Raw genomic sequence first — 72,089 nt, 5'->3', positions numbered from 1 at the left:
CCACATTTTTTTTCTCCTGTAGCTTCGTAAGGTCACAACATGGTAATAATGTGTTTCTTTGTTCTGTGCTGAATATTCCTCAGCAGTATCATAGAGGCATTCTATGAATGTAATCATGTTTCAAGCTAACAGCATACATACACTAGTTTTATGATTTTACCTTTATTGTGGTGCTTCAACCTATAACTTGGAGATGTCATAAGTGCATGCATTCTTTACCTTTATAGCTTTGTAAGCATTCTCAATAAAAATTATGGAGAGATGGTTTATTAATACTTATAGATTTTGTTGTCAGCTATAACCAACTAGCCTGTGTGACCAACAGAAAAACCCTCTTGAGAGCTAGACACCTGGATAAAATATTAAAAATAAACAAACTAAACAACAACAACCAAAAAATCCATGAGAGAATACTTACCAAAGCAGTGTAGATTTGAGAGAACAAGGATATAGAAAAAGCAAAACAATAAATTATTTTAATCTTTTCTGGTTTGCAAGCATTAATAATACAAACTTATAGAAAGAGTTATAATTTAGCACCCAAGTATTAAATGATGAGTGATGGGAATTTGTAGCAACTGTGACTTTCACCTGGATTTTTCATTTTTACTTAGAAAATTGTAATCCTGGAGTTACTTTCATCTGTGACATCTGCTGGCTATTTTAGATTTTAGACGTAAGCAGCGATTAGAATTCTTCACAGCAAATCATAGAACATTTTGTCTGATTAAACCTTAAATGGTATATATGTATTTACATGGTATGAATGAGACAGAAACACCCCTTTTAAATTGTGCACTCAGCCACAGCGGAGCTGTCAGCCTGCACCTTTCAGCTGGCCGACTTGTACAAGTCTTCACTGTCAGCCCTGTTCCTGGTCATGAATCAAAAGCTAATATTTGGAGTAGCTTTTCTTTCTTTTTTTTTTTTTTGGAGTAGCTTTTCAATATGTGTATTCAAAGATGGTATTAAGACTCATCAGCAATTGAACAAGCATTCTGATATCCTTTAAGCCTTTTTCATACAAAGAAACTAAATTTAAAATTCTAAAAGCAAAAAACAAAGCCCCTATTTACAGGGTTAGATTTTCAAACAACAGCAGGGGTATTTTGGCTAAATTCTTATTTGTGTATGATAAGAATTATTTTCATATCTACATATTTTCCCTTTGACCTTGAGATTTCATTTCAATAATTACAAAATTATTTTGTAAATAATTTTATGCTCTAAATAAGCTTAAAGAAAGATGCTTAGTTGATTAGAAAAACATAGTTATTTGATTCTTAGTAAAGAAAAACTAAAAGCAGTCCACGTAACTAGTATAGCCTGAGTCTGCCATGAGTGTGTGAAGAGTGATTTAAGTCCCCTTTCTCAATGTGAGATAACAGGACAGAAAATGTGAAGGGACTGGCAATATACTGCTCAAGCACACATCGAAGGGGGTCCTAGGCCTTCTAAAGTCTAGGTCAAACTCCTAAACACGGAAACCACAGAGAGTTAATGATAATTGAGATCATATGTTTCTTATCAAAGCTTCCTCAAGAAAAGCAGCTTAAGGGAAAATTCATAAATATGTGTCTTGACCACAGTCTACCAATCCCCTTCCGCATTGGAGCCTTCATCTAATTTGTTGACTTAATTACCCAAGGCACAGGAAGGTTAAACAGTGATAATCTGATTTTCTCTGATTGCTGATCATTGCAGAAAGTGGCTCATACAATACAAAAATAAACCTAGAACCTTAGGCTATGTAAAATGGAGAGGTGAGGCAATTATCCAGATAATTCAGGCAAAGTTGAGTGTTTACAGTAATCAAATTATCTGGATAAGTACTCAACTCTGTCTGCCGGAAGAGCAGCTTCACTCACTTCATCTGGTCTGATTAAATGGGTTATTCCTTATATCTAAATTTAGTGTGAAGTATTTATGATTAATAGACAAATTCACAAGGAAAAACCCATTATAATATCTTACAATCATATCACCCCAAATGATAGGGATAACAAATAGCATTTTGCCCAAATAAAGAATGAGTACTTGTCTTTAAATAATTAGAAAACATGAGACCACAGAAAGAAAATAGCATGTGGAAAAAAGCAGATTAACTGTGGTTGAGTCTAATATGAAGGCCTATATGAAAAGTGAGGTAAGGAAAGTTGAAGCTCTTATGATAAACGGGAGGTTATCCCACACCGTGTCCATTGGAAACCTGTATTCTGATGATCTCTGATTGTCAAGAGGGACCAAAAATCTTTAAATAGAAGAGAATCAGTTAACTTCTTTTTTCCTGCTTATAGAAGCTTGCTCATTTTAGAAATTTAAGAAAATATAGAAAATTATAAAGAAGGAAACCAAAGTCACACTGCAGGGAACATCATTCTTAATGTTATTGTACATATTTTTCTGTACTCTGTAATGATATACAGTGCTATTTGAGCCTCTAGATCAAACCGGGTATTATTTTTAATTATGCAGGTCAATAAAATATTGGAATTATACTAAATATACTATTTTGAAGGATGCACTTTTCATAAGATGATATTTTGGGTGTATTCCTATGTCAATAAATATGTATGTGCAGCATCATTTTTAATTCTCTTACAGGAATATAATATAAATCCAACCTCTATTTTTGGGCATTTAGGTTTCCAATTTTCTTATAAATAACCAGGTGTTGGATATCCATGCATCTTATGTTTCCTTGTTTTTTTTCCCTTAGATTAAATCCCTATGAATGAAATTGCTGGGTCACAGGAAATGCATATTTTTATGGTTTTTGATACATGTTAGTTAACTGACTATCATATTTGTTTATGACTTACTGATACACAAGCTCTTTTTTTTGCATTTCTTTTCCATGGAGATGGTCTTAATCCCTGTCTCTTGTACAATGTCATAAACCTCTGTCCATAGTTCATCAGGCACTATGTCTATCAGATTTGGTCCCTTAAATCTATTTCTCACTTCCACTGTATAATCATAAGGGATTTGATTTATGTCATACCTGAATGGTCTAGTGGTTTTCCCTACTTTCTTCAATTTCAGTCTGAATTTGGCAATAAGGAGTTCATGATCTGAGCCACAGTCAGCTCCTGGTCTTGTTTTTGCTGACTGTATAGAGTTTCTCCATCTTTGGCTGTAAAGAATAAAATCAATCTGATTTCGGTGTTGACCATCTGGTGATGTCCATATGTAGAGTCCTCTTGTGTTGTTGGAAGAGGGTGTTTGCTATGACCATTGTGTTCTCTTGGCAAAACTCTATTAGCCTTTGCCTTTGTCTAGTCAAGCCTATGGTTTTTCCAGTGGTCATGTATGGATGTGAGAGTTGGACTGTGAAGAAAGCTGAGTGCTGAAAAATTGATGCTTTTGAACTGTGGTGTTGGAGAAGACTCTTGAGAGTCCCTTGGACTGCAAGAAGATCCAACCAGTCCATCCTAAAGGAGATCAGTCCTGGGTGTTCATTGGAAGGACTGATGCTGAAGCTGAAACTCCAATACTTTGGCCACCTCATCTGAAGAGTTGACTCACTGGAAAAGACCCTAATGCTGGGAAGGATTGGGGGCAGGAGGAGAAGGGGATGACAGAGGATGAGATGGCTGGATGGCATCACCGACTCGATGGACATGGGTTTGGGTGGACTCCGGGAGTTGATGTTAGACAGGAAGGCCTGGTGTGCTGTGATTCATGGGGTTGCAAAGAGTCGGACATGACTGAGCGACTGAACTGAACTGAACTGAATACACAAGCTGAGTAAAAAAATGCAACCATGAGGTAAACTCAGATGAAGTTTAAGTAACTGATGCAGCATAAGAAAGTAAAGTTCATTTGATGCTGATGTTGGGACCAATCTGCTTTAATTTGCTCAACAGTTTTGGCAATGGGCCAAATATGAAAATGTAATTCTAGCACTTTACTTGACCCAATATATATTATTTACATAGTCACAATAATGTAAACCCTACTATTGACCCACTGATCTCCAACTCTTGGAGCTAACTTATAGAAAAGGTGTGTATCAAAACTATGCATTAATAGTTGTCAGGTGGAATGAAATTGTTCCCAATTTAATAATGTATACATAAAAATGTAATTGACAGAAAAATGGGAAATAAACAGAAGAAAGGACAGAAAATGATGGGGTTGTTAATATGTTCATTTTACAAGGTAGAAATCAAAGGATACTCTGAAAAATTAATGGAATGAGAATCAGTGATGTAAGCATATTAAAAATTATAAAGATAGCCAATGAAAGAAATAATAAAATAAATATTAAACACTGATACGAATGAGTAGATGGGGGAATAGGATAGAGAGGGTGAATAAAATCTTCACCTCCCATGCCAGAGAATTAGAATTAATAGATATTATCTAAATTAGATGGCTTCCCAGGTAGTGCTAGTGATAAAGCACCTGACCACCAATGCAGGAGATATAAGAGACATAAGAGACCTAACCCATGGGTTCGATCCATGGGTCAAGGAGATCCCCTGGAGGATGGCATGGCAACCCTTTCCAGTATTCTTGCCTGGAAAATCCCCATGGACAAATGAGCCTGGAGGGCTACAGTCCATAGGGTTACAAAGACTCAGACATGACTGAAGTGCTTTAGCACTCAGACACACACCTCTATGTGTGTGTGCTTAGTCACTCAGTCGTGTCTGACTCTTTGGGATCCCATGGACTGTAGTCCATCCGTCTCCTCTATCCATGGGGATTCTCCATCAAGAATACTGGAGTGGGTTGCCATGCCTTCCTCCAGGGAATCTTCCCAACCTAGGGATTGAACCCAAGTCTCCTGCATTGCAGGTGGATTCTTTACTGACTGAACCACCAGGGAAGCCCCATGCATATCTAAATTAGATCAAATAGGAAATGGAAGTTCAAATATATATAGCTATAGAAGTAACAACCACAAGAATTAAAAATAGGAACAGGTTGCAGTCTATGTACAGAAGGAGTGACTATTGATTTTCATTATAAACTTTTTTGTAATATTGGATTTGTTATCAAGTACCTGGAGTATTTCAATAAAATTCAGATCTAAAAATATGGAACAAAATTATTCTTGGAGGCTCTTGGAAATTTTTTTGCACATTTGAAAGGGCTTTTATTATCACAAAAATGTATTATTAAAAACACATAAAACACTTTCTCATTGAAAGATACAAACTGTCCATGCAAATCAAGTAAAGGGTTCCAAGCACTAATCGCTCAGTCATGTTCAACTCTTTGTGACCCCACGGACTATATATAGTCCCCCAGGCTGCCCTGTCCCTGGAATTCTCTAGGCAAGAATATTGGGGTTGGTAGCCATTTCCTTCTCCAGGGGATCTTTCCCACCCAGGGATTGAACCCACATCTCTTACATCTCCTGCACTGGCAGGCAGGTTCTTTCCCTGGTGGCTCAGAGGGTAAAGCATCTGTCTGCAATGCAGGAGACCCAGGTTCGATTCCTGGGTTGGGAAGATCCCCTGGAGAAGGAAATGGCAACCCAATCCAGTACCCTTGCTTGAAAAATCCCATGGATGGAGAAGCTTGGTAGGTTACATACAGTCCATGGGGTCACAAAGAGTCGGACACGACTAAGCGATTTCACTTTCACTTACCACTAGAGGCACCTAGGAAGGTATAAATTAGCCATGCAAATCAAGTAAAGGGTTAGTGGGCCTTAATTATGAAGTCTGATAGAAGAATCACTGTTCTGTCTCATCTCTGGCAGGTAATTTCTCTGAATTTACCTGAGAATGTAGTTGCTCTGAATTAAGACTGTTTCCTAGCCTCCCTAATTCACGTAAATAATTTCTAGGCAAGCATATGTAAATGTGAATTAAGTGTGTACTATTCAGATTGAGTCTTTAGGAGGAAGGCATATGCTTACCACCTCCCCTTTCCTTTCTTCCAGCTGCCAGGAACAAGGTTAAAATAAAACTACATAAAGGAACACCAAGATTGGAAAGGTAAAGTGACTTGCTAAAGATCGTAATCAATAAACAGAAGAACTGAAAGAAAAATGTAAATATTCTAGCACAAATTCTGTGTGAAGCATGAGTCTGACTATTCTATTGAATTCTTTACTCCCACAATAATTTAGCATTCTTTCCTCTTTAAATATTTATTTATTTATATTTATGTTTTTTTGTTTTGGGCTTCTCTGGTGGCTCAGTCAGTAAAGAATCCACCTGCAATGCGGCAGACCTGGGTTCGATCCCTGGTTTGCGACGATCCCCTGGAAGAGGGCATGGCAACCCACTCTGGTATTCTTATCTGGAGAATCCCCATGGACAGAGGAGCCTGATGGGCTGCAGTCCACAGGGTCACAAAGAGTTGGACACAACTAAGCAACTAAAAACAGCACATCTGTTTGGCTGTGCTGGGTCTTAGTTGCAACACATAACATCTATTAGTTGTGGCATGCAAAATCTTAGTTGTGACATGTGGAATCTAGTTCCCTGACTAGGGATGGAATCCAAGATCCCTGCATTTAAAGCTCAGAGTCTTAGCTACTGTGCCACTAGGATATTTGCTATTTTGGCATTCTAAAACATTAATTAAACAAATGTTAATTGGATTTCAGATGAATTAGGCCACTTACTAAAAACATTACTGGAGAACAGTTTATAGACAGACATTTAGGTTATGTAAAACTATTTATTCATGAAAAGAATTTTTAAAAATACTTTATAAAAGCAAATTATGTCTCCAGGTTTTCTCAGTTCAAACTGAGAAATCAATCTCTGTTGTGATTTTTACTATAATTATGTTAAAACTATCATACACACCCAAGACAACCTTGAGAGAAGAACAAATGTGAAAGATTTACACCTCTCAATTTCAAAACTTACTAAAACACTGTAATATTCAAGACTGTGTGGAACTGGCAAAAGGACAGACAAATAAATCAATGGAATAGAGCTGACAGAAATAAACCCAGGCATGGTCAATTAATTTTCAAGTGTGCCATGACCATTCCGAGAGGAAAGAATAGTCTTTTCAATAAATGGTGCTAGAATAACTGGATATCCTCATGCAAAAGAATTAAGCTGGATTCTTACCTCTCACCATATCCAAAAATTTAACTCAAAATTGAATAAAGACATAAGTGTAAAAACTAAAACTATAAAACTCTTAGAAGAAAACATAGGAATAATCTTTAGAATATAGGATTAGGCAATGATTTCTTAGCTAAGACAGCAAAAACAGAAGCAACTAAAGGAAAAAAAGAACAGATAAATTGTATAACACCTTCAATAAAGTGAGAAGACAAACCACAAAATGGGAGAAAATATTTGCAAATCATATATTGGATAATGGCTTACTGTCCAGAATATATAAAGAATGTTTACAACTTAACAATAAAAAGACAAATAATCCAATTAAAACTGGGCAAAAAATTTAAATAAACATTTTTTCAAAGAAGATATACAAGTGGTCAACTAGCACATAAAATGTTGCTTAATGTCGTTAGTTGTTAGAGAAATGCAGACCAAAACTTTAAGATAACACTTCATATCCGCTGGGATGACTATAATCAAAATAATAGACAAGTAGGCAAAGTTTTGGTAAGGACATGGAAAAACTGGAGTCTTCATAGGTTGCTGGTTAAAATGTAAAATGGTTCAGCCACATTGGAAGACAGTCTAGCAGTTCCTCAACAAATAAAACAGAAAGTTACCATATGACCCATCAATTCCACTTTTAGGTATATACCTCTGAGAATTGAAAGCATATGCACAAAAATTCATACATGAATGTCTATAAAAGCACTTCAAAATAGCTAAAAAGTAGAATCAATCCAAGTATCCATCAAGAAGTGAGTGGATACACACAATACAGTCTATCTATACACTGCAATATTATTTATCCATAAAAATGAGGTATTGACACACACTACAATGTAGATAAGCCTTGAAAACACGCTGAGAGAAGCCAATCCCAAAAGGCCACATATTGTATGATTCCATTCACATGAAATGTCCAGATTAGGTAAATTTACTGAGACAGAAATTAATAAAGAGGTCACCAGAAGCTGGTGGGGAAAGGGGTAAATGGGGAGTGTTGCTAATGGATATGGAGTTTTTTTGTTAGGTGATTAAAATGTTATTGAGCTAGATAGTGGTAATAGCCATACAACTTTGAATATATATACTAAAAATCACTGATTGTACACTTTGAAAAGGTGAATTTTATGGTATGTGAATTATAACTAAACACACACACACTAAATATATACATATTGGGAAAGAATTAGTATCTTTTACTTTGGTAGTCATTTTATTCTTCTAATCATCTTGAAGAAATAATTGCAGGGGATTCAGATAAATTAAAGACTTACACTTAATTTTATTAAATTTTATCTCATTTTATATTTTTCAGTGATTTTTTTTTCCTGTTTATCATGTGTTTTGCCCTTTCTTTCAAAACTGTAGCATTCTTTTCTTTTTAAACTTGAATGTTATTTGAGAATACAAGGCTCACATTAGCTTTAACTGCCAGTGGTGTAGACCTGCTGGCACCACTAACAAAAGAGGAGGGTTCTAACACTCAGGGAAGATGTTCTTAGTTGCCTGGTTCACAAAAAGTCAAGAGCAAGCCCTATTATTAGAGTTAGTGAGACCAGATTCACCACGTGATTAATCACTGAAATAGAGTCAAGAATTCAGCCTGGATTGCACCTAGTATGTGGGTCAAAGAACTTTTCTAGAGCTTGTTTAGGGCTTCAGGCTTGTAATTTTCTTCTTCTACAATAAACTTTCTTCCAACATGCAGTAAAAACTGAAGTTTGGGTAATACTTCCTGTTGGAAGCAAGCTGGTTGCCAAACATTAGTCCAGAGAAATGGCAAGAGGACTTGGATTTATTCTTCAAGGACATACATCATTCTTTCAAATGTCTCAAAATGAGATAATGAAGGATAACCTGCTCATTATCATTTTGATCTTTGCTCCCTTACAATTCTATCTTCCTCTCTTTTTGGAGGGAGGGAGGAACAGAGAGTGAGAGAGAAAAAGGGAGAGAGAAGTAAAGTGGTATTGTAAGGTCATGGTTTAAAAATACCTTGCCTTTTCCCAAGGTCTTTAAAAATATCTGCGATCAACTAAGCAACCAATTACTGTACATCCCAAATGCATGTTTTCACAGATATTTTTAGGGGCAAGATTCAGTGACTACACATCCTGTCCACTCAAAACAACAGACAGCATGGAGGGCAGCTAATGAGTAGGTAGCCAAATGACAATGTCTCCTCACTTTGGACTTTGCTTCTAAGGCCCAGTGGCTGCCAGGCCGTCTCCACTCTGGCGTCAAACAGTCCCCTTGCAGTATGCAGACAATTTAAATTATTACAAGGCAATGTTACAAGTATGAACCCTGGCACAAAATAAAGTAATTACATTCAATTAGCAGTCCGCAAAGTGATGGCCCAATCCTAAGAGCTTCAGATGTTGCCTTTTGTTGACTTACAGAAGCCAGGTAATGAGTGAAACTTCAAAGTGTAAGGGACTAAACTGCTGCTTAATTAGTGGAAACTAGATCAGAAAACATGGAAAAAGAGAAAAAAAAATATATACTCACCATTTTCTTTTGTTGCAGGGATTCAGATAATATGCTCCACTTGCCACATAACAATAATGGGATACCTAAATGCAGAAATGTTCTTCTGAGGGAAAACCCACTGGAATGATGTTATTGTTAGAGATAGTTTGTTGGGGGGAGCAGTAGGGGGAGAGGGAATTTATTTAATGTCATATCTGCACCCTTAGGGGTTTATCTTCTCTTCTTATCAACAACAACAAAACAACAACTTTTCAAGTTTAAAAAATAAATTTAAATGGAATTATATTATTTTAGAATAAAAAAAAAAACCTTCCTAAATCCCACTACTTGCTCCTCTGAAGCGCAATTTGGGAATCAGAACCAGAGAAATTCTGAAAAATGACAAAATATAGGGGAAACTAGACTAGCTAATTACTAAAACATTATATTTTTATTTTTTAAAATGTATGTATCTTAATGTAATTTATTGGGTACAACAAATTAAATGAAACAAAGTGGCATTGCCTCCTTGTGTAGTAAAGATGGTTAGTCAATAAATGGATTGAGGAAAACAGTTCAATAATATTTCACTCATTATTCCAAAATACATTTCAGGTGGATTAGAGATTTAAACAATAAAAGTAAAACTAACAATTAGAAGAAGATGAGCTTTTAAAAAACATCTAGGAATCAAGCATTCTAAGATTGACACTGGATTCAGACCATAGAAGAAAACAGATGAATTTTTCTATTACAGTAGTAAACATGACCTATCTTAAAATGAGAAAGTATGTATTATAAGGATAATAAGAATTTTAAAAGATAAGAAACTTAAGAAATCCTATTTACAGTAAATGTTATGTACAGAAGGCTAATTTCTTTAATGCTATAAACAACAATAACAAATTAATAAAAATAACCAAACCCTAAATAGAACAAAAATGAGCAAAAGATATAAAGAGCAGAAAAAAAATAAAAGTTCTTCAACATTTAAAATGATTCACACTCATTTATCATCAAACAAACAAAATGAAAATTATATACTATTTTTTATTCAGCAGATCTGCAAATATCAAAAAGTTTAAAACAGTTTGTGGGTGAGAGGAAAGCATTGCAGATAACTCACACATGATTAGTGGAATTGGTTGGATTGCTGCAGAAGGCCATTTGGCCAAAATGTAAAATGCATATACCTTTTGACTTCTAGGAATTTCCCCACATATACATAGGACATGTGCAAAGATATTCACTGCAGTTTTATTTATAACAATGTTAGAGAAACAATGTAGATGTCTAACAATAGGAGAATGATTAAATAGGCCATATCAGTTCAGTTCAGTTCAGTTGCTCAGTCATGTCTGACTCTTTGTGACCCCATGAACTGCAGCACGCCAGGCCTCCCTCTCCATCTCCAACTCCCAGAGTTTACTCAAACTCATGTTCATTGAGTCTGTGATGCCATCCAGCCATCTCATCCTCTGTCGTCCCCTTCGCCTCCCCCCTTCAGTCTTTCCCAGCATCAGGGTCTTTTCAAATGAGTCAGTTCTTTGCATCAAGTGGCCAAAGTATTGGAGTTTCAGCTTCAGCATCAGTCCTTCCAGTGAATATTCAGGACTGATTTTCTTTAGGATGGACTGGTTGGATGTTCTTGCAGTCCAAGGAGTCAAGAGCCTTCTCCAACACCACATTTCAAAAGCATCAATTCAGTGCTCAGCTTTCTTTATAGTCCAACTCTCACATCCATACATGACTACTGGAAAAACCATAGCTTTGACTAGACGGACCTTTGTTGGCAAAGTAATGTCTCTGCTTTTTAATATGCTGTCTAGTTTGGTCATAACTTTCCTTCCAAGGAGTAAGCGTCTTTTAATTTCAGGGCTGCAGTCACCATCTGCAGTGATTTTGGACCATATGCAGCTAGTTAAAAAGTACTATATGCTCTGTATGTACTGAATTGAAGCTACATGGTATATAGTCACCCCTCCTATCTACAGGGAATTTGTTTTAGGACCATCCATCCCACAACACCCACAGATATCAAAATCTGCAATGCTCAAGTTCCTCATATATAATAACTGTATATGGGAAACATGGGTATCTGGAAAGCCAACTGCAGTGTGAAGTAAGAAAAAGCATAATGCTTTTTGGTAGTATATTTAAAAGGCTACCATTTATGTACAAAGCAGTAATACACACACATATGTATTTTTGTCTGTCTCTGAAAAAATATCTGATAAACTGATAGTACTGGGAAAGAAGGAAGGGTACGAGAGAACATTTCCTCTATTAACATTAATGTTGTATCAAGCTTATGTATTTCATTTTCACATATACATCAATTGTATCTATGTGGCAACATTTCATATTTAATATGCGCAGGTAATCTCATCATAAAATTTATGATTTGTGATTTATATCTTTCCAGTGTCTTGAGCCAGTTTTAGCAATTGCACTATGATTTTATGCCTCTAAAATCCATAGATATGAAAATCTGAATGAAATCTAGTCTTTGAGAACTAGAAGCAATAAGTGAATTGCTGATTAAATTAGTCATTTATATCCTCTAATTAGAATATAATTATTCAGATGAATTAGCAGATTATTTATTATAAGCGTAGTATTTCTTCCAACCTGACTTTCCAACCTTTATTCCATATTGGAGGGACAAAAAAGATAGCTAGCAAGAGAATTAAAGCCATTTCTTTTATAAAGTGGACATTACTATAAAACCCAGAACACAGTACATGTTGCTTGAATAACAGTTGAAAAACAATCTAAATATTCAGATCATGACCTCCTTTTACTTGTTTAAAAATGGTTATATGTCAACACTAGAACTTTAAGTTTTTAGTTTTCTGCTTTGTAATAAGTACTATTAAACCTAAACTTATATGCCTCATCAAGTGTTAGTCACTCAATTGTGTCTGACTCTTTGCAACCCCATGGACTGTAGTCTGCCAGGCTCCTCTGTCCATGAAATTCTCCAGGCAAGAATACTGGAGTGGGTAGCCATCCCCTTCTCTGGAGGATCTTCCCAACTCAGGGATAGAACCCGGGTCTCTGCATTGCAGGCAGACTCTATACTGAGTCCTATATATGGATATATGTGGCCTATATATATATATATGAGCCTATATATATGAGTCCTATATATGGCTATATATATATGAGCCTATATATGGCTCATAAGTTAATATAAATGGTTTTCAATAGTTTAATCTTCTGCATGTTATCTTGATTTGTAGTCACTTTTCTAGTTTCTGATAAAATATCAGTTGTCATTTAAATAAATATTATATATCTATTTAATTGAGTATTTAATATTTTATGTAGCAACTTATTTCCTCAACACACCAAGTGGGAGAAAAAAACATTCCCTAACTGAAAGAGTTATATCCCATTTTATTCTCCATCCACATTCTCTTTCTGAAAATTTGGGTAAATTGAGCAGTCAGGTGATGACAAAAGATACCAATTAAAGAGATTCCAAACCTCTCTCCTTCCCCAACTTCACCATTAGAAGGAAGAACATTGAATTCAGATCATTGCTTCTTCTAGTACATCTTGAGATCTTTACTTATTCCCTTACTCCTACATTAAAATATTTTCTATTTATTTTGAAGAATAATAATCCTCACACACCCTTTGATCAAGAAATCCCAGATTTAGAAATCTACCACATCATAAGCAACAGTGCAAGAAATTCATATATTAAAATCATCATTTGAACATTATTAACAGGTGGCAAAACCTGGAAGCAACCTATATGCCCAAGATGCAGGGGTGGGGGGGGAGTAGTGTTATATTTATATGATGGATCTAGTAAAATGATGTCAGGTTGATTTATATGTACAGACCCAGAGTTCATAATGTGTTGTTATAAAAAGGTACGTAGCATTGGGTTGGCCAATAAGTTCATTTGGGTTTTTCCATAACATCTTTTGAATGAACTTTTTGACCAACCCAGTAATTTAATTCTTAGAAAAACAAACCTCAACCAAAAGCTATTCTGTGAAATATGTGTGAGGATACATTTATGTGACCAAGGGAAAAGTGGAAGAGCCTGTACCAAGCCACTGTCACCTGTCACTTGAGGTGGGGGAGCACTCGGTTAGGTTACCTTCAACTTCAGGGCCTTGTTGCTATAGTTGTTCTGTTGCTAAGTCATGTCTAACTCTTTGGAACCCCAAGAAGTGCAGCACGCCTGGCATCCCTGTCCTCCACTGTCTCCCAGAGTTTAGTTTGAGTTAGTGATGCTATCCAACCATCTCATCCTCTGTTGCCCCCTTCTCTTGCCCTCAATCTTTCCCAGCATTAGGGTCTTTTCCAATGAGTTGGCTCTTCGCAGCAGCTGTCCAAAGTATAGGAGCTTCAGCATCAGCACCAGTCCTTCCAATGAATATTCAGGGCCTAGTGATCTCAATTCAAAATTATCTTGAAAGTGAGGAAAGAGATTGGAATAGAAATTCGTTCTAGAATCCTAGCCCTCGGGTGATTCAGGGTCAGTGTCTTTCTGGCTCTGGTCTGTGATTTATTTGGCTGCTTCCTATTTGAAGCCTTTGAACACTACCTTTGTCCTCTGTCTGCTTTCTTTATACTGGCAAAAGAGCTATTGCCATTCTTTGTGTCATATTCACATGCCTGGGGTGACTGCCTGCCTGATTAATCACCTAAGCTGGGAAATTTTGGAGAGTGAAAGGGGATGCTATTAATACTCACTCCAGAACAATAGGCATAAGCCAGACTGGTCCCAAACCAGCTGGCATCTATGGCTACCCTTCACAAGTCACAACATTCAGAGGAAGAGAGAGATGGCATTTTCTCCTGGCTTTACCATGAAAGAAAATACCACGATTTCTTTCAGAAGCCTTAAATAGAGTTCTCAAGATTTCCTGGCCTGAACTGGATACTTTTGCCATTGCTGACCCAAATCCTGTGACTGAGGGGATGCCGAATGCTGATTGTGTTGTTGAACTTCTCAGTCATTGGATGGAGAGATAAATTAACTTAGACCAGTAGTTTTGAAATAACCTTAGGGCCAGTTGTGCAACTAAATTGCCATTTCCTTCTCCAGGGGATCTTCCCAACCCAAGGATCAATCCCCTACCTCCTATACTTCCTGCATTGCAGGCAGAGTCTGTTTACTACTGAGGCACTGTGCTTGCATGCTCAGTCACTTAGTTGTGTCCAACTGTTTGGAAGTTTCCAGGCAAGAATGCTAGAGTGGGGTTTCTATTTTTTACTCTTGAGGATCTTCCCAACCCAGGGCTCAAACCCACATCTCTTGTGACTTCTGCATTTCAGGTGAATTCTTTTACTGCTGAGACACTGGGGGAAGCTAATTACTCATATAGTAAATATGAATTCATACAATCCAGATAAACAAAGCCTTTTTAGAATCCTCAGTGATTCTAAGAGTTGTCAAGGGGTTCCTGGGACCCAAAATTTGGAAAACCTACCTTAGGACCAATTATGCAGCTGGGCAGTTGAGCTATGTGAAGGAATATTATATAACTAAAATTAATTTTTCATTAGAAAGGCCTTAGAAAAAATAGATGTTGGATAAGCAGTCAATATCAACCACTGAAGGAAGAAATGGAAGGTCCAAGTGGTCTAATTTATCAGCATTTCTTTCTTGTTAAATTGTCCCAAAGGGGCATGTGCTATGTTTGTAGTTTTAGAAAATTTATTTAATTCAAATAATTGAAATTAATGCTGATTTTTTAAATCATCAGAGCAAGATTCATTTAAATGTACTTCAATCAAAAGATTATTTAGTGCCTATTATGTACCAGGTTCTCTGCTAGTTACTTGGAGGCTGTAGTGAACATAAAAAACAAAGCCACTGATCTCACAGAGCTCAAAATCTTTTAGAGAAGGCAATTATTCAGTTGGTGATTACCTAGAGAGTACTGAGTGTTCTACTGGGAGAGTTACAGGGTGCTATATAATCATGTGTTCTCTGCAACTCCAGTGTTTCATACTCATTTTATTGGCCTCATTACATTGAAAAATGAGTATTTGTCTATGTACTAGTTTTTCTCCTTGGACTATAAACTCCCTGATTTCCAGCATCTTATTTTTGTGACCCTAGAACCTAACATATTTTAAGCTCATAGTAGGTATCCAATAAATGCTCTTTGAATGGTTGACTAGACTAGACTAGACTATAACTAGTCTCTAATTAGGTAAGTAGTTTTCAAATCCCTCTTTTGTAACTCTCAATGATATATTATTTTAAGGTAAAATATTAATTATGTGATTTACTCTAGTCAGTATAATTTCTTGGAATTAAAAATAATGCAGTTTCTTCACTCCCTCATTCAACAAATATTTGGTCAATTATGATATATGAAAATATTGCATTTTGGGACTTCCCTGGGAGTCTAGTGGTTAAGACTTCACCTTCCAATGCAAGGAATATGGATTCAACCTCTGGTTGGGGAGCCAACATCCTACAAGCCTCAGCCAAAAAATCAAAACATGAAACAGAAGCAATATTGTAACAGATTCAATAAAAACTTTACAAATGGTCCATATAAAAAAATCTTAAAAAAAAAAATACTGTGTTCTGTATCCTGCAGAAAGGACAGGAAAAAAAGTTAGGCATTAAGCTCACATTCAGGGTTTTGATTCTAGTGAGAAACATTAGACAATGTCATAATAAAATATTGAAATGAACATTCCAGAATTCTGTGTGTATGTGTTGATACTGTTGCAAGATCTGCATTCATCCAATCAAGAAAAAATGACTTGATTGGAAGGAATGGGAGAGTGACTCATTCGCTAAGTGGTGTGGCTATGCCTCCCTTTCAGTCCTTTCTAATGACTTTCAGGCTTGGCAGATGAATCACCAGAATGTGGAAGGAACACTTTGTGTTAGATCTCTCACATAAAGTTTGAAGATTTCATGTAGGTTGGTGTTTGAGACCACTTGGATCCAAAGGTTCTGATGCAGAAAGACTTCTGACAAAGATGTTGGTTTGTGTACCCAGATGGACTAGACATTAGACCCAGGGTTTGGGAACTTGACCAAGGATGAGTCATAACCAAGCTGGTAATAAGAGAATGAAATAACATCAGAGCCATCCTCCTTTAAAAGACCAAGCAGGCCTCAACAGGGACCTGGCATGAAACAACAGCAATAAGCAGAGGAAAGAAGCCCCCACAAGCTCAGCATTGGCCTTGCATACCAGCAAGTGATGGCAGGACAAACTGAGATGCCCAGTGTTCTTCCAGGAAGGACCTTCAGAGGCTCAGAGCTCAGATAAGTTTAAGAAACTCTCACCCACTTATCCCATAGATACATCATGTATGTGTGTGTATTAGTCACTCAGTCATGTCTAATTCTTTGCAATCCTATGGACTATAGCCGTCCAGGCTCCTCTGTGGATGGACATCTCCAGGCAAGAATGCTGGGGAGGATTAACCATTCCCTTCTCTATGGCATCCTCCTGACCCAGGGATCAAACCTGGGTCTCCTGCATGCTGGTGGATTTTTTACAGCCTGAGTCACCAGGGAAGCCCAAGATACAGCATAGTCAGCTTCATATTAACCATAAAATGTAAAACTTCTATGTGTGCCAATACTAAAATGTCTTTTTAAAATATTTTCAGATAAAAGAAAGTGATCTTGATAGCTTTATTTTGCTGGTGATCAAAGCCTTTGCTTGCTTGCTCTATGTAAAGGGTAAGCACCAGCTCTTACCCTCTTGGAAAGGGAAAGCTGGAGACCTATAATCTGGACTCATTTTCATAGATGATACAGGTTAACACTAAGTATGGCTCAGATCATGAACCCTGTATTGCCAAATTCAGATTTAAATTGAAGAAACTAGGGAAAAACCACCAGACCACTCAGATACAAACTAAATCAAATCCCTTACAATTTTACAATCAGTTCAGTTCAGTTGCTCAGTCATGTCTGACTCTTTGCGACCCCATGAACGGCAGAACGCCAGGCCTCCCTACATCACCAACTCCCAGAGTCTACCCAAACTCATGTAGAATGAGTCAATGATGCCATCCAACCATCTCATCCTCTGTCGTCCCCTTCTCTTCCCTCCTTCAATCTTTCCCAGCATCAGGGTCTTTTCAAATGAGTCAGCTCTTCGCATCAGGCGGCCAAAGTATTGGAGTTTCAGCTTCAACATCAGTCCTTCCATTGAACACCCAGGACTGATCTCCTTTAGGATGCACTGGTTGGATCTCCTTGCAGTCCAAGGGACTCTCAAGAGTCTTCTCCAACACCACAGTTCAATAGCCTCCATTCTTCAGTGCTCAGCTTTCTTTATGGTCCAACTCTCACATCCATACATGACTCCTGGAAAAACCATAGCTTTGACTAGATGGCCCTTTGTTGACAAAGTAATATCTCTGCTTTTTTAAAATGCTATCTAAAGAAACTGAAGTCGCTCAGTCGAGTCTGACTCTTTGCGACCCTGTGGACTATAGCCTACTAGGCTTCTCCATCCATGGGATTCTCTAGGCGAGAATACTGGAGTGGGTTGCCATTTCCTTCTCCAGGGGATCTTCCAAGCCAGGGATTGAACCTGGGTCACCCACATTGCAGGCAGATGCTTTAACTTTCCTTCTAAAGAGTAAGCGTCTTTTATTTCATGGCTGCAGTCACCATCTGCAGTGATTTTGGAGTCCCCAAAAATAAAGTCTGCCACTGTTTCCACTGTTTCCCCATCTATTTGCCATGAAGTAATGGGACAGGATGCCATGGTCTTAGTTTTCTGAATGTTGAGCTTTAAGCCAACTTTTTCACTCTCCTCTTGCACTTTCATCAAGAGGCTCTTTAGTTCTTCTTCACTTTCCGCCATAAGGGTGGTGTAATCTGCGTATCTGAGGTTATTGATATTTCTCCTGACAATCTTGATTCCAGCTTGTGCTTCAGCCAGCCCAGAATTTCTCATGATGTACTCTGCATATGAGTTAAATAAGCAGGGTGACAATATACAGCCTTGGCATACTCCTTTTCTTATTTGGAACCAGTCTGTTGTTCTATGTCCAGTTCTATCTGTTGCTTCCTGACCTGCAAACAGGTTTCTCAAGAGGCAGGTCAGGTGGTCTGGTTTTCCCATCTCTTTCAGAATTTTCCACAGTTTATTGTGATCCACATAGTCAAAGACTTTGACATAGTCAATAAACAGAAATAGACATTTTTTCTGGAACTTTCTTGCTTTTTTGATGATCCAGAGGATGTTGGCAAATTGATCTCTGGTTCCTCTGCCTTTTCTAAAACCAGCTTGAACATCTAGAAGTTAACAGTCCACATACACTGAAGCCTGGTTTGGAGAATTTTAAGCATTACTTTACTAGCATGTGAGATGAGTGCAATTGTGCAGTAGTTTGAGCATTCTTTCGCATTGCCTTTCTTAGGGATTGGAATGAAAACTGACATTTTCCAGTCCTGTGGCCACTGCTGAGTTTTCCAAATTTGCTGGCATATTGAGTGCAGCACTTTCACAGCATCATCTTTTAAGATTTGAAATAGCTCAACTGGAATTCCATCACCTCCATTAGCTTTGTTCATAGTGATGCTTCCTAAGGCCCACTTGACTTCACATTCCAGGATGTCTGGCTCTAGGTGAGGGCTAACACCATTGTGATTATCTAGCTTGTGAAGATCTTTTTTGTACAGTTCTTCTGTGTATTCTTGCCACCACTTCCTAATATCTTCTGCTTCTGTTATGTCCATACCATTTCTTTCCTTTATTGAGCCCAGCTTTGCATGAAATGTTCCCTTGATATCTCTAATGTTCTTAAAGATAGCTCTAGTCTTTCCCATTCTATTTTTTCCTCTATTTCTTTGTATTGATTGCTGAGGAAGGCTTTCTTATCTCTCCTTGCTATTCTTTAGAACTCTACATTCAAATGGGTATATCTTTCCTTTTCTTCTTTGCTTTTCCCTTCTCTTCTTTTCACAGCTACATGCCTCCTGAGAAGTCTGTAGGGAGGTCAAGAAACAACAGTTAGGACTGGGCATGGAACAATGGACTGGTTCCAAATTGGAAGAGTAGTATGTCAAGGTTGTATATTGTCACCCTGCTTATTTAACTCATATGCAGAGTACATCATGAGAAATGCTGGGCTGGCTTAAGCACAAGCTGGAATCAAGACTGTCGGGAGAAATATCAATAACCTCAGATATGCAGATGGCACAACACTTATGGCAGAAAGCGAAGAGAAACTAAAGAGCCTCTTGATGAAAATGAAAGAAGAGAGTGAAGAAGTTGGCTTAAAACTCAACATTCAGAAAACTAAGATCATGGCATCTGGTCCCATCACTTCATGCAAATAGATGTGGAAACAATGTAAACAGTGAGAGGCTTTATTTTTGGGGGCTCCAAAATCACTGCAGATCGTGACTGCAGCTGTGAAATTAAAAGACGCTTGCTCCTTGGATGAAAAGTTATGACCAACCTAGACAGCATATTAAAAAGCAGAGACACTGCTTGGCCAATAAAGGTCCATCTAGTCAAAGCTATAGTTTTTCCAGTAGTCATGTATGGATGTGAGAGTTGGACCATAAGGAAAGCTGAGCACTGAAGAATGGAGGCTATTGAACTGTGGTGTTAGAAAAAACTCTTGAGAGTCCCTTGGACTGCAGGGAGATCCAACCAGCCCATCTCAAAGCAAATCAGTACTGAATATTCATTGGAAGGACTGATGCTGAAGCTGAAACTCCAACACTTTGGCCACCTGATGCGAAGAACCTACTGACCGGAAACAGCCCTGATGCTGGAAAAAAATTGAAGGCAGAAGCAGAAGGGGGTGACAGAGGATGAAATGGGTGGATGGCATCACCGACTTGATGGACATGAATTTGAGTAAGCTCTGGGAGTTGGTGATGGACAGGGAAGCGTGGTGTGCTGCAATTCGTGGGGTTGCAAAGAGTCAGCCACAACTGTGCGACTGAATTGAACTGAAGGATATGATTCTAGAAATAAAGCTGTCTTTGTGACCCAATGGACTGCAGCCTGCCAGGCTGTTCTGTCCATGGGGATTATCCAAGCAATACTGGAGTGGTTTGCCCTCCTCTAGGGGATCTTCCCAACCCAGAGATTGAACCCAGGTCTCCTGCACTGGAGGCAGATTGTTTACTGACTGAGCCACCATGGAAGTCACAGAATACTGGAGTGGTTGTTATCCCTTCTCCAGCGGATCTTCCCTGCCCAGGAATTGAACCACCATCTTCTGCATTGCAGGCTTCCCTGGTGGCTGCATCGGTAAAACTACCATATGAACCAGCAGTCCCACCACTGGGCATATACCCCGAGAAAACCACAACTCTAAAAGACACATATACCTCAGTGTTCATTGGAGCACTATTTGCAATAGTCAGGACATGGAAGCAACCTAGATGCCCACTGACAGATGAATGGATAAAGAAATTGTGGTACATATGTACAACAGACTATTAGTCATAGAAAGGAGCAAATTCAAACAAATTTGAATCAGGTTTAGTGAGGTGGATGAACGTAGAGCGTGTTTTACAGAATGAAGTAAGTCAGAAAGAGAAAAACAAATAGTGTATATTAACACATATATATGGAATCTAGAAAAATAGTACATAGTGTATATTAACACATATATATGGAATCTAGAAAAATAGTACTGATGAACTTATTTGCAGGGAAGCAGTAGAAACACAGGCATAGAGAACAGACTTATGGACACTACGAGGGAAGAAGAGGGTGGGACGAATTGAAATAGTAGCATGGAAACATACGTTACCATGTATAAAATAGGGAAATGGTGGGAATTTCTGTATGATGCAGGAAGCTCAACTCAGTATACTGTGACAACCTAGAGGGTTAGGAAGGGGTGGGAGATTGAAGGGAGTTTCAAGAGGGAGTGGACCTATGTATACCTGTGGTTAATTCATGTTGATGTTGTAACACAACATTGTAAAGCAATTATCCTCCCATTAAATATAAATAAATTTCAAAACATAAAATATGATTCTGGACTTTGTGCTAACCTAGACTGGCTTTGTATTTCTAGAACATAATTATAATTTAATTTGAGAAATAAATAGTTTCGTCTTATTCCTACCCTGAGGGGTGTGAAAGAATCCATATTTATTACAGCTAAAACAAAAGGGGGAAAGTGCCAAGAAGCATATGAGAAGTTTCAATACCTAATTACCAGAAATCAGAAGACAAAGGCAATTAACCTAAAATGATTTTTGGAGGGATTTGTATGTAGGCTCCTAGTATGATGAAAGAGCAGGGATAATAGATGTAGAGAACAGCTTCTGACTCTAGGGCTGTGAGAGAACCTGAGGGAGCAACTAACCTGGAGCAGCTGTCCTCCACCCCAAGCTGGGATCCAGGCTTCTCTGCAGAGAGTGTGGCTGTGCCCACTGGACAATGAAGTTCGTGCAGCAGGCAGGAGCTGTCCTGAAGCAAACCACACACAGTAGGTACCAGAGAGACTTACAAAGAAGCTGACCACTGCGATACTGGTGAGACTCACTGGGAAGATGCGCGTGGTTGTACTGGCAAAAATCTTTGGAGGGGTATGTGTCACTGAGCCCCCTAATGCAATATCAGAGGAGCCCCCTTCCCACTAGCTGGGATGCTGCCTGCTGACAAGGAAGCCTTGGTATCTGAGCCACTGGAGTAAGAGATAAAGCACCAAACTAAGAAGACAAACCCCTTTCCTCTTGCAGTATATTCTCCCCCACCTCCACCCCAGCATGTTCTACTGACAAAGCATTGTACTGGTTGTCAAAGGGGAAGTATGTCAGAGGGCAAAGAAGGGTGGATTTGGACTTGAAAAGCCACGATGACTGGTATAATGGCTATGTATATATGTATGTGTGTATATATATCTCAAAATGATTGAAGAATCTCTAATGTTCTACCTGTATTCAAGCTTAGAAGTATCAGAATAAAAGTTATCTGAGGTGAGCTGAAAAATCTGGTTTTAATTATATCATGAAGGCACTGGCTATTTATATCATTAGCTTCTTTTGTCTACTCAATAATACAATTTAAGATTTCTCCACAGGGTTTAAATAGTTACAATTTACTGACTTAGGGCAGTGAAGTGGGAAATGAGCTTACTTCAGTTCTAATAATTATATACTTTTGGACTAGACTGTGCCTTATAAATTGCACCTACCAAACTGAATCTGCTATCTGCCTTCCCTGAGTTCCTCATAGTATTTGGCTAGGGATATTCTGGAATATTTTTTATTAAATTGGATCTAAATAAATAGTAAGTAATGAAAACTACAGTCTTTGGAGTCAGACAGATATTTCACTTAAGTTTTGTGTGAGCCTGAGTAAAATATTTAATTTTCTTGGTACAAATTATAAAACCTATTTACTACAATTGCTGTGAGGATTGAATGAGACTGTCTATAAAAAGTTTAGCGTAGCACATAATAAGTTCTCAATAAATGGTAGCTATTATTAATAGAATATATTTCAAGTTTTATTGATTCTTAAAATGAATGAAAACTTGACATAATTTTTGGTACAATTGCCAAGCTGTGCATTCTGAAAATGAAAGAGTAAAAACACAAAAGGATGTCAAGAAGAGAAAAGAATTCTTGACAAATGACTACTGAAACTAGGAAGTTCATTCAATAAAGGTAATAAAAATGAAGACTTTACAAAAGGAATAATCAGATCCAGTTTGCATTTCATCAGGCTGTGTTACAGGCCAAATCTATTTTACTGTCTCATTTATGTGACAGATGGTGTGACAACTTATTGAATTGATAAATTGTTTTCAGTTATTTAATCACTGTGCAATCATCTTACTGTATTTCTACTCTCCTAATTTGAAACAGATTCAACCCTTTGTCCAGATGGTTTCCTGAACATGCAATGCCAGTCAGCAGGCTGGACTGTACCCTTCAGACTGTTTGTCTATTCTAGAGTCTTAGAGATGACGGCATGCTTATATCACAAGTCACATTTGTCATGGCAGGATTTGTGTTTCTCCTCAGGTTAATAATATCTGAAGGAGGCATCAGGTCTCCTTTCCTTAAAAGCAAGGAAACCAGTTTAGGAAGAGGTGCTTCAAAGATAAAAACCAGGTCTGTGACAGTGACTTGTGGGTTTGTGAATTGGGAATGGCAGTGTCAAATCTCTGCTAAAGCAAGCAAATAAAATAGCCCTTGCCTAGTAGAAAGGGATGGAGGCAAAGCAAAAACAACACCCAGTTGTGGATGGGACTCGTGATAGAAGCAAGGTTCGATGCTGTAAAGAGCAATATTGCATAGAAACCTGGAATGTTAGGTCCATGAATCAAGGCAAATTGGAAGTGGTCAAACAGGAGATGGCAAGAGTGAATATCGACATTCTAGGAATCAGTGAACTAAAATGGACTGGAATAGGTGAATTTAACTCAGATGACCATTATATCTACTACTGTGGGCAGGAATACCTTAGAAGAACTGGAGTAGCCATCATAGTCAACAAAAGAGTCTGAAATGCAGTACTTGGATGCAATCTCAAAAACGACAGAATGATCTCTGTTCGTTTCCAAGGCAAACCATTCCATATCACGGTAATACAAGTCTATGCCCTGAACAGTACACTGAAGAAGCTGAAGTTGAACAGTTCTATGAAGACCTACAAGACTTTCTAGAACTAACACCCCAAAAAGATGTCCTTTTCATTATAGGGGACTGGAATGCAAAAGTAGGAACTCAAGAAACACTTGGAGTAACAGGCAGATTTGGCCTTGGAGTACAGAAGCAGGGCAAAGGCTAACAGAGTTCTGCCAAGAGCACACACTGGTCATATGCTTTTGAATTGTGGTGTTGGAGAAGACTCTTGAGGGTCCTTTGGATTGCAAGGAGATCCAACCAGTCCATCCTAAAGGAGATCAGTCCTGGGTGTTCACTGGAAGGACTGATGTCGAAGCTGAAACTCCAATAATTTGGCCACAAAGAGCTGACTCATTTGAAAAGACCCTGATGCTGGGAAAGATTGAGGGCAGGAGGAGAAGGGGACGACAGAGGATGAGATGGTTGGATGGCATCACCGACTCAGTGGACATAGGTAGACTCAATGGACATTGGGTAGGCTCCGGGAGTTAGTGATGGACAAGGAGGTCTGGCGTGCTGCCTTTCATGGGGTTGCAAAGAGTCGGACATGATTGAGCTGCTGAACTGAACTGAACTGAGTAGAAAGGGAACATGGTATATTGCTGGCCCCAATTAGATAGAAGTTTAGCAAAGTAGCCACATTCACTGGCGGTTTTCTTTTTTAAATACTGTTAAGAATGTTAGAAAAATAAACTAGGAAAGAATGGGAAAGGTATGAATTACAAGCAGATACACATCTTCAAAGATGAGAGCATAAAGAGTCACCTTTTCTCAGCCTTCACTTTGGAAAGAGATTATTTTGCTCTGGAAAGTTTGGGCATTTTTAATTTCTATTGTGATAACAAGTAAGAGGGAGCTAAGAACTGAAATTCAAACCTGGTAAGTTAATGATGATAATAATATTAGCTATGCTTACTTAAAGACTTTAATAATATTATTTAGAGACTTTAATAATGTAATAGCAATAATAATAGCATTACCAATATTTACTAGTACTTATTATATGCTAGGCAGCCACATATATTAATCCATTTAATCCTCACTGAAAACCACACTAGAACTTTTCACCTATTATTTATTAATGTATTGGACAAACATTTATTTGGCACCTACCTTATTTCTGACACATAGTATTGTTTCTCTCCAACAGCACTAAAATGTAGATACAATTGGTACCTTATGGATCTTCAGAGAGGTTAAGTAATTTATAAAGGCTACACAACTAGCAGGTGGTAGACTTGGTTTTCAAATTCATATCTGACTTAAAATCAGTCCTTAATTCCTGGCTACCTCTAATCCTATGGCCCCTAACCTTTCCTTTCAGCCATTTATTAATACATTGAGAAAGCCCCATTGTCGAGACATTGAGAAAGCTCCTAACTTCTTTTAGGTTTGGTCTCCTTGTTTATGTGATCATCATCACCCATGTACCACATGGGGTTATTGTGAAGTTAAATGAGGTATAATGTTAAATATCTTAGAATACTAACGGACATGTAAATATATTTTGGTTGGATCAAGCCACAGTGTGTTTCTTCTTATATTAGGAACCTTGATCCACTGACAGAATGTAAAAATTTAATTTTTGTTTTTCATCAGGATTTAAATAATAGATAGTCCAATTGCAATTATTTTTAAAACTATGTTCCTCATTTCCTTAGTGCTTTTTAAAAAATAGCTCAAAATCTTGCAGAAACATGCAGAGAAATAGAAAAGATTTCACTTAAAAAACCCAAACTAAGATTCTATTCTCTTTTGGATAAGCTTTCCATCCAACTCCAAATCATTCGATTATTCAGAGAATGCTTGTCCAGTTTGAGTTCTTGACTTTTTTCTTCTTTTTCTTCCCATCTAGGTAGTTTTCATAAAAGGAAAAGTTGCAATTAAAGACTAAACTGAAACATGTTCCTCATAGGAAGTTATGCTTCCATGAAAAAATGCATGGGAAATGTAATCTCTACTAAAGGAATGCATCTTATGAATAGAAACTTTTTTTGAATTAAACAGTTAAATATAAAAACAGCACCAAGAGTCATGGCTTTGGCTCTGTTTGTTAGTTTTTCTCCTAATGCACAAACTTTCCCTACCTGTACTATTAGAGATATTTTCCTATCTAAGAGCCAAGGAAAAGATGGTACTGATAACCTAATAAGAACCACACTTAAGGAGTCTTGAACAGTTCCTCCTGTGTTAGAATTATTTCCTTTGTGACTGGGAAAATTCAAAATGGAAAGTTTGCTGTGATTTTAGATCTTCATCATGACTAGGCTTAGGGAAAAACCTATCTGGTAGACTAAAAGTAGAATGATAATATTCTTTTGGTAATGTCATGCCTATCACTTGAACATATTTTACTGAAAGTCTGGTGGGATCAGCTACAACTTTGGGAGGAAGCTGTAATATCTATAGTTTAGAGAGTGTACATTTAGACTTACCTAACAGTGAAAGTGAACTTAAACATAGAACAGTGAACTATTGTTTTCTACCATAATAGTATTAAGAAGAAATTAAACTCAATGATCTCTTTTACTAAACTCTGCCAAATTGTTGTTTTTGTGTTTACATTTATTCTTCTTTAGCTAAATAATGAATGTGCAATCATTGTTTATGATTATACCCTATTTTCTTTTTCAGGAAAACAGTAAGGGATGTATATACTCTATTAAGGGTTTCCTTGGTGGCTCAGTTGGTAAAGAATCTGCCTGACATGCAGGAGACCCTAGGTTGGATCCCTGGGTCAGGAAGATCCCCTGGAGAAGGAAATGGCAACCCACTCCAGTGGAGAATCCCATGGACAAAGGAGTGCTGAGGTTAAAGTCCATGGGGTTGCAAAGAGTTGGACATGACTGAGTGACTAAACCACCACCATAGTCTATTGAAAGAGTTAAAAAATAAAAGTAAAGTGATGAGGCGATAAGAATAATGAATAACAAAAAAGATGAAACCAGCATTAAGATTAATACAGCACTTGCATGCCTCTAGCTCCTGTGTTACTGCTGCAGATTTAGTTCTGTGCTTTCTAGTGATCAAAGCAAGAAAGATACATTTTCTTTTATTTATTTATTCAATAAAAAGCAATTAATCTGCTGGTATACAGTATATGCCATTGAGGGTCCTAGGTATTATAATCTTCTAAAGAAAGTTACAAAATTAGATATTCTTATATTACAGAACAATGATTTATTCAAGAAAAGCACATCTTTCCCTAATGTTAAGAGCTGAAAGAACGCCTTCTTGAGGATCCTTATAAAACAAGTCTAATTAATTTTGACAATAATTTTTACTATTCTGTAACGGTAAACAAGCAGTTGCAATGACTCAATGAAGCAGTTGTTGTAAGGATATTGTGTCCAAAGTACAGAGAGAACCTAGGAGAGGACACTTGAGTCAGCCGGAATGAATCAAAGAAGTCTTCATGGCTAGCTAGCATTTAGGTCATTCTTGAAAACTGATGAATTGCATAGCAGAACTGCCTGGCATTCCAAGAAAAGAGCAAAGTCTATATGAATGCATATAAGTCAAATGAGAAAGGAATGTTCAGGGATTCTTAGTAGTTTATATTTGCATTGTACAGATTTTGAGTGACAGACAAAGATGAGTGGGTAAACAGGAAGCCAGATCATAAAGTGCCTTGAATGTCATGCAAAATGAATGCAACTTGTTTTGCTACAAATGGAGAGCTATTGAAGAGTGACAAGTGGTGATCAGATTTGTTAGTCAGAAAAGATAGAGAAAAACATGCTGAAAAAGTTGAGGGAAGATTACAAGGTAGAAGGAAGGGAACTAATAGCCAGGGTCAGAGGTGATTAGATAGAACTTTAACTTGCAGTTATAACAGGACTCATCCTTTTGTTACGGAATTTTTGGAAAAATTGAATGCTAAAGAACAATTTAAAATATCCGCAAAAGTGTTGCCTTGGGAATCTGAAGGGATGATGGCATCTTCTACAAGGATAAATGGCACAAAAAGATGAGGATGAGGATAGATAACAGTATCTTCCATCTACAGTTCAGTTCAGTTCAGTTCAGTCACTCAGTCATGTCTGACCATTAGCGACCATGGACTGCAGCACGGCATGCTTCCCTATCCATCACTGACTCCTGGGGCTTACTCAAACTCATGTCCATTGAGTCAGTGATGCCATCCAACCATCTCATCCTCTGTCATCCCCTTCTACTCTTGTGTTCAATCTTTCCCAGCATCAGGGTCTTCTACAATGAGTCAATTCTTAGAATAAGGTGGTCAAACTATTGGAGCTTCAGCTTCAATGTCAGTTCTTTCAATGAATATTCAGGACTGATTTCCTTTAGGATGGACTGGTTGGATCTCATTGCTGTCCAAGGGACTCTCAAGAGTCTTCTCCAACACCACAGTTCAAAAGCATCAATTCTTCATTGCTCAGCTTTCTTTATAGTCCAACTCTCACATCCATACAAGACTATTGGAAAAACCATAGTTCTGACTAGACAGACCTTTGTCGACCAAGTAATGTCTCTGCTTTTTAGTATGCTGTCTAGGTTGGCCATAGCTTTTCTTCCAAGGAGCAAATGTCTTTTAATTTCAGGGCTGCAGTCACCATCTGCAGTGATTTTGGAGACCAAAAAATAGTCTGTCACTGGTTCCATTGTTTCCGCATCTATTCACTATGATGTGATCGGACCAGATGCCATAATCTTAGTTTTCTGAATGTTGAGTTTTAAGCCAACTTTTTCACTTTCCTCTTTCACTTTCCTCAAGAGGCTCTTTAGTTCCTCTTCACTTTCTGCCATAAGTATTGTGTCATCTGCATATCTGATGCAGTGTTGATTCCAGCTTGTGCTTCATCCAGTCTGGCATTTCTCATAATGTACTCTTGTATATAAGTTAAATAAGCCAGGTGACAATATACAGCCTTGACATATTCTTTTCCCCATTTGGAACCAGTCAATTGTTCCATGTCCAGTTCTAACTGTTGCTTCCTGACCTGCATACAGATTTCTCAGGAGGCAAGTCAGGTGGTCTGGTATTCCCATCTCTTTTAGAATTTTCCACAGTTTGTGGTGATCCACACAGTCAAAGGCTTTGGCATAATCAATAAAGTAGAAATAGGTATTTTTCTGAAACTTTCTTGCTTTTTTGATGATCCAACAGATGTTGGCAATTTGATCTCTGGTTCCTCTGCCTTTTCTAAGTCCAGCTTACACATCTAGAAGTGCATGGTTCACATACTGTTGAAGCCTGGCTTGGAGAATTTTGAGCATTATTTTGCTAGCATATGAGATGAGTGCAATTTCGCAGTAGTTTGACCATTCTTTGGCATTATCTTTCTTTGTGATTGGAATGAAAACTGACCTTTTCCAGTCCTGTGGTCACTGCCGAGTTTTCCAAATTTGCTGACATATTGAGTGCAGCATTTTCACAGCATCATCTTTTAGGATTTGAAATAGCTCAACTGGAATTCCATCATCTCTAACAGCTTTGTTCATAGTGATGCTTCCTAAGGTCCACTTGACTTCGCATTCCAGCATCTGGCTCTAGGTGAGTGATCACACCATTGTGGTTATCTGGGTTGTGAAGATCTTTTTTGTACAGTTCTTCTGTGTATTCTTGCCACCTCTTCTTAATATCTTCTGCTTCTGTTGGGTCCATACCATTTCTGTCCTTTATTGTGCCCATCTTTGCATGAAATGTTCCCTTGGCATCTCTAATTTTCTGGAAGAAATCTCTAGTCTTTCCCATTGTATTGTTTCCCCTATTTCTTTGCATTGATCACTGAGGAAGGCTTTCTTATCTCTCCTTACTATTCTTTGAAACTCTGCATTCAAATGTGTACATTTTTCCTTTTCTCCTTTGCCTTTAGCATCTCTTCTCAGCTATTTGTAAGGCCTCCTCAGACAACCATTTTGCCTTGTTGTGTTTCTTTCTCTTGGGGATCATCTTGTCACTGCCTCCTGTAGAGATTTTTAGTTAGAGGTGTTTTGGAAGAACCAAGTAGAGATGTTCAGTGAATATTTGGATCCACACATTTGTGTCTGTAAGAAGGGCAACTTGAACTTTAAGCATAGATTAGAGAATTACTGACTAAGAATTGAAAGAGTGGATATCAAAAATACAATATTTTCCTAAGCTAGAACAAAAACTGATCTCTCATAAATTTGAAAATTTGCATAGAACTGTCAAATTTCATGAGGGAAATATTTCATGTGACATATATTTGGCCCTGCTGATTTTTTAAGTGGAGAGTACCTTGGTATTTTTAAGTAGAGAGTATTTCAAATCCTAACAGATGATGTTGCTAAAGTGCTGCACTCAATATACCAGCAAATTTGGAAAGCTCAGCAGTGGCCACAGGACTGGAAAAGGTCAGTGTTCATTCCAATTCCAAATAAAAACAATGCCAAAAAAAGGTTCAAGCTACCACACAATTGCAGTCATCTCACATGCTAACAAAGTAATGCTCATAATGCTCATAATAAGCCTCCAAGCAGGCTTCAACAGTACGTGAACCATGCACTTCCAGATGTTCAAGTTGGATTTAGAAATGGCAGAGGAACCAGAGATCAAAATGCCAACATCTGTTGGATCAGTGGAAAAGCAAGAGAGTTCCATTAAGGCATCTACCTTTGCTTTATTGACTATGCCAAAGCCTTTCACTGGGTGGATCACAACAAACTGGAAAATTCTGAAAGAGATGGGAATACCAGACCACCTGACCTGCCTCCTGAGAAGTCTGTACACAGGTCAGGAAGCAACAGTTAGAACTGGACATGGAACAACAGACTGGTTCCAAAGTGGGAAAGGAGTACGTCAAGGCTGTATATAGTCACCCTGCTTATTTAACTTATATGCAGAGTACCTCATGTGAAGTTCCAGGCTGGATGAAGCACAAGCTGGAATCAAGATTGACTGGAGAAATATCAATAACCTCAGATATGCAGATGACACAACACTTATGGCAGAAAGTGAAGAGGAACTAAAGAGCCTGTTGTGATGAACGTGAAAGAGGAGAGTGAAATAGTTGGCTTAAAACTCAACATTCAGAAAACTAAGTTCGTGGCATCTGGTCCCATCACTTCGTGGCAAATAGATGTGGAAGCAATGGAAATAGTGACAGATTTTATTTTTTTGGTCTCCAAAATCACTGCAGATGGTGACTGCAGCCCTGAAATTAAAAGACATTTGCTCCTTGGAAGAAAAGCTTTGGCCAACCTAGACAGCATATTAACAAGCAGAGACATTATTTTGCCAATAAAGGTCCATCTAGTCAAAGCTATGGTTTTTCCAGTAGTGTTGTATGGATATGAGAGTTGGACTGTAAAGAAAGCTGAGCACTGAAGAATTGATGCTTTTGAACTGTGGTGTTGGAGAAGACTCTTGAGAGTCCCTTGGACTGCAAGGAGATCCAACCAGTCCATCCTAAAGGAAATCAGTCCTGAATATTCATTGAAAGAAATGACATTGAAGCTGAATCTCCATTAGTTTGACCACCTTATTCTAAGAACTGACTCATTGGAGAAGACCCTGATGCTGGGAAAGATTGGACACAAGAGTATAAGGGGGTGACAGAGGATGAGATGGTTGGATGGCATCATCAACTTGATGGCCATCAACTTGATGATGAGTTTGAGTAAGCTCCGAGAGTTGGTGATGGACAGGGAAGCGTGGTGTGCTGCAGTCCATGGGCTTGCAAATAGTTGGACACGACTGAGCGACTGAACTGAACCGAACTGAGAGTGTACTTATCAATAGTACTGTAGTTAAACATTAATATGAGTTTCTCAGTCTCTGAAGATGCTTTAAACAAGGCAATGGCATATTATGTGAAAAAGTAATAAATATATGTTCATTTTTGTGGTAGAAAAGATTCTGTGATGTTTGTACTTTGTGATCAAAGGGGTCATTATAGTCTCTGATCCTAGCAGTATTCTTTATAGTTTGGGAACTTGGCAACCAAGCCCACAGATTAGTTTCTGGGTATCTATCACTTTGGTAAATCTTAGACAGCTACATGAGTTCTTTAACAGAAATAATAAATTTAATTAATATACCTTAATAACCATTTCTGACTATATTTATGCCCTGAAATCTAAAGCCTTCATTAAGTTTTTGCAAAAGTTCTTTTAGAGAGTTAGAATATAACTTCAATTGTTATTTTCCAAATTTTACGAGACATTTACTGGGAAAGTCATGTACCTTTTTTTTTTTTTTTTGTCCTTTCATTGAATGAGATTAAATGACCACAGCTCTTAGGAACCGAATGCTGCATTCTTATTGAATTTCGATTTTTTCTTATTATTTCTTTGAAACTCCTTGAGCAATTTAACCAGGTTGTCATAAGATGCATGCACATGTTAAATGGAATCAAAATCTCCCCAATTCTGTTATCTTGGTTTATAGGAAAATATTTCTGACTTACTTAAAAGAATTGCTTCACTAATAAAATTTAATTTTCTATATCACTTTAAGACAAGGAACTTTTAGTTCAAATTTAAATTTTTAGCAATTGATGTATTGGTTATAGAAACTTTATATGGTGTTGAATTTTCAAAAGTGTGAATGACTACAATCAGTTTTATATAACTGATCAGATAAGCTAGTTACATATAAATAATTGAACACTCTACAGTTTCTAGAAAGGACCAAACTGAGCTCATTGTCCCCAGTGTAATTGTTAGCTACATAGCTGTTTGACTACCAAGCTATCACTTTAATTACAGCATGATTGAATTTGTGGTACTATGTAGATAAAGGCTGAATTGATAAAAAATGGCCTGACAACCACATGTTAGTGCCAAAGGAAGAGATCACCACAATCCAGGAATTTAAAAAGTGATAGATACTGTAGGACAACTATCTACAGTACTTGTACGGATCTCGGAACCTTATGGTTACTGTTATGTGGAGGAGGACTTTAAAGTAAGTAAAACTTTGGGGAAATTATTCAAGGTTGTACAGTTCCACGCTTTTGGATTTTGATCAAAGCATGCAAAGAATTCAATCTTTATAACCTATGTCCAACTTACTTAGTATCTCGCTGTCGTCTTAGGTTTCAACAAGAAGTTTCACTTCTGCAGTGTTCTTTTATGTAACGTGTATTATGTCTTCCTGAGCCATATTGGAAACGTACTATTGGGGCATTAGATCGGCATGTATAGATAGGTTTTTACATGTATCCTCATAGATAGGGTCTCTACTACATTAAAAATAGCTAGACCATGCTTCCTTATTTTATTTCCTTTTTGAATGCTAAAACTTTCACTTGAACTTTTTTAGTTGCTAGGCTTTCTTCTGATTTTCATAAATGAGCACTGACCGTGCCGTCCAAAAACAATGCATCTAAGTGTCTTTAGAAACCGCTAAATAAAGTACAAAAATCTAGTTTTTCATAATATCTTCCTATTTTTCTTCCTTAGACATTCTCTCTGTCTTCTGCTACCTAGTACTCTCTTTTAGGAGGTTCTCCCGATGGTTCAGATGATAAAGAATCTACCTGTAATGCAGGAAACTCAGGCTCAATCCCTGGATCAGGAAAATTCCCTGGAGAAGGGAATGGTTACCCACTTCAGTATTCTTGCCTGGAGAATCTCATGGACAGAAGAGCCTTGTGAGCTACAGTCTGTGGGGTCACAAAGAGTCAGGAGTAACTAATGCTTTCAGTTTTTCACTTCATCATGTGATCAACAATGACCCTTTATATTTAGAGCCTAATTACTATTTTTACTTATTACTAGTAAAAAGTCATACTCTGGATAAACAGAGAAATAAATGAAAAAAAAAAAACCTACATAAATCTAAAAACACAAGTTTTCAAACTAGAGAATTATTGTGACATAAATGTACTTTTATACATTATATATAGATATTTTTGTTTTTATTTTATTATCATTTGTTAGCCCCCATGAATCAAATGGAGAAAATTTTATAGACATCAGGAAAACCTTTACTCCAATTAGAAAAATAATGTATATTCAATTTTGAAAATTCTGATGTTTTATGATGCATTGAGAAAACAGATGCTAGAATCATACTGTCTGATACAGTAGTGACTGTATTTAGCACTCAGAATATAGTTAGTGCATATAGAAATATACTATACGTATAAAACATTTGTTAGAAAACAATTCCAGAAATTGGAAAACAAACAATTGTCATGGAAGAACAGAATGTAACATATTAATGTTTTGATGTTGATTACATTTTGAAATGGTAACATTTTGGGCATACTGAGTTAAAAATTTATCAAATTAATTATACCCATTTTTTCTTACTTTCGTAATATAAGTGCAAGAAAAATTTAAATTATGTATTTGGCTCAAAGTATGTTACACTCTGTTAGAGAATTCATTTTGTTTGTACAAAAAAGCCTGAGCTAATTTAAGACATTTTGATATAAAAAATGATCATATATTCTGATTTACAAAATGTTTGTGGAAGGGTGGTATCCTGGCAGAATGGTGGATAAGTACATGTTGATGTTTTTATAAATGCACTGGGTATTGTGTTCATATGTAAAGCAAAGGGCCTTGTATTCCTATACTCTTATTAAGTTGTCTTCCTTCATTAGTTAAGGTGCCATCTGGGACTGACCATGCTTAATCTCAGGGCAGTGATCCAGTAGAATCCAGAGAACAAAAGTAAATATTTATTTCTAAGTTTTCAAAGCCTAGACCTTGAGGCATAAATATAAGATTTAGGGTGATACTTTAAGCAGTCTGATTGATTTTTTCTTATCTCCAAAACTAGATCAAGTTTTTCCTAACTGGGGAAGGGTGAAGAGAAAGAGAGAGGAGAAGAGGATGCTAGAGAGTTTACATAGCATCATACCCTTAAAAGGCCTATGCCCTATATTTCATACAGACCACTAGCCAGGAAGTGGCCAAGGGGTAATAAAAGAATTCACACCCTGGGGACTGAGTCTTATGCAAATAAGGTAGTAAGAACCCAGAGTTCTGACTTCAACCCAGCACAGCACTGGAACAAAAATGATTAGATGGTTTTTTTTGGAACATGGCCTTATTTAGCCTCATTATATTTCCAGAAGTCCCAGAAAGTCATGAGAGAGAGCACCTGCATGTTTCCCATACCCTCAAAAAGAGGAGGGAAATAACTGAAAGTGAGTCGATTAAGGAAAGGTTTATGGACAAGTGTGAAAGATATCAAAATAGCAACTAGTGTGGGCACAGAACCAAGCACAGCCTGAGATCGTGTGTATCTCAGTACATGGAGGAACTAAATCCAGATTCTTTTCTGATCTAAGAACTGACTGCTATTTCAAGAGTTCCTGGAATATACATGCAGCTTGAGAAGAAAAAAGAAAGAAGAAAAACTCGGTTAGTTGAGGAACATAAAGGAGGTTTAACTCAAATGTAATCTCAGAGTTTCATATCTTCTATGTGATCAGTGAGGTAGCAAGCAAGGATCATGAATCATTTTAAAATTCTGGATGACTTGAGAACATTTTTATTTAGTTTTAATGGGCATGTACTTACTAGTGGGAAAAAGAAGTTTTAAATGTCACTTTGGTTTGTCTCCAGGGGACAGTCCCATGACTAAAGGCCAATCCTTGGGAAACTTTTAGTAACCTCTCTTTTTTGCTTCTTAAAGAACTCCGGGAGATGGTGAGGGACAGGGAGGCCTGGCTTGCTGCAGCCTATGGGGTGCCAAAGAGTCATGACTTAGCGACTGAACATCTCTTTCTTCTAAAACCACTACTTCTCCATATGTACATAAGTCTGCTTTCTTTGAGCATTTTCAATGTCCAAAGCTGATTTTCTCTTTTATATCTTCAATTTTTTGTTGTGAAATATTCAAATAAACAGAAAAGTTGAAGCACTAGTAGAACAAACACTGTATTTATGTCACATAAATTCAACAATTAACCATCTACTATATTTTATTTCTTACTCTCTATGGATACACACATTTATTCTGAAATGTTTAAACATAAATTTTAGACAGTATTTATTTTCATCCTTAAATTTTTCAAAATGAGGACATTGTGTTACATAAGTACAATACTAATCACAAACCTATGAAAATTAACAAAAATGACTTGTTATCATTTAATCTTCAGCCCACATTCAAATTTCCCTACTTATACCATGGATGTGTTTTCTAGTTATTATTTTTTTTCTAAAGAAGAATTCTGTCTATGTTCTTATGTTGTATATGCTGCTACATCTTTTTAGTTTCTTTTAGAAAGTAGTTCCCTCCACATACCCCTCTTTTTTTAAATTACATTTTTTTAAAATGCCCAGGTCAGTGTTCTCATAAAATGTTCACATTCTGAATTTATTTAATTGCTTGCTCCTTGTGTAGTTTAATATGTCCCCCTATCTCTTGTATTTCTTCTAAATTGAAATTTAGGTCTAGTTGATGAGATTCAGGGTAAATATTTTTGGCCAAGGCTACATTGTCAGTGACATTGTGTATTTCATGATGCATCACATCAGGACTGACATATGTCAGGTTCTCCCACCATTTGACCCCTTGGTGAAGTGGTTACTCTCCACTATACAGATACATTTTCCCATTTGCAGTAAGTCATTTGCAGTGTTACTTTAGACTCTGTCTAAATACATCCTTCTTTTCTTTACCACGTTGATTCTTAACCAATTGCTTGCCTCAAGGAAGTTATATCCTCTCCCTGAAGCTTCCTTTCTTCCCATCCATTAATTAAGAACAAATGTGAGATTGTAAAGATTCAGTGACATAAACAATGTGAAATGGTTTTGGAAATTTCAAAGTATTTTGCAATTGTAAGACATCTTTATTCCTATAAAGAAATATTAATAGTTTCAGATTCTCTGAACAAACTCCTTATTCAGGGGAAGCCGTGGTGATCTGGTACATGGCTCAGCAACCAGCTTTCCAAACAGAAAAGCCTTGCTTTTTAAATTTTGCCAATTTCTGCGGTGTTAATATTCCTACTCTGGCCAATTTCAAACCAACACCTTGATGTCAACCAGACTGCAAACTTCCGGAAAATTTAATGATCAGCTCTTTTGAGCTTGAACAGGTCAATTTCAGTACAACACTGAGAGGATGCTTGTAGGGAAGTGTTGCCAGATTTAACAAATACAAATATATCTGATATTTGAGACAGTTCTTTGTTGTGGATTTGAATTCAAATTTAGCCAGGTGTCCTGTATTTTCTCTGACAACCCTAGGTAAAGGGCATGTTTCCACAGGTATGTATGTGTGTGTATGTGTGTGGAGGTGTAAGTGAGAAGCCTAAAGAGACAGATACTAATTTTCTTCCCCCAATGACTCAACCATACATTCTCTGTATTTATTTGGTTTATTTACTTTTTTTTTCTTTACTTCAGTAAGGGAAATGTTACACCAGAATTTTCCCAATTTATACTTTGTCTTATTACTAAGATTTCAGGGCAAAAAAGAAAAAGAGAGAGACTTTGAGAAGAATTGAGAAGTTTCTGTTATAAAATGAGTTCTAAAAAAAAAAAATTTGAATTATATAGCAACTTTCTATTTTGACCAAACTCAATTCTAACCCTTTTCAAAACATACATAAGTAAACAAATGCCAAGCATTATTTAAAAGTTTGGAAATTAGAATTTTCTTTAGAGTATGTAGGAAAATGATTAATAAAAACTTTGATAGTTTATGACAACTGCCTTACAGATAGGCTTTGTTGGCATATTTAGGTGAATCAATTCTTTTTAAAATGATGCATGTGCAAAACAAACTGAAGAACTCAGTGGTCTCCAATTGCCACAATGAGGTAGAATATAGTTTGCCCAGCCATTTGTATTAAATATTTTTTTTAAGATCTTTTGATGTGGATGATTTTGAAAATCTTGATTGAAGTTGTTACAATATTGCTTCTGTTTTATGTTTTGGACTTTTGGCTACAAGGCCTGTGGGATCTAAGCTCCCTGACTAAGGATCACCCCCTGCATTAGAAGATGAAGTCCCAACCACTGAACTGTCAGGGAAATCCCCTGTATTAAGTATTATATATTAAAGATATTTACCTTTACAGTAAAAATAATAGGAGGACAAACACTTTGGTTGTCACTGTGTACTTAATATCCTATGAAAAATATGCTCTTTCCCTGTCAAAAGAAAATGTGCATTTGACTATATGGTTCAGTAAGTCATGCCTAGCTAGCCTAGTCAGTAGAGCATGAGACTCTTAATCTCAGGGTTTGAGCCACATGTTGGGCAACTTTTTTGCTGCCTTGGGTTTCCCTGATATGTCAGTTCATAAAGAACCCACCTGCAATGCATTAGATCCCAGTTCAATTCCTGGCTCGAGAAGATCTGCTGGAGAAAGGATAGCCTACCCACTTCCACAAGGGCTTCCCTTGTGGCTCAGGTGATAAAGAATCCACCTGCAATGTGGAGACCTGGGTTTGATCCCTGGGTTGGGAAGATGCCCTGGAGAAGGGAAAGGTTACCCACTCCAGTATTCTGGCCTAGAGAGTTCCATGGACTGTATAGGCCATACAAATTTGTTTGCTAGGGCTGCTATTACAAAATAACACAGACTGGGTAGTCTTCACAAGACAAATTTGTTTGCTCACACTTCTGGAGGCTGGAAATCCAAGATCAAAGTGTTGGCAGATCTGGTTTCTTCAGAGGCCTCCCTCCTTGGCGGGCTGATGGCTTCCTTCTCATTGTCTCCTTGCATGGCCTTTCCTCTGTGCACTCTCCTCCTATATTTGTTCCCTAAGCTCTTCTTATAAGGACACCAGTCACACTGGATTGCATGCTAAGTCACTTCAGTTGTTCCTGACTTTTTGCGACCCCACAAACTGTTGCCCACTGGGTTCGTCTGTCTACGGGATTCTCCAAGCAAGAATACTGGAGTGGGTTCTTATGCCCTTCTTCAAGGGATCTTCCCAACCCAGGGATCAAACCTGTGTCTCTATGTCTACTGCATTGACAGGCAGGTTCTTTACCACTAGTGCCAACTGGGAAGTCCCACACTGGATTAGGGCCCACCCTAATGGCCTCATTTTAATTTAATAACTTCTTTAAAGACCCCATTTCCAAATACAATCACCTTCTCAGGTGTGGGGCTTAGGATTTCAATATATAGATTTTTTGGGGGGAGGGGGCACAATTCAGCCCTAAGCAGCATACTTCTCTATAGTTAATTTAAGTTGGAATATATATTTCTAATTCTTTCTCACCAGAAAAGTAGTCAACAATTCAACACACAAAACCTGATCTTGCACTCTTTTGTCAAAGCCCTTCAATCTACCCATCTTGCTCAAACTACAATCTACCCATCTTGCTTTCCTCTATCCTACAAGACTATTCCATCTGCTCTCCTCAACCTCCTCTCTCTCAGAATCTACCTCCCACTACTGTATGACTCATTTCACTACTTCAGTGCCCTCAGCCTCTGTGACAGACATCCTTCTGTGTGAAATGACTTTCCTCTTTTCCCTCCCTTCTTTCAATTATTCTTCCTTTAAATATTATCATTTCATGAGAAGATCTCCGCCTGACTTTCTAATATATAGTCCTCTATCTTGAGTGTCTGAGTGTCTCCCATGGAGGCTTGGGTCAGCAATGGCCTGCCATGGGCACAGCAGACCTGAGTCACACAGCATTACCCACCATAGAGGTGCTGAGCAAATGACCCACAAACTGCAGAACAATTATGCCAAAGAAATTCTTGCACTGTTAAGAAAGTCCTAGTACCCACAACAGATTTCCCAACCGGGGATCCTGCAAAGGGACTGAGAACCCCAAGGGAATTTGATGTTGGAGGCCAGTGGGATTTGATTACAGAATTTCCACAGGATTGGGGAAACAGACTCGTGGAGGGTGCAAACAAAACCTTGTGCACACCAGGAGCCAGGAGAAAGGAGCAGTGTCCCCACAAGAGACTGAGTCAGACTTGCCTGTGAGTGTCCAGGAGTCTCATGTGGAGGTTTGGGTCAACAGTCTGTCCGCAGGCCAAACAACAGGGACAAAACACAGCCCCAGCATCAAGTAGAAAACTGGATTAGGTATTTACTGAGCAAGGCCCTGCCCATCAGAACAAGACCCAGTTTTCCCCACAGTCAGTCTCTCCCATCAGGAAGCTTCCATAAGCCTCTTATCTTTATTCATCAGAGAGAAGACAGAATGAAAGCCATAATCACAGAAAACTAACTAAACTGATCACATGAACCAAGTCTTGTGTAACTCAATGAACTATGAGCCATGCTGTGTAGAGCCACCCAAGACGGACACGTCATGGTGGAGAGTTCTGACAAAACATGGTCCACTGGAGAAAGGAATGGTAAACCACTTCAGTATTCTCGCCTTTGAGAACCCCATGAACAGTATGAAAAGGCAAAAAGATATGACACTGAAAGATGAACTCCCCAGGTCAGTAGGTGGCCAACATGCTACTGGAGAAGAGTGGAGAAATAACTCCAGAAACTAAGAGATGGAGCCCAAACAAAAACAACGCCCAGTTGTGGATGTGACTGATGATGGAAGTAAAGTCTAATGCTGTAAAGAGCAATATTGCATAGGAACCTGGAATGTTAGGTGCATGAATCAAGGTAAATTGGAAGTGGCTGAACAGGAGATGGAAAGAGTGAATATTGACATTTTAGGAATCGGTGAACTAAAATGGACCAGAATGGGCAAATTTAATTCAGATGACCATTATATCTACCACTGTGGGCAAGAATCCCTTAGAACAAATGGAGTAGCCATCATAGGCAACAAAAGAGTCCAAAATGCAGTACTTGGATGCAATCTCAAAAATGACACAGAATGATCTCTGGTCATTTCCAAGGCAAAACATTCTATATCACAGTAATCCAAGTTTATGACCCAACCACTAATGCCAAAGACACTGAAATTGAATGGTTCTATGATGACCTACAAGACTTTCTAGAACTAACACCCCAAAACGATGTCCTTTTCATCATAGGGGATTGAAAAGCAAAATTAGGAGGTCAAGAGATTCCTGGTATAATGGGAAAGTTTGGCTTTGAAGGACAAAATGAAGCAGGGCAAAGGCTAACAGAGTTTTGCCAAGAGAATGCACTGGTCATAGGAAACACACTCTTCTAACTGCACAAGAGGTGACTCTACACATGGACCCCACCAGATGCTCAATATCAAAGTCAGATTCATTATTCATTGTATTCATTATATTCTTTGCAGCTGAAGATGGAGAAGCTCTATAAAGTCAGCAAAAACAAGACTGGGAGCTGACTGTGGCTCTGATCATGAACTCCTTACTGCAAAATTCAGACTTAAATTGAAAAAAGTAGGGGAAACGACCAGACCATCCAGGTATGACATAAGTCAAGTCCCACATGATTATACAATGGAAGTGACAAATAGATTCAAGGGGTCAGATCTGAGGAGACCAAGTGCCTGAAGAATTATAGAAAGAGTTTTGTGACATTGTACAGAAGGCAGTGATCAAGACCGTCCCCAAGAAAAAGAAATGCAAAAAGGCAACATGGTTGTCTGAGGAGGCCTTACAAATAGCTGAGAAAAGAAGAGAAGCTAAAGGCAAAGGAGAAAAGGAAAGATAGATACATTTGAATGAAGAGTTCCAAAGACTAGCAAGGAGAGATAAGAAAGCCTTCCTTGATGATCAATGCAAAGAAATAGGGGAAAACGATAGAATGGGAAAAACTAGAGATCTCTTCAAGAAAATTAGAGATATCAAGGGAACATTTCATGCAAAGATGGGCACAATAAAGGACAGAAATGGTATGGCCCTAACAGAAGCAGAAGATATTAAGAAGTGGTGGCAAGAATACACAGAAGAACTGTACAAAAAGGATCTTCATGACCCAGATAACCACAATGGTGCGATCACTCACCTAGAGCCAGACATCCTGGAGTGCAAGGTCAAGTGGGCCTAAGGAAGCATCACTACAAACAAAGCTAGAGAGGTGATGAAATTCCAACTGAGCTATTTCAAATCCTAAAAGATGATGCTGTGAAAGTGCTGTATTCAATATGCCAGCAAATTTGGAAAACTCAGCAGTGGCCACAGGACTGGAAAAGGTCAGTTTTCATTCCAATCCCAAAGAAAGACAATGCCAAAAATGTTCAGACTACCACACAATTATACTCATCTCACATGCTAGCAAAGTAATGCTCAAAATTCTCCAAGTGAGGCTTTAATAGTATGTGAACCGAGAACTTCCAGATATTGCAAGTTGGATTTAGAAAAGGCAGAGGAACCAGAGGTCAAATTGCCAACATCCATTGGATCATAGAAAAAGCAAGAGAGTTCCAGAAAAGCATCTACTTCTGTTTTATTGACTATGCCAAAGCCTTTGACTGTGTGGATCACAACAAATTGTGGAAAATTCTCCAAGAGATTGGAATACCTGACCACCTGACCTGCCTCCTGAGAAATCTGTATGCAGATCAAGAAGCAACAGTTAGAACTGGACATGGAACAACAGACTGATTCCAAATTGGGAAAGGAGTATGTCAAGGTTGTATATTGTCACCCTGCTTATTTAACTTACATGCAGAGTACATCATGAGAAATGCAGGGCTGGCTGAAGCACAAGCTGGAATCAAGATTGCTGGGAGGAATATTAATAATCTCAGATATGCAGATGACACAACCCTTATGGCAGAAAGTGAAGAAGAACTAAAGAGTCTCTTGATGATGATGAAAGAGGAGAGTGAAAAATCTGGCTTAAAAGTCAACATTCAAAAAACCAAGATCATAGCATCCAGTCCCATCACTTCATGGCAAATAGGGGGAAATAGTGGAAACAGTGACAGACTTTATTTTCTTGGGCTCCAAAATCACTGTGGATGGTGACTGCAGCCATGAAATTAAAAGACGCTTACTCCTTGGAAGAAAAGCTATGACCAACCAAGATAGCGTATTAAAAAGCAGAGACATTACTTTGTCAACAAAGGTCCATCTAGTCAAAGCTATGGGTTTTCCAGTAGTCATGTATGGATGTGAGAGTTTGACCATAAGAAATCTGAGCAGCAAAGAATTGATACTTTTGAACTATGGTGTTGGAGAAGACTCTTGAGAGTCCCTTGGACTGCAAAGATATCCAACCAGTCAATCCTAAAGGAAATCAGTTATGAATATTCATTGGAAGGACTGATGCTGTGTCTGAAACTCCAACATTTTTCCACCTAATGCGAAGAACTGACTCATTGGAGAAGACGCTGATGCTTGGAAAGATTTAAGGTGGGAGGAGAAGGGGATGACAGAGGATGAGGTGGTGGGATGGCATCACCAATTTGATCGACATGAGTTTGATCAAGCTCCGGAAGTTGGTGATTGACAGGGAAGCCTGGTGTGCTACAGTCCAGGTGGCCGCAGAGAGTCTGACACGACTGAGTGACTGAACTGATCTTGACTTTCCTTGTCTTATTTTTTTCTCTGTCACATTATCAACATATTTAATATTTTACTTAGTGATCCTGTTTATTATCTGTCTCCCACAAGTACATATATTATATTTTTGTTTGTTTTATTGACCATTATATTCCCTTTATTTTAGAACACTATCAAGTTGCAAATATCTAATAAGCACTGCAAATAAAATAAATGATGTTCAGTTTGGATTTATCTTTTTTCAAGCTTTCTTGTTCTTACAGTAGGGAGAGGAATACAAGCAATATATTTCAGATCTTGGAGGCAGAGAATTAGGCAGAAACTGACTAAAAGACCTGCTAATGCTTGGTTTTGGGCTAGAGTCTTATCTATCTGAGCCTCAGGCTACTCAATGAAATTTAAAGGAACACTGAGGTTAAATCAGTAAAATGATTAGCAGAGTTATATTGTAATTCTAAATTCAAATCTGAACTCAGTGTTTGAATTGACTAATCAGGTCTGTTCTGGAAAGGATGGCTTTGGAGTTGTCATAAGTGCTAGATGATGTCCAGAGTCAAATACAGGCACACCTCATTTTATTGTGCTTCACAGATACTGTGTAGTTTAAAAATTGAAGGTTTGTGACGACTGTATGTGGAGTAAGTCTATTGGCCCCGTTCTTCCAACAGCATTTGCTCATTTTGTGTCTCTGTGTCATATTTTGGTAATTCTTGCAATATTTCAAACTTTTTCATTAGTATTATATTTGTTATGGTGATCTGTGATCAATGATCTTTGATGTTACTATTGGAATTGTTTGGAGGTAATTGTTTTATTATGATATTCTTTATTGCAGTAGTCTGAAACTAAACCTGCCATATCTCCAAAGTGAGCCTGTAATCTGTCTCTGTAAACATAAAGTCATACCATGTTGGTTTATTAGCTTGTTTTTCCTTTAATTACATAAAGATCAGTTTTGAAACCAGTTAAAGAAAAATACAACTTACATAACTTCTTCTGGTTTCAAAGCTGAAAAACTAATTAAAAAATCATGAAAGATTCTTTATTATGTTTAATATTAATTTTTTTGATCACTTGTATTTGGTTTTGTAGTTTTATTTTCCATTTTTGCCCTGCCATTTCAAGTTTCTTGGAGAATAGTATGAATTGGAAGTCATCTTTAAATCAGCTTTTCTATATCCTCAATTATTACAAGTGAGAGAGGTAAAACCCACACTAAAACTTGCCCAAAGACACAGATAGCTCTCAGAGACTAGGAACAAATCTGAGATGTGGAAGAAAACTCACACTGCCTGCCACATGAGTTTGGGAACATAGCAGTTTTTCACTAAGGAAACCCAAGCTTGGCCAAAGTGATGTGAAATGGTCACAAGGTCACTTAACTGAAAGGACTTCCTACCTGCAAGTCCAGTTCTTTCCCTTATTCTATTCTTCGTCTTCCCTCTTTTTACTAATGAAGGATTACAATCCTGGACTTTGGTCTCCCACTGAGAGGTACCTTGTTGCTTAATAGGGTCTCCTGGTCACAGTGAGTATGAACGAAATGGTGCTTTGTGAAGATTCCTCATGATTTAAACTGACCTGAGCTTGTGAGACCACATTTGAATTTATAACCTAACAAAGTGCCACCATCTATTTTGACAGAGCACAACTCATGCATGATCCACCCTCTCCATTCACAATGCGTACAAAATAATCATTCTTCTAAGGCTTTTTATATTTCCTGAGAGGAGTGTTCTTCCTCTTGCTTTTTCCTGAATGAGGAAGTGCTTATAATCTCACCTCTTAAATTACATTTTAAGGCCTCACAAACCATAGTAAAGGGACAGAGTCAGCACTAATTTCATAAACTATCTCTAAGGGAATTAATTACAACCTGACTTATTTTTCTTTTAGAAAGAAGTTGTAAAGGAATCCTGTAAATTTTGAAAAAGGAATAAATTCTTTCTCAAAAGGAATGAGAACTGCAGTAAAATGTTAAAATAGCACAAATTAAAGTTAACTGGAATCTCCTGTAAAATCAAACCAAGGCAAAGGGTAGTAAATATCACTCTGAAGAAAAATCAGTCTTTCCAGCAATAAAGCTGATTAATATATTACATTTAAATGTATACTGTGAAAGACAATCTGAGCCAAAATACACAGAAATTGTACATGTCAAGCAACAGGATTTTGAGTCAAAGTTAATATGTTTTCTCAAAATTAACACTCAAAAGGGAAAAGATACTGATTTTTTTCTGAAAAGCTTATACATGCTGGAAAAGTAGTTAAAGCAAGATGTTACTTCAAAAAAAGTATGGTCACTTTACCTGTCACCATATGAAATGGAAATATAATTATTTATTTTTAAATTTTTTATTGTGGTAAAAGTCATGTGATATAAAACATACTATTTTACCATATTTAACTGTACAGTTCAGTGACAGTAAGTATATTCACATTGCTGTGCAACTTACCATTATCCATCTCCCCAGTATTTCACCTCCCTAAACTTAAACTCTGTACCCTTTAAACACAAACTCCCCATTTCACTTCCCCACATCCCCAACCCCTGACCTCAGGAATCTATCAAGGCCTGTGTACTTTCTGACTCTATGAATTTTACTATTCTAGGTACCTTGTGTAAATGGAATCAAACAGTATTTGTCTGTACCTACTGTATATTGGAATATATTTTAAGGTTAATATATGTCCTACCAACAGATTAGGACATATAATTTTTCCTTTTTTCTCCATGTGTTATTCAGTAAGTTCTCATTAATTACCTATTTTATACACAGGAATGTTATATGTCAATCCCAATATCCCAGTTCATCACACTCTCCGCCCCTTTCCTCTCTTGGTGCTCAAACATTTGTTCTCTATGTTTGTGTTTCTATGTCTACTTTGCAAATATAGATTCACTTGTACCATTTTTCAACATCACTAATTATTAGAGAAATGCAAATTAAAACTAGTTATTTTATTAGTATTTTAATTGAACATATAAATAGTGTCATATAAATATATATAAGTATATAAAGTGTCATTTCTAAACTTTCCACATGAAACTTCTCTGTATCATAATTTTCTTTCAATCAATTAAAATGTTATTTCTTGTTTTAATATCTATAAAACAAGGTATATATGATTGAAAGATTTGTTACATAAATTCTATTCATATATTTCACGGTGTTCTCCATGCCACAATTAAAAATAATACATGATAGAAGTGATTTTAAACAGTGGAAAGTGCACCAGAGAAGTTAGAGAAGGATTCACTTGGCTTAGACTAAACCCTGACAGTAACTTAATTTGTCATTTTGTCAGGTTACATACGTACGGTATGTGATTCTCTCATACAGGTATACTGTAAGAAGTGAAGTGCCAATGTGTCATTTTATGCCAAACAAAACATGGGCAAGATAATATTTTAACAACTGTAACAGAGTTTTTTAAAGTTCCAAGAATCCTTGTGTTCTACAAACTTGTACACACACTAGCTCATTGGGGGCTACGGCCAGCACCTAAAATGTTACCAGTCAGGCTTAAAATATAAGATTTAATGCAGATTATCAATGTTACCACATTCCTTCAGGAAAAAAAAAAAACTCTAATTTCCTTCAAAATTAATACAGGAAGAGAAAGAGATATCCCAGAGAATCTTTCAACACTTGGTAGACAAAAATACAAGACACAAGTTATGTAAACTTCAGCAAGTTCTTGGCTAAGTTTATAACATTTGGAAACCTCTAATTTGCATGTGCTTTCTTTGGATTTTTAAGTCTGTCCAATTTTGTCTGGTTTTAGAACATCATCACTGTAGGTCAAACAACTCTTGAAATTTTGGCAAGTTCCACCAATCCACTCTGATGAGTTGAAGCTACATTTTCCCACCTATCTTCATTTTTCAAGCAAAATGCATTAGTGAAAATCACAGGTATTTATAATGAGTGAGTTAAAGATCTTTCTCTGTTTCATTTGATACTAGATTTAAAAATATGTGATGAGGTTAGCTGTGAGTATTGGTTGGCATCCATAAAAATATTTTGTACCCTTAAGTAGGGAAAGTCTCTTACTATGGTATGATAGAACCTTCAACAAAATGTATTTTGGCAACATTATTACTTTTTAAGTGTTTATTACTGTTATATTTAATTTATGTCTTTGTGTTCTGTGATGGTAAATAAACATACATATTTTATTTCCTTTGAGATTATAAGGAATTGTCACTAAATAGACATTTACTACTAATTAGTTTATTAGCAAAAAATAAGTTCTTTTTGTAAACTCTCTGTTGGATAAATTGCTGAAAGTAAGAAGCTGTTTTCCTCTAAAGTAAAATAAAACTACATTAATTTGTGTTTAGAAATGAAGAAAGAAAATTTGGGTATTTCATTCAATATTAAGCCTGTTTTCTTGTGCTACTCATTTTATTGACAATAACTGAATACTGAGAGAAGTGAAAACTTACACTCTTTATTGATTAATTGGTCCATTATAACTTTTTGTAGTTTCAATCATATTAAATTATCCAGCTAAACATATGCCTTTTTTAATAGCTAAAAGTATTCCTAAAGATAGATATAAAAATACTTTTTCCAGATTTGTGCATTGTTACTTTGAAATCTAAAAATACTTTGGATGTATTTTCAATAGTTTTCATAGGATCTTCTAGCACTTGGTGTCCATTTTAGTGGATCCATACAAAATAAGTCTAATTTATACAAAAGTGTATTTGGCTTGGGAGTGACAACATAATAATTCATAAATGTGTTGCACATATACTTTTAAAATAAGGACAGATCATCTCAATAAATCCTATGCATTTCTATTATTATTTTTCTCATTCAGGTGCTTTAGTGGGGCTTCCTACTTATTTGTGAGACTGCAGTGAACTGTAAGTCTATCCCAAAATCCTTGGATAGTTCATCATAGTCTAGATTCCTATGATTCTGTCTCTCTGAACAAAACTAACTTGTTCAGGGTGACCTTCCCTTAAGCACCCATTCTGCTGAACTCGTTAGAGGTGACATGTTACACTCATAAATAATGTACACATTTTTACAGATTTCTAAAATTAAAGCCTTCATTTGGAAGTGGGCATAAGTTTCAGACTTTTTTCATATTGATTGGAAAGAGTTTTGAGCAAGTAAGCTAGTTTATTATTTTAGAATCATATTTTATTATGTAGCTACTTGCCATTTAATATGCATTGATCTCCTCTGGAGAGAACTGACATAAACACAATATAGAGGTTAAGATGGTTTTCCAGGATGACTTGGCTACTCTACCCAACTAATAGATGTCTGAACAACAGGAGACACCCATCACATGAACTTTGGACCTGGCCCACATTTATACAAGGGGTCTGTTTCAGAGAGGAAAGGAATGAAATATGGCTGGTACTTTAAAGAAACACTCGCCTGTCTGGCCTGCCATTTAGTGAGGTACACTGTTGAATCAGCAGGGAGACTTCCAGGTATGTACTGGTCTATTCTGATGTAAGCAGCAAATCAACTTTTGGCCAGGCAGTGCCCAAGCAACACAGAGTTACTAGGTGCCATCTCCTCCATAGAATTCGATGTGTACACAGTGAAAGAGACAGGTGCAGACGCTACTAATTTCAATCTTCTAGAAATTTTGAGAGGATAAGGATACTTTCTTTTTAAAAGAAAAACTGAACTCGAGAGTGGGACATTAGGAACCAAAAATAGCTGTGCAGCATAGCACAGACTTAGCCGAGAACTCAGGTTCTATTTCAGGTTCCACTGAGATGATCCAAAGGGACCTGTGAATAGTCAGCATGCTACTTTCTCGTTAATTCTCTTCCTTCTACCTCAGAACATCTTTTCCCTTTATTTTTAATGCTGGTGTTCTAAAATAGCTAGTAAAGAAAAGTAAAAGTGTTAGCCACTCACTTTTGTCCAGCTTTTTGCCACCCCATGGACTATAGCCCACCAGGCTCCTCTATTCTTGGAATTCTCTAGGCTAGAATACTGGAGTGGGTAGCCCCTTCAGTTAGGAAGATCCCCTGGACTGAACCCAGGTCTCCAGCATTGCATGCAGATTTTTTACCATCTGAGCAACCAGGGGCTAGATGCTCTCTTAAAACAGTTCTCGTCTTAGTAAACATTGTTGAGATAAGTTAGCTGTTGTCCAGATATAGACAATCAAAATCCGTAATAATTACCTTGGATCCTGGGACATGAGTCTCTGGTTTAAATACACTAGTTTCTCCTAAAAAAAGACAAGGATGGATTTCCCCTTCCTAAAGAGTATCTAACTTTATATTAAATATTTAGAAACTGCCAAATATACAAAATTCAACACTCTCCATTTTCCATCTGCATTTTATACAATCTTGGGCCCCATTACTCATCACATCAACCTTTCATCCTTGTCAAATGGATCTTTTTGGTTTCTCCTGATAAATCACTTCCTAAATTTCTCCTGATTCTCCTTTGTCCCAGCACTGGTGTTCTTCAATCAAAGCTTATCCCAAAGGCCATAAAAACTTTCTTGACAATCACTGCTCTCAAAAAATCTTTCCATTGCAAAACATCTACATTCCTATGGTTCAGTCCTTGTAATTCAGTACTCATTAATAGAATTATTTGTAATTATATAACAGTAATATAATTGTGTACTATTTATACTGAAGACACTGTTTGGAAACTAAACAACAAATTGTATTTAATCCTTCTAGAAACCAAATGAGGCAGACATCTTTTTAGAAAAGGAGGGCCAGATACCGGTATCCTCCCCAGCAATCAGAGTCATGCTCATGATGTTGACCAGCATATTCCCCTGTGAAGAATATGAGATTTTTATCTTCCATACTACCTAGTTGTGTATGTATGTGTATTAACACTAAGTAGTGACTGGCATAATGTCAAAATTAAATAGTAATTATATATGGATATACATGGTCTCATATTATTTCACAATTACCTTGAGATCTGTAAGGAAATAAGAAAGAAGGACCACAAGAGTGAATGGAAGTTCTCTACGTCATCACATTTATGTGATATCTGAGAGTTCCAGAAGAGCCAAATCAGTTAATATTGGGATGTCCAGGCATTTCTACTTTAGCTTATACTGCAGATATATTTATTTGTAACTCTTCCTTCCACCTTTCCAAAAGGGTGAATCCAGAAGGGTGCAGGATGGCAGACAAAAACAGAAATGATGAGAAGATAATTACATGCTCAACCACACCAGAACAATTGCTCCAAGACCTGATATAGTGAGAAGGATGCCATGAATCATGAGGTAAAAGACAGCTTCAGAGTTAAGTGGCTAACCACAGAAAACTTCGTGTAAGCCAATTCGCCCTTGAGAGACACAGAGAGTCCACAAATGCACAGCATGCATTTTTTAACCACTCACCTGGGAACAGGAGATAGTAATTGCAAAAATGAGATCATGAAAGTGTTTACCCTGTGTCCATATCAGGAGATGCTGGCAAAATGTTAACTGTGCCAAGAATAAAAGATAAAAATAAAAAAAAGTGAGTGATTACATACTCCAGATGAATTTACTGCCAACCCTAAAAATAACTTTCTTGCCCAGTTTAAGCCTGATAGTATTTTCAGGGCTACAACAGTAGAAAAACAAAGCAAAAAACACCCAAAACAATATGTCTTTCTTTCTTTCATGCTTTCCTCTCTTCCTCCCTACTCATGCTCACTCATACCAATGACAGGAAAGAACATGTATATAGTATAGGAGTGGGCTATGTGTCTAAAACGATTTTCTGTGAATCTGTTCTACATAAACATCTTTCAGGTAGATGACCAAAGACTTTTTATCAAGTGCATGGGATCCAAACCTTTGACTTTTCTTTATATTTCATATGCAGTACTGTGTTTATTAGGAAACTAATGGACTTCCCCGGTGGCTCAGAGAGCAAAAGCATCTGCCTACAATGCGGGAGACCTGGGTTCAATCCCTGGGTTGGGAAGATTCCCTGGAGAAGGAAATGGCAACCTACTCCAGTACTCTTGCCTGGAAAATCCCATGGACGGAGGAGCCTGGTGGGCTACAGTCCCATGTGGTCTCAAAGAGTCAGACAGACTGAGCAAATTCACTTTCACTTTCAATGAATAGTGAAGTACTGGTTCTTTAGTGATATCACAGCTTATTATCATTATCAGCTTAGCAGTTGCTGCCATAAAATGTCCTTACCTGTCTCCATTTTTACAAATTCAATGTAATTTAAAAAATTATTTGATTCATACTTTCTTTTTCTTTAAAAAATATTAAGTGCCCTTAATCACATTTCTAAAGATTTTTACTTTTTTGCTTTGACAAGTTCACACTTGTAATAGGCATTTATATGTCATTCCCAAATAATGTTCCAAAAAGAAACCCCAACATGGTGGAAAGCTATTAATATTATTTATATAGCTACATGGGCTTCTCAGATGGCACTAGCGGTAAATAACCCGCCTGCCAATGCCAGAGACGCGAGGGATGTGGATTCAACCCTGCGTTGGGAAGATCCCCTGTGGGAGGGCATGGCAACCCACTCCAGTACTCTTGCCTGGAGAATCCCATGGACAGAGGAGCCTGGCAGGCTACAGTCCATGGGGTCACACAGAATCAGTCACACCTGAAGTGACTTAGCCTGCATGCATGTGAACATATAGCTACATACTGTGAATTTAAAGAATGTGAATTACTTTAGGCACAAAAGAATGTGTCTATGAATTAGCCCATGGACAGAGGGCCCTGGTGGGCTGCAGTCCATGGGACAGCAAAGAGTCACACATGACTGAGTGACTAATTACACAAGAACTATCCTAAATATATACAATATCATGGTGAGTTTATATGTTACTTAAAACTAAACAAAACTTTCCTTTTAGTATTTATCCATGATAATGAATTTTCTTTAGCTACTTACTGTCACTGAGCATAGGAAGTCGAGATTAAATATATATTCTAACTGGTTCATGAACTATATTTGTACCTTTAAGTCCACTTTGACTTAGACTGCATAGCCATATGATTTGTAATTAATGTTGCATGGTAAAATTCTTTAGATACAATTTGCCATAAGAAAAAAATGACAAAACTCTTTTTAAGAAATTATACATACATTTTTGTGTAGAAAGAGCAAACTATATTTCACTTCACTTATGAAAGATTTAAAATATGATCATGTATTCTTAGGTTTTGTTTTGTTGCTAATTTGGGAACTATAACACAGGAGAGGTTTTAAAAGCAATTAATTTTTAGGGAATAAGTAAAAACAACTAGATTTAAAAAACAAATCTGTAATATAAATACAGAAGGTCACCACCTTCTAAATAGATTATTTTGATAAAATTCATTTATAAATCAATAGTTTGAAAGTTGGTGTACATGCTTATGCAGGCTCCCCTGGTGGCTCAGTGGTGAAGAATCCTCCTGCCAATGCAGGAGACACCAGTTTGATCTCTGTGTTGGGAAGTTCCCCTGGAGGAGGAAATGGCAACCCACTCCAGTATTCTTGCCTGGAGAATTCCATGGAGAGAGGAGCCTGGCAGGCTACAGCCGATGGGGTCGTAAAAAAGTTGGATACAGCTGAGTGACTAAAAACCACATCACCATACATACTTAGAGAGATAGCAAAGGTGAAAACATTGATTAAATCTGACACACTATAACTAAAAAACAGTGGAAAAGAGCAGTCTTAAAATAAGATTTAGTGCTTATTTCCTAACTCTTGAACTCCTTTACTACTCCATGTAGCTGTTGTTCAGTCGCTAAGTTGTGTCCAACTCTTTGTGACCCCATGGACTGTAGCACGCCAGGCTTCCCAGTCCTTCACTATCTCCTGGAGTTGACTCAAATTCACATCCATTGAGTTGGAGATGCTATCTAACCATCTCATCCTCTGCTCCCCCCTTCTCTGTTTGCATTCAATCCTTCCCAGCATCGGGGTCTTTTCCAATGAGTCAGTCTTCACATCAGTTGGCCAAAGTATTGGAGCTTCAGCTTCAGCATAGTCCTTTCGATGAAATTCAGGGTTGATTTCCTTTAGTGCCTCAGTAAATATTTTAAAATTATGACAATATGGTTATTAAATAAAAGAACAATCTGAAAAATAATATCTATAGGGTGATGACATTCGAGTGAGACAGTTCAGTTCAGTTCAGTCGCTCAGTCTTGTCCGACTCTTTACGACCCCATGAATCGCAGCACGCCAGGCCTCCCTGTCCATCACCAACTCCTGGAGTTCACCCAAACTCATGTGCATCGAGTCGGTGATGCCATCCAGCCATCTCATCCTCTGTCATCCCTTTACCCTCCTGCCCCCAATCCCTCCCAGCATCAGGGTCTTTTCCAATGAGTCAACTTTTCGCACGAGGTGGCCAGAGTATTGGAGTTTCAGCTTCAGCATCAGTCCTTCCAATGAATACCCAGGACTGATCTCCTTTAGGATGGACTGGTTGGCTCTCCTTGCAGTCCAAGGGACTTTCTAGAGTCTTCTCCAACACCACAGTTCAAAAGCATCAATTCTTTGGTGCCCAGCTTTCTTCACAGTCCAACTCTCACATCCATACATGACTACTGGAAAAACCATAGCCTTGACAAGACGGACCTTTGTTGGCAAAGTAATGTCTCTGCTTTTTAATATGCTGTCTACGCTGGTCATAACTTTCCTTCCAAGGAGTAAGCATCTTCTAATTTCATGGCTGCAATCAACATCTGCAGTGATTTTGGAGCCCAAAAAGATAAAGTCAGCCACTGTTTCCACTGTTTCCCTGTCTATTTCCCATGAAGTGATGGGACCAGATGCCATGATCTTAAGTTTTCTGAATGTTGAGCTTTAGCCAACTTTTTCACTCTCTTCTTTCACTTTCATCAAAAGGCTTTTTAGTTCCTCTTCACTTTCTGCCATAAGGGTGGTGTCATCTGCATATCTGAGGTTATTGATATTTGTCCCAGCAATCTTGATTCCAGCTTGTGCTTCTTCCAGCCCAGCATTTCTCATGATGTACTCTGCATATAAGTTAAATAAGTAGGGTGACAGTATGCAGCCTTGAGGTACTCCTTTTCCTATTTGGAACCAGTCTGTTGTTCCATGTCCAGTTCTAACTGATGCTTCCTGACCTGCATATAGGTTTCTCAAGAGGCAGGTCAGGTGGTCTGGTATTCCCATCTCTTGAAGAATTTTCCACAGTTTATTGTGATCCACACAGTCAAAGGCTTTGACATAGTCAATAAAACAGAAATAGATATTTTTCTGGAACTCTCTTGCCTTTTTAATGATCCAGCGGATGTTGGCAATTTGATCTCTGGTTCCTCTGCCTTTTCTAAAACCAGCTTGAACATCTGGAAGTTCACGGTTCATTTGTTGTTGAAGCCTGGCTTGGAGAATTTTGAGCATAACTTTACTAGCCTGTGAGACGAGTGCAATTGTGCAGTAGTTTGAGCATTCTTTGACATTGCCTTTCTTAGGGATTGGAATGACAACTGACCTTTTCCGAGTCAGTTAGGGATTTCTACAGACTGCCAGCAATGGCAAAATGCAGGGAGAAGTCCTAAAATGAAACACGTCAAAGGGAATAATCTTTACATCAAGGGTGGCTTGTAGAACTGGGGGATGAAGGACTCAAGGAGAATTTTTCTATTATTTCTGTTTTAAAGATTTATAAGAAGAAAATATCCTTTTAGTGTTTTGTGTAGTTAAAAAAATTTTAAATCTTTGAGAAGTTGGAATCAAATATTTAAGAAAACATTTTCTTGACAGCTGATTATTTTTAAAAAGAGAAAGTTTGGAAAGTTATTGGCTAAGTGTTTGTCTCCCTGCACTCCCCCCTCCCCTACAGCCTCAACTCATATGTTGCAATTCTGACCTCCAAAGTGATGGTGTTAAAAGGTGGCCTTTGGAAGGTGATTAGGTTATGGGGTGGAGCCCTCAGAAGTTGGATTAGTGCCCTTACAGAAGAGACCTCAGAGATCTCTCTCTTTCCTGCCACAACTGATGACATTGTAAGGGGACAGTGAACTATGAACTAGGAAACTAGCTCTCACCAGACACTGAATCAGCCAGTATCTTGATCTTAGACTGTGGGAAACAAATTCTGTTGTTCATAAGCCATTAGTCTGTGGTAGTTTATTATTACAGCCTGCACGAACTAAAAAAGGAAGCAAGTAAGATATTTACTGAAATTCTAAATGGTTCTTTTGAGTATTGCTAAGAGAATTATAATTTGTGCTAGTCAGTCACCTGTAATTTCATGGCCAAACATTAATCTCCTTTCCTTTGATACAGTCACATCTTTGATTATTTGTAAAAATAATGTATTTATCAGACATAATTTATGTTTATTTGAGAGAGATGGAAAAACAGTCAAAATTGGAAGAGAAAAGGGAAGAAAGAAGCTGACTGAAAAGGATATGTGCTCATAACATTTGCAGCTTATTTTTCAATTTCTGTATGCTAGCTGGTAATGCTAGCCTTTTACATAAATTATATAACTAACTCTTCAAAAATAACTCTACTAGATAGGTGTTATTATCACTGCATTTTTAAAATGGCTCAGTTGAGGGACAAAAATCTAAGTAACTTGTTCAAGGTCATAGAACTGTAAGTGGTAAAGAAAAATAAACCTAGAAAGTCTAGCTCTAGAACAGTACTGACAGCCATAACATCACATTTACTTCAGTTTATATAATAATAATTTGCATAAATGAAATTAACTGAAGCTAGATATGGAAAGACAGAGAATGTGGAATATATCAATATAAAAAGAAATGATGCAAGAAATCTATTTTGGATCAAACTCTTCCTCAAATTGCCACTAGGTGGCAGTCGTGGCTCAGGACAACTTACTGTCAGGAGCTAAGGGCCTCCCTGGTAGCTCATCCGGTAAAGCGTCTGCCTACAATGAGGGAGACCCGGGTTCGATCCCTGGGTCGGGAAGATCCCCTGGAGAAGGAAACGGCAACCCACTCCAGTATTCATGCCTGGAAAATCCCATGGACCGAGGAGCCTGGTCAGCTACAGTCCATGGGGTCTCAAAGAATCGGACACGACTGAGTGACTTCACTTCACTTCAGAGGGTTAAATAACAGGGTTTGGGGTGGTTATGAACAGGAAAACTGGGCGGCCCAGAAACTACAACCTCGTGAAAATGTATGAGATGTTTATAAGCTATATACAACTCTTAAAGGGACATTTCTTACTTTGGGTTAAGATAAGTGTGGACTATCTTTTAACATTTTAATTATTTCCTTGTGTGAACCTCAAAAGCTATGTCTTCAATGACTAATATCATTATCTTGATAAGGAAACAATCCCATTCCCAGTATCATGTGTATATATAAGTTGATAAAAAAGACTCCATCCTTTTGCTCCAGGGTCATTATCAAAAAGATGACAATGCAACTAAGATGAAAATAGAAATAACTGTGCCATTGGGCTATAATCAAGTGATATTTAACTAAGGAATCTAGAATTACTGAGCCCCATCTTTGCCTGACTGCTTTGCCACCATGAAGTTCCTGAGAAAGATATACTCACAGTGTGAAAGTTGCTCAGTCATGTCCAACTGTTTGTGACCCCATGGACTGTACAGTCCATGGAGTTCTCCAAGCCAGAATACTGGAGTGGATATCCCTTCTCCAGCAGATCTTCCTAACCCAGGAATTGAATCAGGGTCTCCTGCATTGCAGGCATATTCTTTACCAACTAAGCTATTAGGGAAGCCAGATATACTCACAAGAGGCAAATAAAAATGATAAACAAGACCCACCTCTTCTTTATAAATTAAGTACTAGCTAATTGGGCTTCCCAGTGGCACTAGTGGTAAAGAATCCTGCAATGCAGGAGACATAAGAGACACAGGTCCATACCTGGGTCAGGAAGATCCCCTGGAGGAGGGCATGGCAACCCACTCCAGTGTTCTCGCCTGGAGAATCCCATGGACAGAGGAGCCTGGTGGGCTAGAGTCCATGGGGTCACACAGAATTGAATGTGACTGAACCGACTTGGCAGCAGTAGCAGCTAATTACCTCCAATTTGGAACTTACTGGAAGACTGGATTAATAAATGATTTGGGCTCAAGAACTAAGTGGAACTTGGGCCATTTTTAGATCTCTATTCTTACTACCAATTGGTTTTCAAAATGAAATAAATGAGCTTATCTAAAAGTCTAAATTCTTCCTGGCCTGTAGGAAAGGATGAGAGCTCAGGACAGCTAGCCTGCATGAAGAGGCCAGGTCTGGGCTCATGTTACCCTATGGAGGCAGGGCAAGAACAGAAAATACAGGAGCAAAGTCCCAGAGAGAGAGAGCCACACTCAAGTGTTGGAACTTTTTGCACAAAGTGACCATGAAACTAGTAAATGTGATCTAATCACTATTCTGGAAACTGTTGTGATCAAAAAAACAACTCCACATTTTGTCAAGTAGTCTGAATCATGTGAGGAGAGGAGTGAGAACTATGTCCCTCCATCACTACACATATAAATAAAGATAACAATATGCATTCTATTGTTTTTAGACCTATACTACTCTATACAAGAGCCATAGTCATCAGCAGCTATTAAGCGCTTAAAAATGTTAATGAGGAACAGGTGAGGCTGAGAAATTGAACCCTTTATTTGATTTTATTTTAGTTAGTTTCCATTTAAAACCTGAAGCAGTGTAGATTACTTTTCTGTAGGAAACTGTTGATTTACTATAACAGTAATATTTCATAAAATTTGCTATGTTATAGTAAGTATGTTGATAGCATGTCATTTCTAGTACTACAGATGCATACATCATATCAATCAAACCAATGTCAACGGATTGATTCAATTCAGATGACTTTTGTAAGTGTTTACATGAATTTTTTATTCAGGCAACACAAGTGTTACCTATGTAAATTGTAATTGGTATTTAAATTGAAATATGACTTTAATAATAATATACTTAAATTATTTTTTGCATTAAAATAAATATGGCTAATTTTCAAATTTAAAATAAATGTATACATATGATACAAGGCTGTTTGAAAATGAAGCTAGTATTTTGATAGGAAGAGTAAAGAAAGAAACTAGAGGAATATAAGTCAAAATTTAATAATGACAGGCAATTAAATTTGGGGGAGCAGATCAAAATAAAACAGCTGCTTGATTGCTGTATAAAATTTTTTAAAGATTATAAAATGGAGAAAAATTGAGATATTTTTAGAAAACACATAGTAAATTTGATAATTAAATGTTAAACAGATTTTAAATGATTTTTAAAATAGGACCTGAGTTTTTAACCTTGGCAAGCTATAAAATAGCTTGCATTTTTGTGCACACACACACACAAAAGCATTTTTAGATTGATGTTAAAAATAATTATTATTTCAGTGATAGTACTTTTGTTAGATAATTATGAGGAAAAAAGACTGAAAACCACAAAAAGTTAAAAATTTCAATTAAACTATCAAACAATTATAGGAGAACAAACTCTTTCTAAAAAATATTAAAGTTCAAATGACAAATAAGTTTGAAAAATTAAGATATTTTCTTTACATTTAGAGGAGTCATGCTATAGGAGATACCTCAATTAATGCTGTAGTTACAATTTGTCTGAAAGGGCTTTTAAATTTACAAGGAAATAAAATATAAAGATTTAAATTACCTGCATGGCTCTCAGAATATTCCACTAAGCAGTGTTCATCTAAGCTATATTCAGAATAACCTGGGGAGTGGAACTGAGCTCTTAAGAATTTTGGAGTCTTATTTTGATCTTAACATTTGCACAATGCTTGATTCTAGGGTACAATCTTAGAATGAAAGACAATGTAATATATATTCCCCTCTTAACAGAATATTTATTGGTTTCTCCCACTCGTTAAGCATAATTTCCTTGGTGTCCTGTATCCACATTAATTCCCTTCAAATCTGTGACTGCCCCTCCCTGCCCTTGTCCTCTACACCCACTATGCTGTTTCCCTATGACCTTCTACGTGAAACTCTAATCCCCACATCCCCCTTGTCTAGAAGTCTTATCTTTTTTTCTATCCACATCCCTAAAAAGCCACTACTGCCCTCTTTTTCTTCCCTTTCTCCATTGTACACACAGCTGCTGATGCTAATTGGCTTCCTTTAAGGTCTCTTAGAAGGAATCAGACATTCTAATCACCAGAGAGGTTATCATTTAGTCCATCTGGTTCTGCAAACTTTAAGAAGTTACTATCTGCTTAATGAAAGACATGTCTCCTCACCTTTGAATAAACTTACAAAGAGGAAAGAAAACTCTGTGCATTCATGCTTCCCTTGGCTTCAATTTGTGGCTCAGGAAAAAAAAAAAAAAAAATCAGAATTATTATGGAACATGAGTCAAACAGCTAAACCAAATGGACATATTTATCAGGCAAGGATTGATTTAAAAAGTGTTTTTGAAGATTAGCATGCAGGGAAGGACAAAGTTTAATGTTAAAAACATGATCTGCAAAACTGAAATGTTATGTTTTAACAAATTAAGTTTGAAATTGTTTTAATTGGTGTGTACATGTGGAAACAATAGAAAACCATGAACTAGAAAATACATCTATTCAATTTTGAATGCACTCAGGCATTTTATGAATTATTTTATATTAGAATTCAAGGCAAGAGAATATTATAGGTCTTTAGTAACAGCAACTTTATCCTAAAATTAGTTTCTCTTTCTTTTCCATAGGCCTAGCAGAAACAAGAAATAATTTTGCAATGGTTTTCATGTAAATATTCGTGTTTATATTATGCTATTTAGGGTAATCACTCCATTTTCTGATTCTTTTTAATGAGAAAATGCAGAATTCTAAGATTCCCAGTCTTTAAAAATTTTAAAAAAATATTTTTTTCTTATTCTTTAGACTGATTACTTAATGCTGTAAGATACCTATCTCTCTGAATAGTGTCTCAGTTTTCTTCAAACAGGGATAATAATAATATCTACATCATGGTGCTGTTTCGAGGATGAAATGAGATAATGTTCTGACAGAGATGTGCCAATATTTTTATTATCATCATTGTCCTTATCTGATCACTTTCAGCATACTTGTTTTGCATTTCATTATCAAGTATTTCTTAGAACATTTTTCTGCATAACATTGCATTGCATCATAAGTACATCTAACGCTTGCAACTTGAACTCTATATCCCCTTTAAAAAAAAGAGGAGTAACCACTTTATTGATCCATGAGTCCCATGTTTATAACAGCAGCAATTCTGAGGCCAACGGCAGAGTTTGAGGTGTATCTTTTTCATGCAACATACCCCTATTTGAGGAATAAAAATTGATTACTGGGCTAACTGAAGGATCATTTTTGTTTCTTTGTTTTTACTTTTCCTTAGAGTGAAATATACTTTACAGGCAACAAAAGAAATCTCCTAAGATCATTTTTATATGCAGTATTTGCCTTAAGTGCTAATTTCAGAACCTAATTCTGACATTATAAGGGATTTGGTCAGGTTGGTCAAAATCTGCCTTTTGGCAATTTCTCTTCATTAGCTATGAGTCTCTTGACTTAAAATCAAGTCTATTCCTCTCTTACAAAGAAGTGAGAGAGAAGCCTGGGACTTTGTGGATGCCCTTAGTACCATGTAACTTTGTACAGACTCCAGAAGCATTGGCAGCTATTGAGGAGGATTTGTAAGAAGTAAAACTGAAATGATATTTTTTAAGATGCTAAGCTAATCTTTAAAAACTGTTGTGAGTAAGAAGCATAACTGAAAGGATATTTCTAAGATGCTAAGCTAATCATTAAAATCTGTCCCCCAAATTTTGTTGCCTCATAACTCTCAATCCAGGGAATAAATTGCTTATATTGCTTCAGTGTGTACAGTTGGGAATAAAATCAATGTTCAATGTGAAATTTCAAGGTCAACCGGATTCCTTTGATTAGATTTTGGGGCTATGTTTTGTTTTTTGCTTAGAGCAAGACAATATCTGTACTTCCCCAGTGACTCGGCTGTAAAGAAGCCACCTACAGTGCAGGAGATGCAGAGATGGGGCTTTGGTCCCTGGGTGGGGAAGATCCCCTAGAGGAGGAAATGGCAACCCATTCCAGTATGCTTGCCTGGGGAATTCCATGGACAGAGAAGCCGAGCAGTCTATAGTCCATAGGGTAGGGTTGCAGAGTTGGACATAACTGAGCAACTGAACACAGAAGATGAGTCAGATTTTTGTGAAGAAAAAAAAAAAAAAAGGATTTCTAAATCTTCCTTTTTATATCAAGGATGAAACTAGGAATTCAAAATATGCTCTCCGATTCTGTGATAAAATATATAACAGAGGGTGCTTACTTTAAGATGGGCTTCCCTGGTAGCTCAGCTGGGAAAGAATCCGCCTGCAGTGAAGGAGACCCCGGTTAGATTCCTGGGTCAGGAAGATCCCCTAGAGAAGGGATAGGCTACCCACTTCAGTATTCTTGGGCTTCCCTGGTGGCTCAGATGGCAAAGAATCCGCCTGCAATACGTAAGACTTGGGTTCGATCCCTGGGTTGGGAAGATCTCCCGGAGAAGGGCATGGCAACCCACTCTAGTATTCTTGCCTGAAGAATCCCCATGGACAGGGGAGTCTGGCGGGCTACAGTCCATGGGGTGGCAAAGAGTCAGACCTGACTGAGCGACTAAGCACAGCACAGCACTTTAAGATAAAAAATGGAAATAGAAAGCTATTCCACCTCCGAGATTAGTAAATGAGATGTGGTGAAAACCAGGTAATTCAGGTGAGATGAGCTTGCTGACCAAGGACCCTTGGGTGGGGATTGGGGAGAAAAAAAAAAAAGCAATATGTAAGAAACCCTGATCTGGATTCCAGATTGAGTGAGGGGAAGTCAAAGAACATCCAAACTTCTTCTCTGCATCCCTCTGCTTTAGGCAATTTGGTACTAGAAAGCTGGGTCTGTACCAGGTAGAGGGAGGGTCTAAATGTGCAGACTTGGGGCAGCAAGCTCCTCTATATCTTATACTTGATATGGAAAATGTCTGAAATTCCAGCATATCTGTGAGAAGAAGCAAGCAGGTGGCTGAGAATTAACATTAAGCATGAAATTGGAAGTGTTAGTCATTCAATCATGTTTGAATGTTTGCGACCTCATGGACTGTAGCCTGCCAGGACCCTCTGTCCAAGGAATTCTTCAGGCACGAATACTGGAGTGGGTAAATATTCTGTCAGAAGCAAAGGAAAACCTAATTCTTTGTTCAAAGACTGGAGAGGCAGGAGCTTGCATTCTAGAGTGTGCATGCTCCTCGATGGGCCATCGTCTGCGCTGATTCACAGGGTTCTTGTCCACCGGGAGGGGGCCGAGTCCTGGCAGGCGCGGCGCAGGCGTGGCGCAGGCGCGCTGCTCCTGGGCTCTGGGACCCAGTGTGAGGCTCACGTGGTGCCTCTGCCCATGACCTGCCGCCATCTTGGCTCTCCTTATACCCCAGTCCCGAGCTGTGACGGGAACTGGAATCCAATGTATTAGGTGGAAGGCCTCTGCACACAGACCCCAACAGCAAGTGAAACTAGATAAAGGGAAGTTAGACCTTATCTTATCACCTAAAATCCGTCTTATTTTCCCTGGGACTCCAGTGGGCTTTGCAGGCGACAGACATACCACTAAGTGTCAGAGTATCAACAGTACTGGAAAAAAGTTAAAGTTCAGTGCCCAGCTAGCACAGAGAGTTTGCTGAGCTTCATGGGACCAGTCACTCTGCCTGTCCTGAGACCACAGACCTCGTCTGTGGGGACCACGTCCACGGACATTTTGACAACAAATGCAGCCAGAGACAGAGACTAGTGCCGAGACAGCCTGTTATTTCAGCAGGGCTCACAGTGGATGGTGGGTGGATCAAAATTTCCTCTCCCTCCTCCTCAGGAAATTATTCATCCCCAGATGCTCTCCTAAGAGCACTAAAGAGGTAAAAAATCCAAAATGATTGATTGTTTACCTGTAAGAGATTAAGTGACCCTGAGAGCCTTTGAAACCACAAGAAACAAAGTTACCATTGGTCAAGTTTAAGGATTTTTTGCTTGCTATATATATATATATATTTTTTTTAATATTTTATTTATTTGGCTCCACTGGGTCTTAGTTGTGGCATGTGAACTCTTAGTTGTAGCATATGGGATCTAGTTTCCCCACCAGGGATGGACCCTGCCCCCTCCCCGACCAGAGCCCCAGCATTGGGAGCATGGAGTCTTAACTACTGCACTTCCAGGGAAGTCCCTGGGGTATTTTTTTTTAATCAGAGAAATTGAGGATCAAGGGTAAGATGATGCCAGTGATAGAACATAACAAATTATAATTTTTTGCCTATCTGAATTGTAGTACATAAATTTTAACCTGTGTCCTATAGGAATATTCAAATGCTGTTCAGCCTCCCTCTTTCTTACCTTATGCAAACCATACACTTTCTACAGGGTAGACTGTAGTCTTTTTGTTCTCTTTGCTATTAGTAAAAGATTAGTCATTGTTTCATCATTAAGCCATGTCTGACTCTTTGCGAACCAATGGACTGATGCCTGCTCCAGGCTCTTCTGCCGATGGAATTCTCCAGACAAGAAAACTGGAGTGGGTTGCCATTTCCTACTCCAGGGGATCTTCCCAACCCAGGAGTCGAAACTGTGTCTCCTGCATTGGCAGGCGGATCCTTTACCACTGAGCGACCAGGGAAGCCCAGTAGATTAGAATACTTAGAAATTCAGCACATGAGTCAAATGCAATCAAAATGTTACTTTGAATGTAGAGAAGCAAAATTGCATATATGAATCAGATAAGAGTGAAAAAGAAAGCTATTCTCAGAGGAGAACTGCCACTTTTGGCATGGTGGTTAATAGGCATGGAGATTTTCACCAACATCCCACCGGTGTCTAATCAATGAGGCAAAGCCCTTGACTTGTTACAATAACATCTTGGCAGTTAGACATCCCCTGCCCCCCAAACAGTGTTCCTGCTGGAGAAGATAATTGACAATACCACACACTGAGATCATTTATAACCCTAGGGTGTTCTCTTGAAATTTATTTTTAGTTATTTGATGGCACATTTCTCCTGACCCACAATATTTTGTTTCTCTCCTTTATTCACATCTAACCAAACCACAGAATGAAGTTTGGATGAATCATTTCATATTCTTGCCTCCTAAAATCTTTTCTACTTAAAAAAATAAGCAAACAACAACAAAAAAAAAACAACTCCACTCGTTTGCTGTTCAGATGTGCCTTTTATTTTAAGAAGCTAAAGAGGCAAATCGTTTTTAATTGCCCTACAAATATTTACATCCTATACATCCTGTGATTACAGCAATTACACTTATCAGTTTTCCACCCCCTGCTAAAGTAACCACAACATTGTCATGAGGAAATCATGTAGAAGAAGGAAAAAAAAAATTGCTGTAGTGCACTTTGAATATAGTGAAAGAAGAAATGCCATCCCTCACTAGCTTAAGCTGCAAAATTATTTTCCACCCTCAGGAGCAATTGGTCTTTTCCCACCACTGATGGGCCACCACTGTTGCAGGATTTAACTGTTACCTCGGAAATACCAAAAAGATTGTTCTATTACAATGCTGTGTCCTGTAAATACTTGAGTTATGCCTGTAATTGCCTTAAAATGCATTGCCTGCTGTGCTTGCTTTTGTCCAAGAGCAGTTTAGAAGGTCAGACTGAAAGCTTTAATAGCCTTGATTATGGGCTGTTACTTGGTTATGAAGTGACTGGAATAAGAAGCAAGAGTTAATATTTGTGTCTTATTTACCAAAGAAATGCTTCTGGAACTCTGTCATGGGCTGATGATGTCATTCATTTTGATTCAGATATTAATTTATATTTAAGGCATTAACTTGTTGTTATTGTGTTTATGAAACTTGTAGCAAGTGCAGAACTTCTTGCTTATAAATATACCTTTCTAGTAATTCTAGTAATTTGATGAATCTATATAAATTCTGTGCCTCAGAGGTCTCTTGGCTTTCCTCCTGGCCTCTTGCTCTTGGAATAGGTTAGATTTAGAATCTGAAAATAGCAACACTAGGGCCAGGGTAGTTGAGGAGTATTGTGGGGTTCTGCCAAAGTTTGTGATGAGCTTTTCCAGAAGCCTCTAGGCCATTTCTGAAATTCGCTGAGGAAGAAGCACACTTGTATTCGGTCTTCATGGAACAACAGTGACATCCAGTGCCAATACAGTTGATCTGACGAGCCTGAAATAGTAATATCACATCATTTCTTGGTAAATGAATCAATATGATGACAAGGGAAATGTGGTCAAGATGAGTGTCTTCACTAATAGCTGCTAACAACAGGGGTAAATGGTATTCAAGGTCAGAGAAAGTATTTCTGTGGCACATCCTAGCAGAAAGCAGTGTGCAGGCTTATGTTTCATTTCCAGTCTCACTTCTGAGAAATACTGACAGGGCATGGGGCCCTCAGCACCCTCTCAGTTTATCTCTTGGGACACTGTCTTCAGTTTTGCCTCTGCGAGACAGTGGCAGGGCACGCGAACTCTTAGCACTTTTTCAGTTTATCTCTCAGGACTCATGTAACAGGAGGATAGTGATAGAAAAGCCCAAGGAGCTTGTAACTTTATTGGGATTATTTAAGATTTTATTTCAGGCTGTCTTCTCTCTAGAGAAAGATTCACTACTTGGTGTTCTTTTTGTCAAAACCAGTAAGCACTGAGAAAGCCATTTGCCAGTCTGTCTACTGCTGTACACCATATACTGAACTGCCCTCTATTGGAGAAGAACTACTTTCTGATGCTACAATACAAAACTTTGTCTGTTTGACTTTAGTAATATGCGTGAGCGCTAAGTTCATGTCGGTTGTGTCTGACTGTTCTCTGTCCATAGGGATTCTTCAGGCAGTAGTACTAGAGTGAGTTACCATGCCCTCCTCCAAGGGATCTTCCTGAACCAGGGACTGAACCCACATCTCTTATGTCTCCTGTATAGGCAGACAGACTTTAGTAACATACACATCCTCAATAACTAACTATACACTAATCAATCTAGAACGTTCAGTTCAGATCAGTCACTCAGTCATGTCCTGAAGCTTGTGCTTCTTCCAATCCAGCATTTCTCATGATGTACTCTGCATATAAGTTAAATAAGCAGGGTGACAATATACAGCTTTGACGTACTCCTTTCCCGATTTGGAACCAGTCTGTTGATCCATGTCCAGTTCTAACTATTGCTTCTTGACCTGCATATAGTTTTGTCAAGAGGCAGGTAAGGTGGTCTGAAGAATTTTCCACAGTCAAAGGCTTTGGCATAGTCAATAAAGCAGAAGTACATGTTTTTCTGAAACTCTCTTGCTTTATCAATGATCCAACGGATGTTGGCAATTTGATCTCTGGTTCCTCTGCCTTTTCTAAATCCAGCTTGAATATCTGGAAGTTCAGGTACTGTTGAAGCCTGGCTTGGAGAATTTTGAGCATTACTTTGCTAGCATGTGAGATGAGTGCAATTGCACGGTACTTTATATATTGAGTACCTATTATAAGCAGGCACAGTGCTAGGGTCTGCTTATACATTACCTTTAATGTTCACATTATCTACATAAAACACTTTTATCTCCACTTTACAGATGAGGAAAATAAAGCTTAGAGGGGCTCACTAGTATGCCTAGATTCCTAAAACTTGCAAGTGGGATTGTAGGATTTGAATCTAGACTTTCTGACACCACTGAGCCCTTTGTGCACATAAAGTGGACAGCCCTGGACCTCATGGGTATCATGTCAAGGACCCTTAAAGGCCATATACCTTTACCTTCCTATTGGTGGCATCATCCACTCAGTTGAGTGTCTAGATAGAACAAAATGGCAGAGTAAGTTTGGATTCATTCACTGCCTGATTAACCCCTTAGTATCTACGTTTACACTTGAGGCTGCCCATTTAATTTTTATTTAGAACAGTGCTTTTCTCATAAAACTGTATATACAGGAACTGTAACTAACAGTTACCCTTGGAGTTCAACTTGTGGAAGATGATAAAAGTTCATTTCAATGGTTCAGAACTTAAAATCTTAGTTAATAAGTCATTGTGCCCCCAATGCTCAAACTACCTCACAGTTACACTCATCATTTTGCCATTGCCCAAAGTCTTTAGAAATCCCTAACTGACTCAGAAAAGGTCAGTTTTTATTCCAGTTCCTAAGAAAGGCAATGCCAAAGAATGCTCAAACTACCACACAGTTGCACTCATCTCACACACTAGTAAAGTAATGCTCAGAATTCTCCAAGCCAGGCTTCAACAATACGTGAACTGTGAACTTCCAGATGTTCAAGCTGGATTTAGAAAAGGCAGAGGAACCAGAGATCAAATTGTCAACATCTGCTGGTTCATCAAAAAAGCAAGAGAGTTCCAAAAAAATATCTATTTCTGCTTTATTGATTATGCCAAAATGTTTGACTGTGTGGATCACAATAAACTGTGGAAAGTTCTGAAAGAGATGGGAAAACCAGACCACCTGACTTGCCTCTTGAGAAATCTGTATGCAGGTCAGGAAGCAACAGTTAGGACTGGACATGGAACAACAGACTGGTTCCTTGAGTACATCAAGGCTGTATACTGTCACCCTACTTATTTCATTTATATGCAGAGTACATCATGAGAAATGCTGGGCTGGAAGAAGCACAAGCTGGAATCAAGATTGCCAGGAGAAATATCAATAACCTCAGATATGCAGATGACACCACCCTTATGACAGAAAGCGAAAAAGAACTAAAGAGCCTCTTGATGAAAGTGAAAGAAGAGAGTGAAAAAGTTGGCTTAAAGCTCAACATTCAGAAAACTAAGATCATGGCATCCGGTCCCATCACTTCATGGCAAATAGATGGGAAACAGTGGAAACAGTAACAGACTTTATTTTGGGGGGCTCCACAATCACTGCAGATGGTGATTGCAGCCATGAAATTAAAAAATGCTTACTCCTTGGCAGGAAAGTTATGACCAACCTAGACAGCATATTAAAAAGCAGAGACATTACTTTGCCAACAAAGGTCCGTCTAATCAAGGCTCTCGTTTCCCAGTAGTCATGTATGGATGTGAGAGTTGGACTGTGAAGAAAGCTGAGTGCCGAAGAATTGATGCTTTTGAACTGTGGTGTTGGAGAAGACTCTTGAGAGTCCCTTGGACTGCAAGGAGATCCAACCAGTCCATCCTAAAGGAGATCAGTCCTGGTGTTAAGATCTTAGCTCTGTAACTGGCTGGTTATGTGACTTTGGGGTACATAACTTATTTGGTCTCTCCCTTTTTAATCTATAAAATTGGGTTAAAAATAGTATCTGCCCCATGGGATTATTAAGGTTATATAAGTTGCTGATTATGAAGTGCTTATAGAAGTCCTGGCCCTTAGTGAATATTATAAAGTGTTCATTAAATAAATAAAATAAGGAAATCGTAAGCCTTTCTATTCACCTCTCAGTGTTTTCAGTGCCCACCTATTTGGATTTTATTGCTTTAGTTTCCTTGCAATAGATTTCAAATGACCTTTTCAAATCTGTAATTTCCCCCTCTTTTCTTGAATAAGAGATTTAAGATTATCTTGCCAGGACTATCCTTCATTGAAACTAAATAAAATAAGTCATAATGTTAATAATTGCCAACACTATTTGAGTATTCAGTTATAAACCGGAAACAATATTAAGAACTTTACCTGATATCTCCTTTAATCCTCACAAAAATCCTATAAAGAAGTATGGTTATTGCCCTCATATTAAAAAAGAGGCGTGAGAGATTAAGCCTCTTTCCCAGGGTCATACAAGTAGTGGCAAAGCCAAGCTAGGAACTGGATTGATCTAAAGCATTTTATCACCACCCTTTTCACTCTGTTTAATGCACAGGTAGATCAGAAATACTTGGTTTACTTTTTGATTGGTCATTCTATAGCAAAATGCTACTTCTATTGATGATAGTAGCTCTTTATTGAGGCCCTGAAATTGCCAGGTACTTGTTCTCATTTAGGCCTTTAAGCTAATTAAGCAAGGAGACCATTAGACTGAGGAGGCTCTAATACCATGGCTGCCTACATAACCAAACCAAAATCTAAGCCTGTAAGTACCTCAAGGTTACAAAAGCAAAATGCCAAGGATAACCAGTCACAAAAAGGCAACTAGGCTTTAAGCTCTGGAGAATCAAATAGCTTCCTTTCTTTGCTTCTCCACTTTCTCTATGTAAGTGTTTCCCCAGGCTTCTGTACTCAGAGCATCGTAACCATTTCCAGTTTAGTGCTGCCTTATTCTAGTCAATCAATGCTCAAGTGAATCCTTGGAATTTTTTATATGCCTTGGTTTATCTTCTAACAAGTGTTGAAATAATTTTCTAGGTCCCAGATGGAGCCGCTTTTGCATGGGGTGCCACATCAGCAAACCAAAAATTTTATGTAATTTTCATGTCCCTGTAAATGTTCCACTTGACTTGAAACACAGTGTATCATTGTTTCTTTTTTAATATTTATTTACTTGGCTGCACCAGGTCTTAGTTGCAGCATGCGGCATCTTTGGTTGCAACCTATGAACTTCTTAGTTGTGGCAAATGGGATCTTGTTCCCTGACCAGGAACAGAACCTGGGCCCCCTGCATTGAGAACACAGAGTCTCAATCATTGGACCTCCAGGGAAGTCCTGAAACACAGTATATCATTGTTCCTGAACTCCATTATTTAGCCTGATGGGCAGCAAGTCACATTCACAATAGAGAGAGCGTTTATGCAATAATGGAGATTTTATTTACAAGGCAGCAGAGCAAACAGAGGGGAGAACATGCCTCAAAGACCCACCTCCCAGGGAAACAAAGTGCTCAGGGAGTTATGGGATGAATTATAAAGAAGTAGGTCAGCCTGAGGCATGGGAGTGTGGGGAAAGGTGACTGGAAAAACTATGTAGTAATCCTCGTTCTGCACAGACATAACTAAGATACAGGCTTCCATACTTGCAAAAGTGAAGGCCTTTAGCAGTATCTGAGGGCGCAGTTTTTAACCTTCTGACATCAGTAGGTCACCAACTGAACACTACTGCATGCCCAGTTGAGAGGGTTGGGTTGGTAGTCCTATCTATTCTTAATCAGCTCAATTCAAACTAGGCACAGCTGACTCCAAGTTCCTGGAAAACAGCTCCAGCAAGCATCTTACTATTTAGGCACCATGTCACTAAAACAACCCTGATATGTGAAGGCAGATGAGATGGATCTGACTAATGATTCAGTTCAATTCAGTTGCTCAGTCATGTCCAGCTCTTTGCAACCCCATCGACTGCAGCATGCCGGGCTTCACAGTCCATCAACAACTCCCAGGGTTTATTCAGACTCATGTCCATTGAGTCAGTGATGCCATCCAACCATCTCATCCCTTCGTCCCCTTCTTCTCCCACCCTCAGTCTTTCCCAGCATCAGGGTCTTTTCCATTGAGTCAGCTCTTCACATCAGGTGGCCAAAGTATTGGAGTTTCAGCTTCAGCATCAGTCCTTCCAATGAATATTCAGGACTGATTTCCTTTAGGATGGACTCATTAGCTCTCCTTGCAGTCCAAGGGACTCTCAAGAGTCTTCTCCAACACCACAGTTCAAAAGCATCAATTATTCAGTCCTCAGCTTTCTTTATAGTCCAACTGTTACATCCATACATGACTACTGGAAAAAACATAGCTTTGACTAGATGGACCCTTGGTGGCAAGTAGTGTCTCTGCTTTTTAATATGCTGTCTAGGTTGGACATAGCTTTTCTTCCAAAGAGTAAGCGTCTTTTAATTTCATGGCTGCAGTCACCATCCGCAGTGATTTTGGAGCCCCCCCAAAATAAAGTCTCTCACTGTTTCCATTGTTTCCCCATCTATTTCCAATGAAGAAATGGGACCAGATATCATGATTTTAGTTTTCTGAATGTTGAGTTTTAAGCCAATTTTTTCACTCTCTACTTTCAATTTCATCAAGAGGCTCTTTAGTTCTTTTTCGCTTTCTGTCATAAGGGTGGTGTCATTTGCATATCTGAGGTTATTGATATTTCTCCTGGCAATCTTGATTCCAGCTTGTACTTCATCCAGCCCAGCGTTTCTCATGATATACTCTGCATATGAGTTAAATTAGCAGGGTGACAATATGCAGCCTTGACATACTCCTTTCCCAATTTGGAACCAGTCTCTTGATCAGTGTCCAATTCTAACTGTTGCTTCCTGACCTGCATATAGATTTCTCAAGAGGCAGGTCAGGTGGTCTGGTATTCCCATCTCTTTCAGAATTTTCCAGAGTTTGTGGTGATCCCCACAGTCAAAGGCCTTGGCATAGTAAATAAAACCAAAGTAGATGTTTTTTCTGGAACTCTCTCGCTTTTTTGATAATCCAATGGATGTTCGCAATTTGATCTCTGGTTCCTCTGCCTTTCCTAAAACCAGCTTGAATATCTGGAAGTTCAGAGTTCATGTACTGTTGAAGCCTGGCTTGAAGAATTTTTCACATCACTTTGCTAGAGATGAGTGCAATTGTGCAGTAGTTTGATCATTCTTTGGCATTGCCTTTCTTAGGGATTGAAATGAAAACTGACCTTTCCCAGTCCTGTGACCACTGCTGAGTTTTCCAAATTTGCTGGCATATTGAGTTCAGCACTTTCACAGCATCATCTTTTAGGATTTGAAATAGCTCAACTGGAATTCTACCACCTCCACCAGCTTTGTTCACAGCAATACTTTGTAAGGCCCACTGGACTTTGCATTATAGGTCAACTGGAATTCCATCACCTCCACTAGCTTTATTTGTAGTGATACTT

Source organism: Dama dama, chromosome 15 (genome assembly GCF_033118175.1).
Source record: "Dama dama isolate Ldn47 chromosome 15, ASM3311817v1, whole genome shotgun sequence".
Taxonomy (NCBI): domain Eukaryota; kingdom Metazoa; phylum Chordata; class Mammalia; order Artiodactyla; family Cervidae; genus Dama; species Dama dama.
Note: the sequence above shows the minus strand (reverse complement) of the source record.